The sequence below is a fragment of the Euleptes europaea genome, chromosome 20 (genome assembly GCF_029931775.1).
Source record: "Euleptes europaea isolate rEulEur1 chromosome 20, rEulEur1.hap1, whole genome shotgun sequence".
Classification (NCBI taxonomy): domain Eukaryota; kingdom Metazoa; phylum Chordata; class Lepidosauria; order Squamata; family Sphaerodactylidae; genus Euleptes; species Euleptes europaea.
This window is the reverse complement of record NC_079331.1, coordinates 2,070,371-2,141,049: the sequence shown is the minus strand read 5'-3', so window position 1 is coordinate 2,141,049 and position 70,679 is coordinate 2,070,371. Positions and strand designations below refer to the sequence as shown.

At 46.8% G+C, this 70,679-nt stretch overlaps 3 protein-coding genes across 4 annotated transcripts; 1 reads left to right on the top strand and 2 right to left on the bottom strand.

Moving 5' to 3' along the window:
* The first annotated feature begins 14,809 nt into the window (after window positions 1-14,809).
* Window positions 14,810-16,135, top strand: GCNT3 (glucosaminyl (N-acetyl) transferase 3, mucin type). The gene has a single exon (XM_056865967.1). It carries the CDS (start codon window positions 14,810-14,812, stop codon window positions 16,133-16,135), a length of 1,326 nt encoding a protein of 441 aa, XP_056721945.1.
* A 5,839-nt stretch (window positions 16,136-21,974) lies between these two features.
* GTF2A2 (general transcription factor IIA subunit 2) lies at window positions 21,975-28,637 on the bottom strand. Its single transcript, XM_056865969.1, has 4 exons — window positions 28,516-28,637; window positions 27,769-27,873; window positions 25,879-26,005; window positions 21,975-22,047 (listed from the first exon to the last, which is right to left on the bottom strand). Exons 1-4 carry the CDS (start codon window positions 28,585-28,587, stop codon window positions 22,022-22,024), a joined length of 330 nt encoding a protein of 109 aa, XP_056721947.1. The 5' UTR covers window positions 28,588-28,637; the 3' UTR covers window positions 21,975-22,021.
* A 5,262-nt stretch (window positions 28,638-33,899) lies between these two features.
* Window positions 33,900-44,005, bottom strand: BNIP2 (BCL2 interacting protein 2). 2 transcript variants are annotated; one of them, XM_056865970.1, is made up of 10 exons: window positions 43,879-44,005; window positions 43,169-43,237; window positions 41,989-42,149; window positions 39,600-39,776; window positions 39,177-39,279; window positions 38,204-38,335; window positions 37,314-37,400; window positions 37,125-37,223; window positions 35,805-35,840; window positions 33,900-33,956 (listed from the first exon to the last, which is right to left on the bottom strand). In XM_056865970.1, the coding sequence occupies exons 1-10, from the start codon at window positions 43,962-43,964 to the stop codon at window positions 33,908-33,910; spliced, it is 999 nt and encodes a 332-aa protein (XP_056721948.1). In that variant the 5' UTR covers window positions 43,965-44,005; the 3' UTR covers window positions 33,900-33,907. The 2 variants fall into 2 exon arrangements, with proteins under 2 accessions (XP_056721948.1, XP_056721949.1); XM_056865971.1 differs by lacking the exon at window positions 35,805-35,840 and having other exon boundaries at window positions 33,908-33,956; window positions 41,989-42,173; window positions 43,181-43,237.
* Between the last annotated feature and the right edge of the window lie 26,674 nt (window positions 44,006-70,679).

The window sequence follows — 70,679 nt, the reverse complement described above, 5'->3', positions numbered from 1 at the left end:
TTTCGTTAAGGAAAAATCAGCAAGATTATTGTGCTATTTTAGGAAATAGCAGGGCTAAACATTTCTTTTTCCCGGCTCAACATGAAATTTGGGGGCTTTACCCCAGAATTTATTAGATGAACAAATATTTATGCTTACACTCATGCAGAAACATAGGGCGGCTATTCTGGTTTTAACTGGCAAACTAACATAACATAACGTACTTGAAGGGCTGTCATATAGAGGATGTGCTGATTTTTCTGTTGCCCCAGAAGGTCGGAACAGAATCAACGGGTTGAAATTAAATCAAAAGAGTTTCCATCTAGACATTAGGAAGAATTTCCTAACAGTTAGAGCAGTTCCTCAGTGGAACAGGCTTCCTTGAGAGGTGGTGAGCTCTCCTTCCCTGGAGGTTTTTAAGAAGAGGTTAGATGGCCATCTGTCAGCAATGCTGATTCTATGACCATAGGCAGTTCATGAGAGGGAGGGCATCTTGGCCATCTTCTGGGCATGGAGTAGGGGTCACTGTGTGTGTGTGGGGGGGGAGGTAGTTGTGAAATTCCTGCATTGTGCAGGGGGTTGGACTAGATGAATCTGGTGGTCCCTTCCAACTCTATGATTCTTTGATATCTTCAAATGTTTAATCAAGATTAATTCCTTCAAGCCAGTAGGAGAAAAATAAGCTCTTACATTTGAATGATACAGTACATCACAGTAGTGGTTCTGGAAAAAATATATATAAATATTATAAATGTGTGTTTGCTCAATAACGGTATCTGCTTGACTGGTTGTTGGCAATACCCCATACTTTCACTAAATACATCCACAACTTGTGCCTTCAACAATATTTTGTACTGTAGAGTTCACAATGTCCCAATTTTACACAGCGTTTGGTCACAACCCAACCAGAGTTCAGGCTGGGAGCTCAGAATGCTCATCCCACTGGTTTTGAGCAGAGAAGAGTTGCACATATACTCTCTCAAACGAATGTATCTCCACTGTGTTGTATATGGGTGGCCAATTGTTTAATCACTTAAATGGGTTACTGTACCCTCTTATTAAGTTCAAGTTTTAATATTTCCAGATCAGGTTCCCTTTTACAGGTGGGTCAGCCGAAGGCTTCCGTTTAAAATAGTCGAGACATTTCAATACCTGATGGTAGTTTAAAAAATAAATCAAATGCCAGTTGGATCAATGATCAGCTCTACTAAATTACAGGCATTGCAAGCCCATGCACGCAATCCTGCCGTTAATGAGTCCTCAAGGGGGTAGCGTTAGTTGTTCCAACGTCAAGCTAAAGGCCATTATGTTGTACTGTGCAAACCTACTGGTTGGTGAATGGGTACAAGAAAGAGCAGTTGGGCAAAACACATCCTTCTGAGCCCCTCGGGCATCTCCCACTAGCGACATTGTTGAGAGCGCTTCTAGGCAAAATCCTGTGGCCAGAAGACCTACTTTATTTACGTACTAGTCGAAAGAAGTTATGGAACCTGAAAAAGTATACCTATTAAATATATTAGAAGAAGAAGAGTTGGTTTTTGTATGCTGACTTTCTCTAGTCTACCACTTAAGGAAGAATCAAACCGGCTTACAATCTCCTTCCCTTCCCCACTACAGACACCCTGTGAGGTAGGTGGGGCTGAGAGAGCTCTAAGAGAGCTGTGACTAGCCCAAGGTCACCCAGCTGGCTTCATGTGCAGGAGTGGGGAAACAAATCCAGTTCACCAAATTAACCTCTACCGCTCAAGTGGAGGAGTGGGGAATCAAACCCGGTTCTCCAGATCAGAGTCCACTGCTCCAAACCACCGCTCTTAACCACTACACCACGCTGGCTCTAGAATGAATGATTGAAGAATATTTATGGGGTTTTGAAACTAGAAAACATTATTTGTTACATTAGGGTGTCTCTCAGCATGAATGGACATGAATTTATTTATCTGGGGAAATTTTATGCCTCCTCTCCAGGGAACCTGCCCAAAGCGTCTTACAAAACCATGAATGGGTCGGCATATGCCTTCAAAACCAAAACTGGTTCGCACAACCTAGCTCTAAAAGACAATATGGATAATATTCATTCTCCTTTCTCAGCACCATATACTCAAACCCCGTCATTATTTGGTTCTTGTAGGTTATCCGGGCTGTGTAACCGTGGTCTTGGAATTTTCTTTCCTGACGTTTCGCCAGCAACTGTGGCAGGCATCTTCAGAGTAGTAACACTGAAGGACAGTGTCTCGAGACACTGTCCTTCAGTGTTACTACTCTGAAGATGCCTGCCACAGTTGCTGGCGAAACGTCAGGAAAGAAAATTCCAAGACCACGGTTACACAGCCCGGATAACCTACAAGAACCAATGAACTCTGACCGTGAAAGCCTTCGACAATATCCCGTCATTATTTGTTTGATCTGTTTACATAACACCGCAGTCCCTTTGGGAGGCATGGCATGGGTTTGTTATGGTAACGCATGTCATGGGATCCAGGGTTTGAATTAGGAAAGCCGCATTCTGAAGCAGTTCCAAGCTGATTGAGCCACCCGCAACTGTGGATGTTCAGCTCTCGGAGCGTGCAGTTCCGCTCCTGTGACTGGCAGCCAGTTACGAGCTTCTGGGTTTGCCGGGCCAGGAAAGGGCAAGCTAAAAAGCCTTAAATAAGCAAATGCCTGCTATGCTCCAGCTCAGTAGATTGAGCATTCTGCACCAAAACAATCATTAAGAGCAGGCCTGTGAAGAGTGTGTTACTGCTTAGCTTCCAGGTAACAAATGAATGGTGGTTGCTACCTGTCTGCCCCAAGTGTGGGTAGATGCTTCCGGACTGTCTCAGCCTTGGCAGCTGGCAATGAATCCAAGAGCACCCCAAATTACATGCCCAACTGACCAGCTGGAGCTGAACACCCTCAATGTCAGGGCCCCCAATCTCTCCCGAGGTAATCTGCCATTCATCATCATGGCAATCTCACCTGGATGAGGTTTAGGCAGCTCATGTTCATTGCCTAACAATGGCCAGGCACTGGATTAGAACCAGAGCAGGAGTTCCCAATGTCCCATGGTGCCCGCCTTTCCTGGCACCCGCCAAGTGTGTATGCTCTTGTTCCAGTTGTATTAAAAAGACATTGGGGCTCCCAGGGGTGAAGGCCCCAATTGACGCATTCCCCTCCCTTAAACTGGTTAGACTCATCCCTATGAACCGTGGACAATTCTGCTGCTCTGGTACCGGAACCATTTCTTTTAAAGCAACAATATTGAGCAACGATTCTTCTGCATCCAGGAACCAGCCATGCAGAGGAAAGAGAGAGTGTTTTTTGTTTTTCTGAAACCTCTGTATTTTAACATTCATACCTGGCAGAGATGAAGGCCAAACTAATCCCTTCATTCTGTAACATCTCTCATCCAACCTCAACCGCTTGAAGACGCTACCCCCCCACCCCAAAAAAGGCACTTCTGAATTTATCATATCCCAGGTTTTGCATTTCCTGTGCAAAAATGCAAAACAGGCTGCTATCGCACATCTTAAGTAAACAGAAAGGATGCATACAAATCAATTCACAACGGCTACAGAACGCAAACGCCACAATTGCCAGCATTCCTGTGCATAGCTGAACAACAGATTTTCAAAAAAAATCCAACCTTCCCTTGAAGCGTCGGGACCAACTGCAACATTTTTTTAATGCCCACAAGAATGCTTGTTTTATATAGACAAGAGTTAAATTGGAAAATGACCCCAATCACTAGAGCCACTATGAAATATCAGCTCCAATATTAGAGCCAGCGTGGTGTAGTGGTTAAGAGCGGTGGTTTGGAGCGGTGGACTCTGATCAGGAGAACCGGGTTTGATTCCCCCCTCCTCCACATGAGTGGCGGACGCTAATCTGGTGGCCTGGATTTGTTTCCGCCCTCCTACACATAAAGCCAGCTGGGTAACTTTGGGCTAGTCACAGCTCTGTTAGAGCTCTCTCAGCCCCACCTACCACACAGGGTGTCTGTTGTGGGGAGGAGAAGGGAAGGTGTCTGTTGTGGGGAAGAGAAGGGAAGGTGTCTGTTGTGGGGAGGAGAAGGGAAGGTGATTGTAAACCGGTCTGATTCTTCCTTAAGTGGGAGAGAAAATCGGCATATAAAAACCAACTCTTCTCCTTCTCCTCCTCCTCCTCCTCCTCCTCCAAGGAGGACGCTTCTTTACCAGCCAGGCCAAGACCCAGATATCTACCGCTGGTTCCATCTCTCAACCCTGGCTGGGTTGCCAGACCCTCTAAGAACCTAAAGAGAGCCCTGCAGGATCAGACCTGCAAGGGTCTATCTAGTCCAGCATCCTGCCTCCAACAGTGGCCAACCAGTTCCTCTGGAGGGCCAACAGCAGGGCACAGAGGCCAAGGCACTGATATTCAGAAGTTTACTGCCTCTACATGTGGAGGTTCCTTTTAGGCAGCGAGGCATGGCTCTCTGGATCCAGAGGCTGGGATTCTGGATTTAATTAACAACCAGCAAGGCAAGGTGCAGGGAAGTGAGTGACTGACAGCGGCCTTTTTATCAGGTCATTCTAATTTTAGGCTTGAATCCTGTGTTTCTGAACTCCCCTGTCCTTATATCGCCATCTTCATCCATGACTTGATGATTTCGCTCCTGTTGGCTTTAGAGCAATAGCAAGAAAGCACCGAGGTGTTTCCGTAAGACAGAAAAGGTTCGCTCATCCGTCAGAGGAGACAGTGCTTATAAGGTCTTCATTTAACTTAGTGTGTGTGTGTGTGCGTGTTGAGAGGTGGGTGGGTGCGTGGGGAATCCTGTTTTAATATGCAAACATCACTAATTCATTTTAGCTGGGGAATAACAAATCCATAAGCACATATTTATATCCCACAGCTCATTCCACCAAAATTAGTACCCATATTTTCCATATGTATCTTACAAGGCACACGGCTATCATAAAATCAATTATTCCAACACAATATTTAATTAACCGAAATGTTTGCCTGCCTAGCAGCTTCGCGTAAACCAAAGATTCAGTACTTCACACTTGGCTCAAACAATGTATTTCTCATCCATTCATTTAACAGGCTCAGCTCTTACTTTTTCAATGGAATCTGGCTGCGTCTTTATCACCCTACTTTTCTCTGTGCCATAAAAATATTTCATTCGAGGGAGGCAGCTAAATTCTAACCCCCCTAAGCAACTTGAGAAGTGATTAATAGACAACCCTTTGCTTTGACTGTGGTTTTTGCCCCTTTTCTGTAGGTCGCTAAGCATGCAAATGGGTCTGAAATCATGGTGAGGATTGGGGTAGCGTGACTGCTGATATCAAAAAAATGTACAGCACCCTAAATCAGACAGTTCAAACTTGAACTGTCGCTAGAAGCTAAAAGGACTCAACAGAGGCTATTGTGCTTTGGGCACATTAAGAGTCACTGTCAAGAGTCATTGGAAAAGACAATAATGCTAGGAAAAGTTGAAGGCAGCGGGAAAAGAGGAAGACCCAACACGAGAAAGGTAACACTCAACAAAGGAAGCCACGGCCTTCAGTTTGCAAAACCTGAGCAAGGCTGTTAAGGATAGGACCTTTTGGAGTTCATTAATTCATAGGGTTGCCATAAGTCGGAAGTAGGGTTGCCAGGTCCCTCTTCGCAACTGGCGGGAGGTTTTTGGGACGGAGCCTGAGGAGAGAGGGGTTTGGGGAGGGACTTCAATGCCATAGAGTCCAATTGCCAAAGCTGCTATTTTCTCCAGGGAAAACTGATCTCTATTGGCTGGAGATCAGTTGTAATAGCACGAAATCTCCACCTAGTACCTGGAGGTTGGCAACCCCAGCCGGAAGTGACTTGACAGCACTGAGAGCCAGTGTGGTATAGTGGTTAAGAGCAGTGGACTCTGATCTGGAGAACCGGGTTTGATTCCCCACTCCTCTGCATGAGTGGGGACGCTAATCTGGTGAACTGGATTTGTTTCCCCACTCCTACACACAAAGCCAGCTGGGTGACCTTGGACTAGTCACAGTTCTATTAAGAGCTCTCTCAGCCCCACCTACCTCACACGGTGTCTGTTGTGGGGAGGGGAAGGGAAGGGGATCGGAAGCCGGTTTGAGTCTCCCATAAGTGGTAGAGAAAGTCGGCATATAAAAATCAACTCCTCTTCTTAACACATACCCAGTCAAAGCAGCGATATCACGCAATAATATAGTTCTACGGGAAAGGCAAATTACAAGGGGTGAGATGGGGAAATTCCAGGAGATTGGGGGCAAATCTTCAGGAGGGCAGAGTATAGGGAAAAAATTATATTACTCACATTTACACATCTACTCAGTGCCACCCACCCACCCCCTTCTCCTCACATCATGGCCTCTGTAAGATGCTTCAGATAAGAGCCCCGTGACACAGAGTGCTAAGCTGCAATACTGCAGTCCAAGCTCTGCTCACAACCTGAGTTTGATCCCAACGGAAGTTGGTTTCAGGTAGCCGGCTCAAGGTTGACTCAGCCTTCCATCCTTCCGAGGTCGGTCAAATGAGGACCCTTCTTGCTGGAGGTAAAAGGAAGACGACTGGGGAAGGCACTGGCAAACCACCCCGTAAAAAGTCTGCCTAGTAAATGTCGGGATGTGATGTCACCCCATGGGTCAGGAATGACCCGGCGCTTGCACAGGAGACCTTTACCTCTACCTTTAGGATGCTTCAGCATCTCAGCTGTTAAAAATTTACCCAAAAGATGCTTCTAAATAGCGAACGGCAAAGCTAAGAATGCATTATAGAAATGAATGAAGAAGTCAGCTCCAGAGAGTTCCCAAGCAGGTGTGTGGCTTTTGTGTGGAAAATGTTCCTTTTCATTTAAGTCTTCCACGAGCCAACTGTTCTGACATCCCCAATAGTGATAGCTAAAAATAACACATTTTTCCATACAAAAAGAAAAGAAAAGAAAAACAGCGCTAAGGCTGTTAAATCCCACAGTACTTCATACCATGTTCATGACTCACTTCTTTTCAATTCCATTTCAATCTCTTTTCCCTTCGAACCTGACGTTTTCTCCAGCATAGCCGCCTTCCTTTCCCCTTACTCAGGCACTCAGGGCTAAAGAGGGAGAGACCACCTGCCACATTTTCAAAAACCCCAACTTCAGCATTTTTGGAGTTTCTCTGGCGACTGAGGAGGGGGAAAAAAGTCACATCCAACTGCAAGCAAGCTCTGCTCCCTACAGGAGACTTTAAGGTTTTGATGAGGAGGTTTCTTTATTTGGGGGTTCACTCAATTTTATTTATTTATTTATTAAAGCCATGCAATATCTTTGATGAAGGCCAATCTTCAGGGGAAGGAAGGAAGGAAGGAAGGAAGGAAGGAAGGAAGGAAGGAAGGAAGGAAGGAAGGAAGGAAGGAAGGAAGGAAGGAAGGAAGGAAGGAAGGAAGGAAGGAAGGAAGGAAGGAAGAAAGAAAGAAAGAAAGAAAGAAAGAAAGAAAGAAAGAAAGAAAGAAAGAAAGAAAGAAAGAAAGAAAGAAAGAGGCAGGGGAAGGAAGAGATGTTTCAGGCCTGGATCTTACAACCTCTTAACTGCATCTTGTGGAGAATGGCCAGCAGGTTTTCACACTGATAAAATGGTGCCAGGTAAAGTTAGAGTCCCAGAAGATCAGGGCTTATTTATTTAGAATGTTTCTACACCACCTCTTCAGAGTCCTGCTCAAGGCGGCTTACAATAAAAAAATGCATGCCACTAAAACACAAGCTTGAGTTACTCTCTCATTAAATCTGAAGAAGTGAGCTGTGGCTCACGAAAGCTCATACCCTACCAGAAAATATTTTTGTTAGTCTTTAAGGTGCTACTGGACTCTTGCCCTTTTCTACTCTCTCATTATAGGGATGTTTCTTCTATACTGGCAACAGCTGGATAGTAAGGAATGAGGAGCCGGCCCCTGCCAACAGTTTCCTGGATCCAAATATTACCAGAGCAGTAGAGGAAGGATTCACATGGGATGACAGAACACATGAACACAGGAAGCTGCCTTGTACTGAATCAGATCCTTGGTCCATCATACTTAATATTGTCTATTCAGACCGGCAGCAGCTCTCCAGGGTCTCAGGCAGGGGTCTTTCCCATCACCTACTTGCCTAGTCCCTTTAACTGGAGATGCCGGAGATTGAGCCTGGGACCTTCTGCATGCCAAGTAGATGCTCTACCACTGACCCACAGCCACTCCCCAGTTCTCTTAGGAGCAACATGCTGTTTTCTTTAACCTTTACTGGGGTAAAGAAACCCTCAAGAACAGAAAACATCAGGTGACTGTCAAGCTATATTTAACTGCCGTGTTCTGCTTAATGGGAAATAAGGAAAGTAAGCGAGGATGTTGCCATGGACCCACAACAGACAGACGCTATGGAAGTGCAAAGGATTTTATCTCTAAAAACGGGGGGTGGGAGGAACAGGGGCAGTCCACCAGGAAGATCTCCTGCACAAGCATGAGCTAAAGGGAAACCATTTCTTTTGTATGGAAGTCAAACACATGAACACATGAAGCTGCCTTATACTGAATCAGACCCTTGGTCCATCAAAGTCAGTATTGCCTACTCAGTTTGGCAGCGGCTCTCCAGGGTCTTAGGCTCAGGTCTTTCACATCACCTACTTGCCTGGTCCCTTTAACTGAAGATACTGGGGATTGAACCTGGGACCTTCTGCTTGCCAAGCAGATGCTTTCCCACTGAGCCACGGCCCCTCCACTTCAAGGATCTCCGGAAGTTGATATTGGGGGGGGGGGGAGCCCCTCTATGCCCAAAATACTAGAGAGCCTCTGCCAATCAGACAACACCACGCTAGCTGGATCTGAGTCAGTACAAAGCAGCTTTGTATACATATTCCTCCTGGGGAACTGATCTCTGTTGTCTGGAGAGCAGTTCTAATTCCAGGAGATCTCCAAGAACCCCCTGTAGGTTGGCAACCCTACTGTCAGACTCAGGCGTCTGCCCCTAATATCCCTCAAGCACACTCATCCAGACAGGTAGATCTGAAGCAGTTATACTTTATTAGGAACTAAAAGGCAAAATAAAAGAACTGACTGCACGCAGGCAGGCGAGGTTAGCGATGGAGACCCAGTACAGGTTACTTGCTTTAAAAAATTCGGAAGGGAGAATAAGATAAACATTGCTAGGCAACAGCGAGATAAGCAGTTCCCATGGATGAAGACAAAACACGCCACAGCTGTGAGCACTGGCACAAACAGGAGATACACAGGAGCTTCCGACCCTGGGAACCAAGGACTTGACTTGTGGCCAGAACTTGGCCTGAACTTATGTCAAGAGCCTGACTGAAACTTGGGTTCAGCGAAGAACATGACACCTACAATGGCTAAGCTGTCTCTTGGTAGTCTCTTGGAAGCTACCCTCTTCCCCCATACAACCCTCCCCCCAAAAAACCAGGAAGAGTGTGTCCCTTAACCAGTAGACACTAGCCATCGATAGAAAAAAACCATTTCTAGCTGAACAAAGTCCTAGAGAAAAGGTCATTTCCCAGCTCTAAACTGACTGCAAACATACGAGACAGTGGTTTTCATGCCAGTTGCACAGTAGTGAAAAGAGGAATACTTTTCACGAGAAGCACACAGTATATTTGAAATGGGAGATGTGTGTTAGGTTTAGTCCGCCAAGTGCAGTAATCAAGATTTGCAGAAACAGCACCTGCTGGATTCGGTCCCCTAAAGGCAAAGATCACTTTGGTATTATCTCAAATGAAAATCCTGTGGCCCCTTAACAAAAAAATGGAGGGGGTGGAGAAAGAGAGATTAAGTTAATACCTTCCGTTTATATCCCCTCAGGGAAGCTATTCGGATCACAACAAGGCCTTGCTCTTTTAAAATTGATTTTTCTGCAGCTCAGGGGAGGGGTCACCGGAGCTGCTGGGGACAGAAGATCTGGAGAAAATGCCAGGAGTCAGGTATTATCTGCAGCGGCAAGTTCACTGTGGAGGGTTGTTATTTCCCCTTCCCCGATGTGTAATGTGTGCCTGTCTGGTTGCTTTTAAAACAGGGATGGCAGCCGTGGCCTGTTGTGCCTTTGCCCAACTTGGCCTGATGTGTGGATGGCACCCTCTGCTGGGCACAGACAAGCCTCAGCCTCAACTCTGGGAATGCAAATCCAGATTACCTCCAGAATGGATTTGCTGGGGTCAGGGACTGCCTTTGCAAACTCTTAACGAAGAAAAAGAGTTGGTTTTTATATGCCAGCTTTCTTTTCCACTTAAGGCAGGATCAAACTGGTTTACAATCCACTTCCCTTCCCCGCAACAGATACCCTGTGAGGTAGGTGCGGCTGAGAGAGCTCTTAATAATTAGAATTATTTCTAAGTCGGAATAATTTTTTGTAAAAATTTAAAGGCTTAAACCACGCAGCACCATGATCCAGAGGCTACAACCACCCTGCCAGGGAGACGAGCAGACAGAAGTCAGTTTATGCTGATGTAAGCGACAAGCAACAAAAGACAGTCATGCTAGGAAAAGTTGAGGGCAGCAGGAAAAGAGGAAGACCCATCAAGAGACGGATGGACTCAATAAAGGAAGCCACGGACCTCAATCTGCAAGATCTGAGCAAGGCTGTCAATGATAGGACACTTTGGAGGACATTGATTCATAGGGTCGCCATGAGTCGGAAGCGACTTGACGGCACTTAACCCACACACAAGAGACAAGTATACGGATCCTGAGTTTGGATAGGTGCTTGCACCTTTTCCAAAACTATTCTCTCCAGTATCAGAGGAGCATGCCTATCATATTGGATGTTGGCAACCTTCACCTGGAGGCAATATCAGGGAAAGGCCTTGACCTCTGGGCCCTGCTGTTGGACCTCCAGAGGACCTGGTAGGCCACTGTGTGAGATGGGATGCTGGACTAGATGGACCACTGGTCTGATCCAGCAGGGCTCTTCTGATGTTCTTATGAAGGCCTCGGCTTCTGGGCCCTGCTGTTGGACCTCCAAAGGATCTGGTAGGCCACTGGTGAGACAAGATAGTGGACTAGATGGGCCACTGCTCTGATCCAGCAGGGCTTTTCTGATGCAACGCTTCTGTGTTTTGAACTGTCAGGTTTCCTTCTGTTCAAAGCCACAGCAGTCAGGAAAAAGTAATCCTGGGACCAGGTGTGTTTTCAACATCTTGGGTTGGCGACACGCTGGCTGCACTGGGCTCTTCACTTCAGGGGAGGGGTGAGAGTGACTATTGTTCTGTTTGGACTATAGTTGGTTGACTCCCCCCCCCCCCACCGCCTCCACAGTCCCCTGCAGAGCACAAACTTGGCCGACAGCCTGACTTGAAGGGCAGGCCGCCAGGAGCTGCCAGTCCAGCCTGTCGAAGGAAGGAATGTTTCCCAGCTCGGCTCAAGTTCCGGATAGAAAATATTGCCAACTTCCTTTTATTTTCTCAGAATCCCATTAACTTGAGGTCCAAAACCTACTAAAGGGGGAGTATCCTTTGTTGTTAAATTCCAACACTTTTTTGGGGGGGTTGTCTTTCTACCTGAGATTTTTAAAAAATCTTAACAAGCCAGGAGTAAGAGAAGAGGAAGCTTCCAAAATTACAGCGTCAAGGGTTCTGGGAAGGAAAGAGGAATGGAATCCATAATTATCTAGGGTGGCCAGTCTCCAGGAGGGGCCTGGAGATCTGGAATTACAGCTGATCTTCCCACTGGTTTTGACAGGCTGGAGAATTGGGCTAAACCAATACAATGCATTTCAATTGAGATAAATGTCAGGCTCTGCATTTAGGTAGGAAAAATCAAATGCAAAATTATAGGATGGGGGACACTTTTCTTAGCAGTAGTGTGTGTGAAAAGGATCTTGGGGTCTTAGTAGACCAAACACTGAACTTGAGTAAGCAGTGTGATGCGGTAGCTAAAAAGGCAAATGTGATCTTGGGCTGTATCAACAGAAGCATATTGTCCAGATCACCAGAAGTGATGGTATTGCTTTACTCTGTTCTGGTTAGACCTCACCTAGAGTACTGTGTTCAGTTTTGGGCACTGCAATTTAAGAAGGATGTAGACAAGCTGGAACGTGTCCAGAGGAGGGCAACAAAGATGGTGAGGGGTCTGGAGACCAAGTCTTATGAGGAAAGGCTGAAGGAGCTGGGTATGTTTAGCCTGGAGAGGAGAAGACTGAGAGGTGATATAACAATCTTCAAGTACTTGAAGGGCTGTCACAGAGAGGAGGGTGCTGAGTTGTTTTCTGTTGCCCCCAGAAGGTTGGACCAGAACCAACGGGCTGAAATTAAATCAAGAGTTTTCGGTTAACCATTAGGAAGAACTTCCTAACAGAGCAGTTCCTCAGTGGAACAGGCTTGCTCGGGAGGTGGTGGGCTCTCCTTCTTTGGAAGTTTTAAAGCAGAGCCTTAGATGGCTATCCGACAACAATGTGGATTCTATGACTCGCTATAAATTTAGGCAGATCATAAGGGGGGGCAGGAAGGGGTGAGCCAATACTTGGTTCTTGTGGCCCTCTCTTACATGCTCAGGGTAACACAAATCACCACTTTGGGGTCAGGAAGCAATTTTTCTCCAGGCCAGATTGGCCCAGGGATCTTGGAGGGTTTTTTGCCTTCCTGTGGGAATAGAGCAGGGGTCCTCTGGGGGAGTGGGAGGGCGTTTTTCTGTGAATTTCCTGCATTGTGCAGGGGGTTGGACTAGATGATCCTTGGGGTCCCTTCCACCTCTATGTTTCTAATATGTTGGTGCTCTGTCCAGCCCCCCCAAAAACCAGTCCTTACTTTAATCTGAACCTCCCTTGAACTGATTTCTAAAAGGAAGCATGCATGCAACCCTGGTTAACCTTCTAACCGGAAAGCTTATCAGATTAGCTCGCAATATTCTCTTTAACTGAAGAAGCCAAGTCACTGAAGTGACTCTTTCCCCACCCAACGTGCCAATAATGAATCACCCATTCCTCGGTCTGGTTACAGAGGTGAGATTCCATTGCAAGCGTCACTTCTATGGAAACAGGATGTGGTCCTTTCCTTCACCTGAACACCATGTTCACAACCGCTACACGCGAGCAAACACAGAAGGGACCCTGCCGTGGTGACAGGACGGGTGGGAGGGAGCTGAAGCCAGCACTCCCTCTGTTCTAGGCAGCGTGCATCAAAGAGACCGGCCCCTCTTTGCAGCCTCTTATCAATTCGATAGGTCTGAGGCCTAAAGAAAGAGTCATGGGAGCTTCTCTGAAAACTTAGGTCAAGCTGCTTTTAGCTTCAAAGAGTGAGAGAATGGAGATCGGACTTTGGGATGCTTCTTGGTTCTGGGTGGTCCATGATGGCCGGAGCCCCTTCCTTGGACTTTGAACCCCTGCTGGACTCGGGTAACATCTGGATCTTGTACCAATTTTATCCATGCTGTTCACTGCCCTTTCATTGTATATTCCTGCACAATCCTTTAATAAATCACTTTGATTACATTTGTAGTGTTCTTGGGTTGGCTTCAATATGAATTTAGTACTGCAGCCCATATTGGCTACAGCTACCAGAATAACTGTTTTCTGTAACAGGTGTGAATTTCCTGCATTGTGCAGGGGGTTGGACTAGATGACCCTGGTGGTCCCTTCCAACTCTATGTTTCTATGAAGCGATAGTCACAGAAGATGTGCAAGCTAGTGGGAACTATTCAATTCCTTTAACAGCCGCAGAGGATTCTGCCATATAGTCCACCCTAGGACGGTCCCATTTTCTCGAGGGGAAGTGGTCTCTGTATAGTTTGGAGATCGGTTGTAATTCCAGGCACCACCTTGAAGTTGGCAACCCTTTGACACACACACACACACACACACACACCCAAGTCTGCATTTCAATGTTAAAAGAAAAGGTATGTGGAGAGACCCGATTGCAGATCTCAGACAGAATACATAGTCTGACCCTGTGCTTTCTTCCCCCCCTGAACATGGGAATATGAAGTCATTACACCCACGTCCACATAGATCTTTGCACTCATAAGAGTTATAAATGCAGCCTTTTAATTTTCTTAAAAGCAGACTCAAGATGCCAGGAGAGCCAGCATGGTGTAGTGGTTAAGAGCAGTGGTTTGGAGCGGTGGAGTCTGATCTGGAGACCGGATTTGATTCTCCACTCCTCCACATGAGCGGCGGAGGCTGATCTGATGAATTGGATTTGTCTCCCCACCTCCTCCTCACAAAGCCAGCTGGGTGACCTTGGGCAAGTCACATTCTCTCAGCCTCACCTACCTCACAGGGTGTCTGTTGTGGGGAAGGGAAGGCGATTGTGAGCTGGTTTGAGTCTCCCTTAAGTGGTAGAAAAAGTCGGCATATAAAAACCAACTCTTCTTCTTCTTCTCCTCAGGAAGCCGAATCCTGCTCCCCACAGCAGGCTATGGGATTTCCCCTTACTGTGACGCACATGATAACAGGGGCTACTGTTTGCCCAAGATTATATACTTCCTCCCTTCTTATTCACCTCGGTGGAATAGTCAATAATCGGTCCCTCGTTAAAGCCCGCTGAACCTACCAGAAATTCAAGTTACTGCTGTAAGGTCGCTGAACTAATAAAAAAACCCCAAACCCAAAGGCTACTTCCTCTTGCTTGATAAACCTATCGCCGGTTCATCGCTTTACTAGGATTGCGACATCTCTGGGGTGAACAAATCTGGCTGTCGCCCAGCACTCTCCGGGCCCCTCCCCTACCTGAATAGTACTTGACAATTCAGGGAAGCTCCGGTTTCGTTTGCATATAGCTGAGTACTCAGAGAGCACCTGCATCAAAGAGATGTTAACTCCGAGAAGAGACTTTTGAATCTCCACGGAGTTTGCCAGCCACAGAGCAGACCCTTGTCCTTTGCACTAGAAGCTAAAAAGCAGTGGAACGCTTGCTTCTCTCCACCTGCCACAGAGATGTACTGTTCGGGGAAGAAACTCTTCGGTCAGGCCCTGTGTCTCCTGGCAGTGGGAAGTCTGATGGCGTTCGCCACGGTGGTTCTGAAATATACCTCCTCATTAAATTGGGAGTGCCAATTTAATGATCTGGGCCAGGACACCAAAGACCCCCAGACTCAGTTATGCAAGGACCAGCTCTACCAGTCTCTGAGACTCTCTCCCAAGAACGTGATCAGCTGCCCTCAGATCATGAGAGGAGATGTCGGCACGGTCCAGGTGGCACTGCGGTGGAGGCTGGACAAGAAAAACCAGAGGGTCTCGTTAAGCGAGAGGGATTACTTGACCATGACCCAGAACTGTGCACTCTTCAAAGAAAGCAGGAGGTTCCTCCAGTTCCCGCTGAGCAAAGAGGAAGAAGACTTCCCCATCGCTTATTCCATGGTGATCCACGAGAAGATTGAGATGTTTGAAAGATTGTTACGGTCCATCTACACCCCTCAGAACGTCTACTGCATCCATGTAGACAAGAAGGCCCCTGAAGCTTTCAAAGAGGCGGTTCGAGCAATCGCCTCCTGTTTTGAGAATGTCTTCGTAGCATCTAAGCTGGAACGGGTGGTGTATGCCTCTTGGTCCAGAGTTCAAGCCGACCTGAATTGCATGGAAGATCTCCTAGCGACCAAAGTTCGGTGGAAGTACCTGCTGAACACCTGCGGGACCGACTTCCCCATCAAGACCAACGCGGAGATCGTCCGCGCCCTGAAAGCGCTGAACTGGCAGAACAATATGGAATCGGAGAGACCTTCTTCCACAAAAATGGCACGCTGGAAATATCGCCACGAAGTGAAGGATTCTGTGATTCGGACCAATACCGAGAAGAGCCCCCCTCCGCACAGATCCCCCATGTTCACCGGCAGCGCGTATATTGTGGTCACGAGGGAGTTCGCCCAACACCTTTTCGAAGACCCGACAGCAAAACAATTCCTAGAGTGGAGCAAGGACACCTACAGCCCCGATGAGCACGTGTGGGCCACTTTGCACCGGATGCCCGGAGTTCCCGGATCCGTGCCCGCCAACAGTAAATATGACCTCACGGACATGAACGCCATTGCGAGGGTGGTGAAGTGGTCTTATTTAGAGGGGGACGTGAGCAAAGGGGCCCCATACTCACCTTGCACGGGGGTCTCCCGGAGGGCAGTGTGCGTCTACGGAATGGGCGACCTCCAGTGGATAGTTGCTCAACACCATCTCCTAGCCAACAAATTTGATCCCTTGGTGGACGAATATGCCATACAGTGTCTGGAAGAGTATCTGCGGTTCAAGGCGATATATGGGAAGGAGCTCTGATGAACGTCCGTCCATCGATAAGGGGACTATCCAGAGAACCTGGTGACATTTCTTACACAGCACGAACCCTCCTGTCACACTACGGTAGTGGTCACTTCTGATGGTGACTGTAATTGGGTGCCTTTAATAAGGCAATGGACGATGCAAAGGGAAAGGTAGGAAATGGAGGGGGGGTGGCGGCACAGGAGAACACATTTCTGGATATACTGTTTCATCAGGATCAGCCACAAAGGCCAGAGCGGTGTAGTGGTTCAGAGTGGTGGTTTGGAGCGGTGGACTCTGATCTGGAGAACCGGGTTTGATTCCCCACTCGTCCACATGAGCGGCGGAGGCTAATCTGGCGAACTGGATTTGTTTCCCCACTCCTACACACGAAGCCAGCTGGGTGACCTTGGGCAAGTTACAGCTCTCCCAGCCGCACCTACCTCATAGGGCGTCTGTTGTGGGGAGGGGGAGGGAAGGTGATTGTAAGCTGGCTTTATTCTCCCTTAAGTGGTAGAGAAAGTCGGCATATAAAAACCAACTCCTCTTCTTCTTCTAGAAAGGGTTGCCAGAACAGACAGGGATGAAGGGAAACTCCATGCGCTTTCTTGTATACATGTGCTTGAATACAGGCCAATCAAATGCCTTTCCAGGATGGTGCAGTGGTTAAGAGCGGTGGACTCTGATCTGGAGAACCGGGTTTGATTCCCCACTCCTCCACAGGAGCGGCTGACTCCAATCTGGTGAACCTGGTTGGTTTCCCCACTCTTCCACATAAAGCCAGCTGGGTGACCTTGGGCTACTCACAGCTCTCTTAGAGCTCTCTCAGCCCCATCTACCTCTCAGGTTGTCTGTTGTGGGGAGGGGGAGGTGATTGTAAACCGGTTTGATTCTCCCTTAAGTGGTAGAGAAAGTCGGCATATAAAAACCAACTCTTCTTCTTCTGTCACATCTCCTCCCTCCCACCCCTTAGGGTGGCCTGTCTGGCATTGACCGAAGCCGGGGCCTTTTCCACCACGGCTCCGGCTCTGTGGAACGGGTTCCCTGAAGAGGTGAGGGGGGCCCTTTGCCTTCAAGGATCTTCGGGAGGAGCTGCAAGGGCTGTTTGCCAGGCTTTTGAGAGTGTTTGAGGCAGGCATCTTTTAAAGAGGAGAGCGGGGAGGGATTCAGGGTTCGCTATTATATTTTGTTTTTAACTGAAAATATTTTTAACTATAATTGTAAGCCTCCTTGAACCACGAGGAAAGGCGGGATACAAAGGTTTTAATAAATAAAAACAGACCTCTAGCACCTTTCCAGTGGAGAGGAAAGAAGGAAGAACTTAAAGTAGTCTAAGTCTGTAGTAGTGATATTCTAGGCTGACACAGGAAATGTTCCATGTTAAGGGTTTTCTGTCAATTGCTGTTACCAGACTGTGTATTTATATGTTCTACAAGATATTAGGCAGAGATGTGTGTGTGTGGTGGAGGGGAGTCCTCCTTTTTACAGGCAGATTTGTATTTCAATAAATGTTTCTAGAGGACAAATGTCTTCAATTCCCTATTTCCCACACCTTATTGATCAACTCTCTTTTTGTTTGTAAAAATTTTAAGTTTTGTTTAGTCAAGGTGGAGAACACACAATAAAATAATGCAAACTGGTATTTCCCCCCCCCCTTTCACACTTTGCTTTGCCCTTACATTTACTGCAGTCATAAACATGGGAGTAGTTCTCGCAATCGGCCTAGAACATTCCACTTTTGCACAATGTATTTGTGGCAACTGCAGTGTGATTATAGGTGAGGCAAAGGGCACAAGACAGAGATACGATGTGCAATAAAGATTTGCAGTGACAAGTGCTCACAGGGGAGGGCCAGAACGTCCCAACTGCTCATTCCTGTTGGTCAGGATTTCTCACACACAAACATCTGATAGTAAATATCACAAGTATTCTGAATCTGAACAGAATTGTTCCCAACTTGCAGGAGCGATTGGAAACCTGTTCTGATCTGTTACTTTGCCACCTAGTCTCATTCCCTCAGGCTGCGGGACGAGCATTGAAGAAAATGAAAAATACATGCCAGAGAGGGACGTTGTCCAACCAAAACAGTTAGCCTATTATCCCGCTAGACAGGATTGTCCAGATTGGCATTTCTGTGCGCGTTTTACATAAGCCATTGCTCCTCAAAATCTGGAACGGGCCTGGGGTGGGGGAATACTCAATAATCTTACCTTTGAAAAGAAGAGCATCTTTGTCCGATGTCTTCAATTCAGAGCTGGTTCTCCTGCCAAGCTTCCCACGAGACTGCCTGGGGTGGCCGAGGAGAGGGTGCAGAGGTGCTGCAGAGGCCGAGCTTGCTGCTGGCCATTGTGGCAACGCTGGCCGTCACCTCTGGGACCTGCATGGCTGCAGGACAGACCCAAGCAAAGCCCCCACAATCTGCTCAGGCTTGGCTGTTGGCTGCATGCGAGGCTATGACAGGTGCCCCTGGATCGGGGCAACAAATGCCCTAATGGTCCACGCCAGTGGACGACGGAGGAACGCGGAACCCCCCTGTTTAGGCCACTGGTCATGAAGTATCAAGAGCAGGCTACAGAATGTGTTTCTGCTTTTATTACTCAGGGCTTCTGTGTTTTGCCCGAGTTGATCGACTCCCCAGTTCAGACTGAACTTACCCTGCCTTTCAGTCACTCTTTTCTGCTTCTGCCTATGAACTCCTTTTCCTTTAGCTGGAATAAGGCGTTGTCAGGTCTGAGCACTGGCTGTGATGCTCTCAAACCAGTTTCACAACCTCAGGGCTACAGTAGCAGAGAGAGTGAGAGCTCCTGTCCCAAAGCATCTGTGGCTGGGTTCGGCCAAAATCTCTTCCAGCCCCTTCCCCTACATTCATAGAATCATAGTTTTGGAAGGGACCACCAGTGTCATCTAGTCCAACCCCCTGCACAATGCAGGGATTTCACAACTACCTCCCCCCCACACACACACAGTGACCCCCTACTTCATGCCCAGAAGATGGCCAAGGTGCCCTCCCTCTCATCAACTGCCTAAGGTCATGGAATCAGCGTTGCTGACAGATGGCCATCTTGCCTCTGCTTGAAAACCTCCAGGGAAGGAGAGCTCACCACCTCCCGAGGAAGCCTGTTCCACTGAGGAACCGCTCTAACTGTTAGAAAATTCTTCCTAATGTCTAGACGGAAACTCTTTGGATTTAATTTCAACCTGTTGGTTCTGGTCTGACCTTCTGGGGCAACAGAAAGCAACTTGGCACCATCCTCTATATGACACCCCTTCAAGTACTTGAAGATGGTGATCATATCCCCTCTCAGTCTTCTCCTCTTCAGGCTAAACATACCCAGCTCCTTCAACCTTTCCTCATAGGACTTGGTCTCCAGATCCCACACCATCTTTGCTGCCCTCCTCTGGACACACTCCAGCTTGTCTACACCTTTCTGAAACTGTGGTGCCCAAAACTGAACACAATACTCTAGGTGAGGTCTAACCAGAGCAGAGTAAAGCGTTACCATCACTTCGCTTGACCTGGACACCATACTTCTGTTGATTCCATCCAGGGCATCCCATAATAACCCCACGCAGCCCTGCAGCCATTTCCGAAGACTTCTTCCAGGGACCCCCTTGCCCCACTCAGCTAGAATACCTTCACAAACCATGACAGTACACTTGCATTCCAGGAAATATGTCAGTGGAAGTGTTTAGGATTGGCGGGGGGAGAACAGGAATCGTGTCGGCTTTAGCTTTGTAGACTCAGGTACACAAAACCAAAACCCCTTTGCATACACACTTGATCTTCTGCCAAATTGGCTTTCTGCTTTCTGCTTACTGAAAGCTTTAGCGGCTTGTGCTCAGGCGCTTCGGAGCACAAAGTGTGTTTACCCTTTGCACTGTTAGTTAAAGATTGGAGATGTTTGTGGTCTACAAACCCAAGGAGGAAGAAGTGAGATTAAGGACAAAAGACTCTGGCCTCATTTCCCAACCTAATCGTGCTCCTGCCTCCCGGAGTTAGGGAGTCGCTTCTCCGATAACAGTTAAGTTTACTCTGTAAAATAAATTAAGATTGGACGACATCCACCATCTCCCCAGCTTCCTCTTGCTAGGGGAGAGGCAGTTTTGAGGAACAGAAGCCCAAATGGGGCTACATGCAAACAATACGTACATGTGGGAGGGGGGGGAGATGAATCAGAAAGAGTTCAGAGGAGGGTAACAAAGATGAGAGGGGTTATAGAACATCTGGGTTCTACGAGGAACTGCAACCTGACCTGGATGGCCCAGGTGTGCCCGATATCAGATCTCAGAAACTAAGCAGGGTCGGCCCTGGTTAGTCCTTGGATGAGAGACCACCAAGGAAGTCCAAGATCGCTACGCAGAGGCAGGCAATGGCAAACCACACATGAACACACAAAACTGCCTTAAACTGAACCAGACCCTTGGTCCATCAAAGTCAGTATTGTCTACTCCGACGGGCAGCGGCTCTCCAGGGTCTCAGGCAGGGGTCTTTCACATCACCTACTTGCCTGGTCCCTTTAACTGGAGATGCCGGGGATTGAACCTGGGACTTTCTGCATGCCAGAGGCTCTACCACTGAGCCACCTCTATTCGTCTATTGCCTTGAAAACCTGGTGAGAGCGCTAGCATGTCCTGCCCTACTGAAGCGCTGGACTGCGTGGAATTGTTAACAAAGCAACCCGATTCTAAATAGAGGCGCGAGGAATGCAGTTAGCTCAGTTTGCTTTGAACAGCACTCCCCAGCTCCCCTCCCCCCACCCCATGCCACAATGGAACTAACCCTGGAGGCATCAGGTTAAAAAGGGGCACAGAAGTATCAGCTAGATCTCAAATGCCATTGTGGCGCTTGCCTGGGATGCGGAGGGCTCTAAGGCATACACACCCTGTCCTGGAAGCTCCATCAATGTCCCAGGACCTCTCTGCCTACCTGACCGACTGCTTGTGGCGCCCAAAACAGTGCAGACCAGAAAGCTATCTGCACTGCGACAGAAGGGGGGGGGATGACGACAAAAAAACACAGGACGTATCAAGACAGGGTAGAAAAAACTGAAAATAAACAGACTAAGTATTTCGGTAAAAGGCAGGGGGAAATGTCATTGTTCTGAGTGTGCCTGAAAGCCTGCTCCAAGAATTCAAATACCCCCAAGCAATTGTGAGTTGCAGAGAAAGAAGGTAGCAATTTCTAAGCTCCCTTGTAGGGAAGCATATCTGCCATCGTCTGCATATCTGCAGACATAACAAGCCTTCCCTCAAATCAGAACTTCAGGAGTTGAAACTCTGAAATTTAGAGGGCACCTGGACAGAGGAAAAGTAGAAAAGCTTCCTTCTGACGAGAGTGGTCTGGCACCTGAATCAATTACCCAGGAAGGGGGTGGGCTCTCCCTCACTGAAGGTCTGGATGCAGAGGCTGGATAGCCATTTGTGGGGGGTGCTCTAGCTTTGGATTTCCTGCCTTTAGCAGGGGGTTGAGCTAGATGATCTCCAAGGCCCCCTTTCCAGCATCAGGACAACGGATTGCACACAGAGAGTTGAGTGCAGATTGCTTGCCCCCCCACCAGAATAGACCTCCAGCTCAGAATCCAGGTCTAAATAGCACTCTTACCTAACAGCTTTAAATAAAAGGTTTATTGGAGAAGTTACCTTGATGAACCAAAAAGCAAGTTTCATCCTTAAAAAAAAAAAAGAAGAAGAAGCAGCAAAGGTTTGTCGTCGTTGTGCCCTAGGAGGTGAACTCAAAAAAGACGCTCTGCGGAGATCTTGCTGCCACAGTTCCATGAGGCACTCCCGCATGGATTACTCATGTCTGCTGTCATTAAAAAGTGTCACCGACACAGTCCCGGCCGCCTGCTTTTCCAGGAAGTGCGGCCCAACAAGACAACGCTGGCGCGGAAGCCTGTTTCCCCTTCACTCGGCTGCATTGGAACCAGTATCTGGAAGCAAGAGGAGAAGTTAGGACAGGCAGGCAAAAGAAAAAGGTGAAGAAAAAAGCACAGCTTTAAAACATGTTAGTGCTACAGTCCTGCCTGTGCTAGGAAATTAATGTTGGGAGGCCTTGTTCTGGGTAGCCTCAGTAACCGAAGAGAAGCAGGTGGCCATTTGGGACAGGGCCTTCTCAGTAGTGGCACCACAGTTATGGTACAGTTGTCCCTTGGAAGGCTTGCCTGGAACAGCCTCCCTTTGTCCAACCCGCCACCAGACAAAAAGACACCTTTGTTCCAGTTAGCATTGGCTTGCTGCGTTTGACTGTCACTCTATTTTCCTTGTTATAAAAACACCTTTAAGGCTGCTTGTTAAATACACTGCTGATACTCAAAAAGAGTTTTATGGCTCTTTTACATGGTTACTTTTTTTTTTTAGGACAGCTGTTTATATATTCCATATGTCCCTGTGTGCCAACTGCGTTCACCAGACGGGCGTGTGCTGCCTATACCACCACCTAGGGTGGCCCTTCTGACATCGACCAGAGCCGGGGCCTTTTCCATCGTGGCTTCAGCTCTGGGGAAAGGGCTCCCTGAAGAAATTAGCCCCACCCCCTTGGAGATCTTCAAGAGGCCCTGCGAGGCCTGCTTGTTTGCCAGGGCTTTTTGAGGGGAGCTTGAATGTCAGAGGCATTTTGAGATTTGGGGGTTCGTTTTATTTTTGGTTTTAAACTGAAAATGTTTTTAACTATTATCGTAAGCCGCCTTGAACCACAAGGAAAAGCAGGAAACAAATGTTTTAATAATTAAATAAATAATACTGGTTTAGTGTGTTGCATGTATCATTCTTGTTTATTTTATTATTATTTTAGTGACAGAAAGCACCCTTGAACATTCATGGGGTGTTTTTTTTTTTGTTTTGGAAAGATGGGACACACATTTCTTGAACTAAAGGTAGCCACTCCTAACCTAGAGCGAAGAAGTCAGTGTTTTGCAAAGGGTTTCTCAAGCACCTGTCCTATTTTCCAGCTTGGAAGAGGCCCGTGCAGAAAAAAAAACTAGAGACGCAGGCAGAGATGCTTTCTTTTAACAGACTCTTATTCTCTTACATTCCTTCATGCTAAAACCTTGAAATTCATTCTCCCTGTGCCACTGGCAAGACATTTATTTTATTTAGGTGCAGCTCATGTAATGGACTAACAGTGTAATCCTAAACAGAGTTACACCATGCTAAATCCAATGACTTCAAGAGATTTTGAAGGGTGCAACTTTTCTTAGGATTGCCCTATATGTTGTTCAAATGATCCTGGTCTCTTTTGGTGGGGGGGGGGGAACACTGCAACAGAGGATCTTACAGGGGTCTACACAGACTTTTCTCCAAGGGATACCAGCCTCACGGGGCTGCTGGAGGAGGACAAAGTATCCTTATGAGCTCCTTGGATCAAGGGATGGAGACAGATATAATTTACTGCGTTTGCAGACTGTCTTTCAGCTGTATCCGGCACCAAAGATGGTTTTACAGGAAGCAAATTAAAACAATTACAGGCCTAAAGATAAATCTAAAAAACCAAAAGGCAGAAAGCCTATGCAACGAACAGCGACAGCAAGACAATTCAAATATAACAAAGTAAATAACCGAGAAGACTGGGGGGGCGGGGGCGGGGGAGAAGCTCAGCTCAAGGAACCGTGGACTCGAAGGATACGATTACCCCCACCCCAGTAGTTTTTAATAAAGTGAACTGGGTGGTAGCGAAACAGAAACGTTCAGTCCTATCCAAGAAGGCTTTTTAAATGAAAGGAACAGAACTGCAGTTTTTAGAAGGCTCTCGTGTTTTCATCATTCCACAAAGTAAGTGGAACGGAGGGTGTTGCTCAGAGAGCAGAACCTTTAAAGAAGGAAACAGGGTGGTAGTAAAAGCAAAATGTACAGTAAAAAGGAATTGTTCCTTAGATAGTATTGAGACAGCAAGGGAAAGGTCTGCTGCAGTAGAAGACTGTGTGTTGAGTCAGTGGGGGAAAAGTCATGGTGAATGATAAAGGGGACTGGATGGAACCGCTATGCTCCTGACTATGTGAAACTACCAGATAAGCACCAAATGTTCACGTGTTGTCTTAGCATGGAACTAGGATAAAAGTTCATTCCCCAGTACAATCAGGGCTCAGTGTTTTATGCTTGTTAAGGCGGCTGAGCCGCAGCTGCAATAAAACTGTTCTCTCGAACTAACGGTCTCGGGTCTCTCTCCTCCACGAACCCCCGTTTTGCCGCAACAGTATTCTGCTGTTTTTATTTCCCTCTAATCCTGCAATCCAGTTTTGTCGCACTCTTTGTATGATACAGCTCTTTGTTGAATTGCTTTCTAATTCTGTAGTCCGTCTTAAGTTTCAGTAAGAAAGGCGGGCCATAAATGAAGTAACTACATGCATACATATGGGATGGGAACAGTGTGGGGTGGCTGAGCATCAAACTAGAACTGTAGATGATGTGGGTTCAAGTCTCCACTCTGCCATGGACCTCCCTGGGTGACCGTGGGCCGGTCTCTCCTGACCTAACCACCCTCACAGGGTTACTCTCAGGGTACCAAGGTTGTGGGGCATGTGTGAAGAGAAGCAGACATGCTAAGCTCTCAGGAGGAAAGAGGAAGCACCATTTCACTTCATATTTTCCCGTGTAAATGAACGGCTGCAGTTCATTTCTAAGGAACAAGCAAAGAGCTACACTGGGGACGCTACTAGGATAGAGGCTGCATCAGAAGAAACTATTCATTCTCCACTGATAGAGCCCTCTCCAGAAAGAGGGGATGTTCATAAAGTGTTTTTGTGCAGACCACGTCCCTGGAAAGCTCTTTCCCCTCTAACTCCCCCCCCCAATACTTCTGTCATGACCGCTGGAATTTTCTGAATGGGAACCATTCAAATATGATTGAAACACTTTTCTTTGGCCCGCTGGTTGAGGCCGCTAAGTTGAAATCAAGGGAAGGGGTAGAGGACAAGGTGGCAGCTTGCCAAGAAACGTAGGCCTCAGTGTGCATCGGCTGCCATTGTTCCAAAGGGGCCCAACTAGGAAAACCAGCCGGCGAAGTTCCTGCCCAGGTTCTCAGGTTCGAACACACAATCGTTCAGAATGTCTGGACTCACACCGCACCTTCCGGAACACCTCCGCATTTGACTCACCACCGTTACCTGTCATGAGTCATATTTGTGTAACAAATGGAAACTGATGGGGTGTGTGTGTGTGTGTGTTTTAAGGCACACTTCAATCTTTTTTACAGAATCAGATTTTTCCAGAGCATGCATGCATGCAAAATAAAAAGGTGCCTTAAAGGATCACAACTTTATTGTGGCAACAGCATTGTGGAACACAAGCCACTTCCTCAGGTGAATGAAATGTATCCTCTCGGTTGCAAATTTTACACACACACAAAGTATAGGGAAAGTACTTTAAACAGTAGAGACCCAAGTGCCCTGAAATGCGAGATATATAGATTGCAACATACTAAAACTCATGTGTACTCTTGGACTGTTGTTTCCTTTACCTGAGGGAGAAATTCTTGAGGGAGAAAGCGGGCAGCTGCCAGGTGCATTTATAAAGAGTTGGATCCTGCAGAAAATTTCCACTGAGGGAAGGGAGGGGGAGACCCCCCCACACACACACTGTTCATAGGGACCTGCTGCCCCCCACTAGCAAAATTTGGGGTTGCTGCAAATGAGAGAGGGGAGCAGACCCAAGGACACACACCAAGGATTTCATGACGTGGGCTGTAGTCCATTGACAGCTGACACCACAATACATCTGGGCACCTTTTAAGGCACCGAAAAGGCCCGTATTCATGGCTTTGGACTTACTTTTTCCATCACAGGCTACGATCTTCACCTTGTCCACTTTCACAAGTTCGGTGACTTCTCTGAATTCAACATCGTTCAGCACGAACGTCCAGACATTGTCACAAAACCGGTATGTGTTCAGCGAGCCCTTTATTTTGGGGGGACGGAGGGGGGGGGGAAGGAGAAGAAAAAGATATGAGCGGATATAAGTAGAATCCTTACACCTGCAGAAACGCTACTCGGGAATCAAGCCTCAGTCACCACTTTAAAGGAAGAGATTCAAGACGGATAAAAGGAAGTATTTCTTCACACAACGCATAGTTAAATTGTGGGACTCCCTGCCCCAGGATGTGGTGATGGCTGCCAACATGGAGGGCTTTAAGAGGGGAGTGGACATGTTCATGGAGAATAGTTATTCATGGCTACTAGTCAAGAGGATCAGAGGAGCATGCCGAATATATTAGGTGCTGTGGAAGACAGGCAGGATGGTGCTGCGTAGTCGTTTTGTTTGTGGGCTTCCTAGAGGCACCTGGTTGGCCACTGTGTGAACAGACTGCTGGTCTTGATGGGCCTGGGTCTGATCCAGCAGGGCTTTTCTGATGTTCTTATTTTCATTTATTTACATTCTTTATAGCCCGCCTTTTTTTTTTTTGAAACTCTTGTTGGTCTCTAAGGTGGTCTTGAACCTAACCTTCTCAGCCAGACTCAAGGAGGAGCGCACACATAATACAACCAAACACATCTCCCTCGGACAGCCTTGCTGGCTTTCTACACTTGAGGGCTACCAAACACTCACAGGCAATGCTTTTAGTGCCCCCCTGTGGCAATTCAGGGAAATCAGACGGTAAACAGGAATAAAAAAGAGCAAGAGACCAGTAGCACCTTAAAGACTAACAACATTTCTGGCAGGGTTTGCTAGTCTTTAAGGTGCTACTGGACTCTTGCTCTTTTCTACTGCTATTGACAGACTAACACGGCTGCCCATCGTGAGTAAACAGGAAAACAAGAGGAAACACTGCAACCGCAGAGGTGATGTATTTCACCCCAGCCCCTCATTTATGTTTCAGCTCAGCTAGACTTTCCACTTAGCTCCCTGCTCTTCCTCTTCCCAGTCAAAACCCAAGGCATGTTGCAAGCTAGCCCGGCTGCACGTTCCCCCACTGCTTCTCCCAGGCGTAAAAGGACCGCTTTTACGTTCCCTAAGAGGAAGTTCGCAATTGTGGCAGCAAAGAACTTGGGGAACAACCAGAACATCACACTAATGCTAGATTTAAGGGGAGAAGCAGGCAACGCCGGACCTGTGACTTTGGATCAAGATAGTTAAACAAGGGTGTGCTTGGCTTATTTCCACCAGCAACAAGAAAGACCCCATGATGTAACAGAAGCCTTGCTTTAAATTAACGGGTGTTGCTTAGGTAGCTTCAAAAACTCATAATAATTAAAGGACATTAAAGGACAGTTAGCGATGAACACAAACAATGCCTAGAATCTTCTTAAGAACATCAGAAGAGCCCTGCTGAATCAGATCTGTGTTCCATTTAGTTCCTTTCTGTCATGGTGGCCAACCAGTTACTATGAAGGGCCAACAACGAGGCATACAGGCCAAGGACCTCCCCTGATGTTGCCTCCTGGCACTGGTATTCAGAGCCTTATTTTAGTAACCATAGTTAGATTCCATTAGTGGTGGTTTGTCATTGTCTGCCTCTGAGTGGCAACCCCTAGCCACCGTTCTCTTAAGAGCTCTCTCAGCCCCACCTACCCTAGACTTCCTTGACAGCCTCTCATCCAAGGACTAACCCGGGGCCGACCCTGCTTAGCTTCCAAGATCTGATGAGAGCAGGCTTCTACTGCTTAACGTTTATTCTACAAGAAGCCGCTTATATGACCCTAATAGGCATCCTGCTTTCTTACCCTGAAATTGACTCTGTTTCTGACCCGTTGTGCCAACGCGGAATTGATAGCTTTGTCAAACTGAAGCAGCACTTGAAGGGCAAGCTGTGGGGTGATTTGCTGAGACTGAAAAGGAAAGAGAAAAGTTTTTAGCTTCAAAGATTAATCGAATTTTAAGACACACCCTTTTCTCTAAAGAGTTGGCTTTTATATGCCAACTTTCTCTACCACTTAAGGAAGAATCAAACCAGCTTACAATCACCTTCCCTTCCCCACAACAGACACCCTGTGACATAGGTGAGGCTGAGAGAGCTCAAAGAGAGCTGTGACGAGCCCAAGGTCACCCAGCTGGCTTCACGTGGAGGAGCAAGGAAACCAACCCGGTTCACCAGATTAGCCTCCACCGCTCATGTGGAGGATTGGGGGAATCAAACCCGGTTCTCCAGATCAGAGTCCACCGCTTCAAAGATGAATCAAATTTTAAAACAAGACACACTCTTTTCTCTAAAAGCCAAGGAGTTGCAAACTGTAGCTACAGCAGTGCTGAAAAACGCGATGCTTTCACAACTCTTGGCAATGCAGAGGGCAAGGTGCGTCCTACCACTCCTCCTAGCTGTTGAGACGCGTACCTCCAGCAATACTCCCTTACACTTAAAGATCTTTTCCTGTTCCTGGGTAAAATTCCTGTGTCAGGTTTCCACCAGAATAATGCCCCCGTTACTTGACCACCTCCCAGCTCAGGTGGTCAAACACTGCAAAACACTCTACCTGTATGAGCTCATCCAGGCTCTCCTGAAGACTGTTCCCCAGCGTGGTGTTTCTATACAGCTGGTAGGCCATGGTTTATGGGACCGAATCAGGACTGTTACTGCTCATCCACAAAGACGTTCTTGTTAACACTTCTACCAAAAGCCTAAAAACAAACAGGTTATCACAATTTGTACACTAAAGCGCTCTCGGTTAAGATTATTAATCAATTGCGATCATATATAGACAAAGCTTCCTCATACTGAAATGAGACCCTTGGTCCATCAAAGTCAGCACTGTCTATTCAGATTGGCAGCAGCTTCCTGGAGTTTCAGGCAGAGGTGTTTCACGTCACTTATGTCCTGGTTGTACCTGGAGACGACGGGATTTGCTGCCAGAGGATGTAGTGATGTCCACAGGCACAGACTGCTGCTTTAAAAGGGGACTAGCCAGATTCGTGGAGGAGAGGTCCTTCAGTGGTACCAACCATGGTGACTGAAAGGAATCTCCGTGTTCAGAGTGAATCCCAGTGCCAGGAGGCATGATCAGGGGAATGTCTCAGCCTCTGTGCCCTGCTGTTGGACCTCCAGAGGAACTGGTTGGCCCCTGTGTGCGGCAGGATGCTGGACTGGATGGACTGCTGGTCTGATCCAGCGGGGCTCTTCTGATGTTCTTGTATGAAGAATAACATGTACTGGGAAATCTTAATGGGAAGGTTTGGAGGGTGGGGGAAGGATCTCCCAGAACAATTGTCCCTTCAGGCATTTATCTGAGGCAATGGGGCTATGACTAAGGATGGCTCAAAGTGGAACAAATACTGTTCTGCCGCTGGACTCTGGCTTCTATTTGGCTAGGGCAGACGAACAGGGCAACCACCCCTTTCCACCATTCCCTTTGGGGAGGGGCCGTGGCTCAGTGGTAGAGCCTCTGCTTGGCAAGCAGAAGGTCCCAGGTTCAATCCCCGGCATCTCCAGTTAAAGGGACCAGGCAGAAGGTGATGAGAAAGGCCTCAGCCTGGGTTCCTGGAGAGCCATGGAGTGAGGCTGTGGCTCAGTGGCAGAGCCTCTGGTTGGCATGCAGAAGGTCCCAGGTTCAATCCCCAGCAGCATCTCCAGTTAAAGGGACTAGGCAAGCAGGTGATGGGAAAGACCCTTTTCTGCCTGAGGCCCTGGAGAGCCACTGCCGGTCTGAGTAGACACATGAACACATGAAGCTGCCTTATACTGAATCAGACCCTCGGTCCATCAAAGTCAGTATTGTCTACTCTGACCGGCAGCGGCTCTCCAGGGTCTCAGGTGATCTTTCACATCACCTACCTGCCCGGTCCCTTTAATTCCCGCCCCCCAGATTTTTATTCATTTTTTTCTGCCTGGTCCCTTTAATTGGAGATGCCGGGGATTGAACCTGGGACCTTCTGCATGCCAAGCAGAGGCTCTGCCACCGAGCCACGGTCCAACAATGACTTTGATGGACCCAGGGTCTGATTCAGCATGAGGCAGCTTCACGTGTCCACGTGCACGAGCATCACCACGAACCAAGCCAGGCTCATCCTCCCTCGCCGCAAAACGGCACCGGCCTACCCGACAGGGCTGTTGGTTCAAGGCGCTCGCGAGAGAAGGCGCGCCCGACGGCTTCAAGGCCCCCCTCCTCCTCCTCCTCCCCCTCCCCCTCCCCCCCCTCGTCTTCAGCGCCACCGGTTTCAAGGCCCCCCCTCGCCCAAGCCACGCCCCCTCGAGGCGGCTTCTGAGGGAGGGGCGGCGAGGCCTCTTCTCCGCTCCCAAGGATAAAACGCCCCCGCCCCCCACCCCCCGCGAGACCCCACAGGACAAAGGGAAGGACCCACCAGACTCCCCTCTTCCCTCAACAAGCGGCTCGACTCGGAAGCGGAAGCTTCCTCACCGGGGTGGGGAGGGAGGGGAAGGAAGTGGAAAAGGCCTCCGAAGGAGCGCGGCCATAGAGACGGAGCCTCTCTGGCCGGGCCCGTAGTGCGCACGCGCAGCCTAAGCCAGGAAACTAGAAAGGGGGCGACGCAGCTGCGCGCTCGTCTATGTGTGTGTGTATGCGTCTGTGTATCTATATATACGTGTATATGTGTGTGTGCGCGTCTCTCTCTCTATATATACGTGTGTATATATGTATGTATATGTACACATGTATGTGTATATGCGTCTGTGTATCTATATATACGTGTATATGTGTGTGTGCACGTCTCTATATATACACGTGTGTATATATGTATGTATATGTACACATGTATGTGTATATGCGTCTGTGTATCTATGTGTATATATACATGTATGTTTATATATGTGTGTATATGTGTCTATATATAGGTGTGTGTGTGTGTATATATGTACATATAGGCATCTGTGTATCTATATATGTGTATATGTGTGTGCATGTGTGTATGTGTCTATATATATACGTGTATATACATGTATGTGTATATATGTGTGTGTATGCGTCTGTATCTATATATAGGTGTGTGTATGTATATGCATCTGTATCTATATATACGTGTATGTGTGTGTGTGCATGTGTGTATGCGTCTCTATATATACACGTGTATATACATGTATGTGTATATATGTGTGTGTATGCATCTGTATCTATATATAGGTGTGTGTATATATATGTATGTATATGCATCTGTATCTACATATACGTGTATGTGTGTGTGCATGTGTGTATGCGTCTCTATATATATACACGTGTATATACATGTATGTGAACATATGTGTGTGTATGCGTCTATCTATAGGTGTGTGTATATATATGTATGTATATATATCTATATATACATGTATATGTGTGTGCATGTGTGTATGCGTCTCTATATATATATACACGTGTGTATATACATGTGTATATGTGTGTGTATATATGTATGTATATGTACACATGTATGGTATATGCGTCTGTATCTATATATAGGTGTGTATATATATGTGTGTATGTATATATACATGTATGTGTATATGTGTGTATATGCGTGTGTATCTGTATATACGTGTATATGTGTGTGTGCGCGTGTGTATGCGTCTGTATATATATACACGTGTGTTTATACATGTATGTGTATATGTGTGTGTATATATGTATGTATATGTACACATGTAGTAGAAAAGGGCAAGAGTCCAGTAGCACCTTAAAGACTCAAAAATATTTTCTGGTAGGGTATGAGTTTTTGTGAGCCACAGCTCACTTCTTCACAGCTCATACCCTACCAGAAAATATTCTTGTGAGTCTTTAAGGTGCTACTGGACTCTTGCCCTTTTCTACTACTGCAGACAAACACGGCTACCCACTGTGAATTATGTATACATGTATGTGTGTATGAGTCTGTATATATATAGGTGTGCATATACATGTATGCGTATATATATATGTATGTATATGTGTGTGTATATATATGCGTCTATCTATATAGGCATGTATATATACATGTGTGTATGTATATGTGTATATATACATCTATGTGTATATAGGTGTGTATATGTGTGTCTATCTATATATATGTGTGTGTATATACGTGTGCGTGTGTGTATATATATATGTATATATACACATGTATGTGGATATATGTGTGTGGGTGTGTATATATGCGTCTGTGTATATATATACACATGTGTGTGGCCCAGGCTAGCCTGATCTTGTCAGATCTCAGAAGCTAAGCAGGGTCAGCCCTGGTTAGTATTTGGATGGGAGACCACCAAGGAATACCAGGCTTGCTGTGCAAAGGAAGGCACTTCCCAGCAAGACAACCAGCAACAGCATCCAGGAAGAAATGAGGTCTCAAGTCGAACCCGTTCGGCACAATTCCAGCACCTGCTTCTGTTCCCTCGATGCTGCTTCAGCACAATTCTAATAAGACACCCCACTAAAGCCATTTTTTTCTGTAAAAACACTATTTATTGACTATATTTATAAACCAACACAGCTAGCATTTCTCACATAAACACTGTTTGGAGACGGGTAACGTGTCGGCAGTAGCTTACAAGTGACGTGTTTTTAAAAAGGCAAACAAAACATTTATCTTAAAGCCTTTCCTCTTGCTAAAGGTCAGCAAAGTGTTTCTTGGCAGATATTTTAAAACCGGATGCTCGGAACATCAACACGTTGGGTATTAGTGCGTGGGATAAACCCATGACTGACATTCACCCGAGACATACAAGGATTCTGGCCACACTAGCAGAAGTAAATTTCTGCACACAAGTGAAAAGCTTGTGGAAGTGAAGATTTTTCTGTGTTTTTTAAAAAAAGACTCCCTTAAAATGTTATAAAGTGAATTTAGTGCTTGTGGAAGGTGCTGGATCAAAAAGCACAAGGCACGATCTGTCTACAAAATAGCAGGAAAGCAGTATATCCTGGCATAGAGGGGATTGAAACAGAGCTGCCGCTGAAAAACGGCACCCCTGTGTCATGTTCCACCCCTGCTGTACTGGCACGCTCAACCAGCCCCATGTCTCCATGGTGCATTTCTCCCTCCCACGTCACTGAAGGGCAGGGAAACATCACAGCGGAAGATGGAGCAAGATATACTACGTTTTAGGGAGAGAGGGGAAGCTCATAACACGGGGATGCCAGTTTTGGCAGCAGCCCCATGTTGGATTAACGTACAGTTCTGCCCTTCTGTCTTCAGCCCTGGATGGTTGGCACACCGCGCGCACAAAGTGGCTCGGCTGTGCCAACGCTTACCTTTGGACAGTGATGGCTGCTTGTGCATCAGACGTCCAGGGTTCATGAGAGTCCAAGCTACTGCTCTGATCACAAACGTGGCTAATCAGAGCCAAAACTAAAAGTCCTTTGGCCAACAGGCTGGAACTCAGGCCGAGTGCTGGGGACCAAGAGGAACCACCAAAGCAGGAAAAACGATTGCTGGTTACATCCAAAATGGAAGCCTGGCTTTAACGCCACACCGCTGGTTATCCCTGGCTAGCAGAGGGTGTGGGAGGGGTTTTCTGTGGACTGAGAGGCAGGGGACCTTTTACACAGCGTTGCCGTGCACGTTTATTACCAAACAAATGACAGCAGTCACTGACGGCCTTCGCCATTTGCAAAAACCCTGCAGGCAGGCGTTATATAATTGTTTTAAGAAGTCATAAAAATATATATATATTATTCTCTTTCCTTTCTTTTAACATTTATGCATATAAATATTTACTGAGTAAGCATCCTTTAGATAAAACATTGGCGCCTCCTACGGTGCTCCGTGACGCTGCAGTGTAAGGCAGTTACAATAAAGGCAGCTGTAAATCTGGACAGGCAAGCCGACGCTGTGGGACAGAATCCGCTGGGCACAGGTCCAGGGGCAAACCTTCCACCCCTGCAGGTTTTTAAGGCAAGACGTCATTTCCATTGGCATGTTTCTCAGTCTTGGTTGGACTCCAATGGACCAAAAAAGAAGAAATTTTCACTGTTCGGTCTTCTGTTCCGGTTTTCCGTTAAGCTCTTGGTCAATTCTGCTTATTAAACAGAAAAAGAAAAGAAAAGATCAACTGGGTTCTTTAAAGAAAGAGGAAAATTTACTCAGCTACTCAATGAAACAGCACACCCGAGAGCAGCCAGTTTCCCTAGGAGAATCGTGAATGACAACTGGTGAGTTTAACAAGGTGACTTGAGTGACGGTTACAAAGAAATGAATAAAGAGCCCCACAGCACATTACAGTCCCCACCCCACCCCCCATTTTAAGCATAAGTAACTCAGAGTGAGGTTCCCACAACGAGGTTGATAAGCAGGACTGAAGACAGCTGAGAAACCCCCGAGCCCTTCGTGGAAGGTGGGTGTCTTCGGACATTACTTTGTTATCTCCTTCTCCCGCACCCAATTTTTAATTTCAATTATGATGTGCCGCTGACATTGGCAGTGCAATCCTAAGAACACTTTCCTGGGAGTAAGCCCCACTGAACGTACCCAAGCAGGATTCTGAGCGGACCTGCTTAGAACTGCTCTCTTAGTCAGGGAGCTGAGATTTGGCTGCAGATCCTTTTTATTGATGGTAGTTTAGGCCTTTTTAAAAATTATGTTTTCAAAGTGTGTGGGAGGCAAACCACGGATACAAATCTTTCAAAACCCGGCAGCCTTCCTTCTGAAAATTTACAACTGAAAAGCAAGGGGGCTGAACCGTTACAGCTAATACTGAGTCCGGGTTAAGCAGAATTCCCTGTTTCTCCGGCCACGCCAGACATTCAGAATCAAGCCAGAAAAACAAGCCAGAAAAACAAGTTCCTAGGCATCTCGGCCTGACACCCTTGAGCGCTCCAAAAGAGAACGGAGTCCCGTCTCTGAGTCTGCCTGCTTTTCAGCTCACGCTTACACCAGCAGCCCTTTCCTCCACCGTCCGTACGGATGACTGGATGGAGCCATGGAGGCAAAGTTCGACACAGCAGTGGATTGGAGCAAGTTTCTGGAGCCCATTTCAAGATAAACGGAATGCTCCCTTTCTCCCCTGTCTGGCGCAGCTTTGAAAAGCAGTCCAGACGTTACACCTCTCTTCTTTTTACAATGTCTGGCTGGAGGGACAGTGTTAAATATTGCAGATTTCCCCTTCGATAAAAAGCTACATCATCAGTGCATGTCTCGTATTTTCCCCAAGGTTTTAAGTTCCCCTTGTGTTCCACAGACTTGTTCCACCTTGTAGGGTAGCAGCCTGCTCCTTACCTAAAGTGGGCAATGTTAGAATAAGGCGCTGGGAAGTATGATGTACCCTGGGCGCACTCTGGATCAAGTGAGGTTGTTAGTGGCAACAGCGATGGTCGACCAGCCGAAAGGGGCAGCATTTCATGAACTGATGAAACTGCACAAAGAACATGAACAGCACATGCACTTTGGAGCCCCAGAAAAACCCAGCGTGCAATTGGAGAGAGACAGAAGACGCCGCAAATGTAGACAGCACAGAAAAGCTAAAATGCCAACGTGGGGGTGGGGGTGGGCGTCAGGCAATGTTAAAACTTCAGCGACCGCTAGAAATTTAGAGTTCAGGAAGTATTTTGCAGCCGTTGCTGCCCCAGAGTTTATATTAAAGGGGGAAGCGTTTGCAGTTCAATAAGCACAACGATTAGTGCGATGAGCAGATAGAGACGTGAGCTTTTGGGCCTTTGCGGCTTACTTCCAAAGCAGCCATCAGTGTCAGTCAATGCAACCAACACACAACAACAGCACAAGCTTAGCTGGACAGAGGGGCATGGCGTGCAAGCGGATGCGTGTTCATTCGCACATGCTGTATGCATTCTAGGACACTGAAGTCAGCCTCAGAATAGTGCAAAGTTGGCCAAGGTGAGATGTAGACCTGATCAAGATGTGTATATACCTTTTGGCTTTCTTTTTAAATTTTTCTTCTTCATACCTTGGTGGGGGGAAATTTGATTTTTAGTAAAAAATAATATTAATTAAGAGCAATATTGTACACCAGCAAACCCACAAGCACTTTTTGAAGGTGACGGCATCTAACGGTGACCTTTTCCTTTGCTTACTTCTAAATACCAACATAGAAGAAACAGGGTTTCATTTCCGCACAATAAAAGCTGCATCAGATCTGTTATGAGATCACGCCCGATTTTCCAGCACGTTTTTCTCTGTTTGAGAGTTCAGCTGCCCCCGCCACTGATCTTTCCCAATCCCTCGGAAAAGCGGACCAGAAAAGGAACCAGCCCACGATCACCCTACGAGCATCATTCCAGAGCGTGGAGTGGAACCCAGAGAGAACGGTGGGAAGAGAGTGACCCCGCAGAAGCAGTCAGACACGTGGTGCTACATCCCTTTCTGCTAAGCAGCTTTTCTCTAAGCCCAGGTTCTTTTTGCATGTGCGGAAGGTACCCTGAGCCAAAGAAAAGCACTGCATTCAGTGGGAGAGATATGCGAGTCCCTCCTAGGCTCTTGAAATGGCTCTGTGAAGCAAATAGGGGACAGCACAGGGCAAGCCTTAAACCATCTGTAATTGGCACCTCCAACTCTTTTAACCACAGTTCTAAGAATTAATGCTGCCTATGGCGATTTGCTTCCATGTGTTATTTAGACAAAATCTCCCCACTGGGGTCACTTCCATTTCTCATCCCTAATCTTAGGAGTACGAGAATATGGATTAAAACCTTGTTCATGTGTATAATATGATTTACTTTTCACTGGGTTGGACCCCTCGCAGTAACTGCCTCCGCTCTCCTCTGGCACATGTAGTTTTCTGCTGACACGAGGCCCTTCCACAAGGTTGTCAGGTAGGGTTGCCAGCTCTGGCTTGGGAAATCCCTGGAGATTTGGGGGGCGGGGCGGAGCCTGGGGAAGGCAGAATTTGGGGGAGGGAGATCAGTGGAGACAGGATTCCAAAGAATCTAGCTTCCAAAGCTGCCATTGCCTCCAGGGGGAACTGATCTGTTGCCTGGGGATCAGTTGTGATTTTTTTGGGAGATCTCCAGCCACCACCTGGAGGATGGCAACCACAGTGTCAGCAGAAGCTGGAGGAAAGCGGGACAAGATCTGCAGGATCCGGCCCACTTTCTCCACTGCAGTTCATTTTATCGGTAAGCTGACTCTTTCCAAGAGAGGGGCCAACGACTGCAGATGCAAGAACAGTCGGCGTTTTCAGAAGCTTCACCACCAAATATTCATGTGGCTAATGTACAGATGCAAGACCTACTGTTTTATGCAGTCAGGTATGCCCACAGATTCTATGGGGACCAGTTCCGCCAGCTCTGCCAGGGTGAAGACGTATCTGATCTTTTGGCTGAACTTTGAGCTGAAGAAAGAGATAGGAAAACACAGTTACCTCTAGAAGCAAACATACCAGCACATTTTTTTAAAAAAATGTGTATATATTGAGCGTTACCTAATAAAAGGTTTTGTGATTGCCAGAAGTGTCCTAATAAACCAGGATGGATGAACGATTATTAAGGATTTCAGGTTTTTCTTCAGCCTAAAGTCAAACAGGAAGAGAGTCAACAACAGAAAGAAGGCAAGCTCAAAATGCTAAGCTTTCGTACAACAGACACTAAAAGCTTCACGGCCGCTCGCTACTGCTCTACTTGTTGCTAGAAGGAACTACTAATGAGCTAAGAGTCTCAAGGTCAGCAATTCTTACTAGAGGTGGACTAACAACAGTGAGATCACAAGTTGTGCCTAGCTTATCGGAAGAGGCAACAGAGGGGAAATATGTCCCCCTACCTGAGGAGGGTCAGGTTCCGGCCAGGTTTCCTGGGCAGGAAGCAGAACCGGAAGGGAAAGCCGGTCTGGGAGAAGGGCTGAGACGGGCGCGCGCATCTGCATCCTCAACCTAGTTGCCAGGACAAAGCAGACGATCGCCGCTGAGAGGCTCACACAGAAGGAAGTTGGCAAAACTGGAAACGGGGGCTAGGGGTGGGTTGGAAAGTCTTTGAAGGCCAGATGTGATGTTAATAACGCAATGTTAAATATGCTGCCTTTTCTTGTTGGACAACAACACTCATCTTTTGGAAGGGGATTTTTTTTTAAGCCTGCTTTACGCAAAAAAAGATTTTGCTTCACCGTTGCAGGACCATACACCAACTGCCTAGTTTGTTTCTCCTTCGGTTCTCCTGCTATTTCTGGGCGCTGTTTCTCCCTTTGGAACCCAGGCCACACAGCCGAGGCAATCTGGCTTCCTTTCTGTCACTCGGCAGTGGCAAGCAGCCCCAATCAGAGAGGCAACTTCCACGGTGTTCTGCGGTCTTGTGGTCTAGAGGCACGTCACTTCCTTCTTACCTCCTGTCGATCTGTTGGTAGCACTTCCTGAGCCAGCCTAGGCTGGGCATCCTCCTCCGTGTCGTGGCACCGTTGAGGTAAACGATCATGTAGTTCTCGGCGACTAGCAACTCTAGCGTTCCAATCACAAACCTGCGAGGGAAGAGGAGGGGTTGAAGGTCTACCCTTCCCATTCACTTTTATCACAACACAGTTTCCACCGCAGGCACATCAGAGCCTTTGGTAGACATCATGTTGGCCTGGCCTGGTTTTCTGAAACAGGTTAGGAAGACTTTTTTAACAGTTAGAGCGGTTCCTCAGTGGAACAGGCTTCCTCGGGAGGGGTGAGCTCTCCTTCCCTGGAGGTTTTTAAGCAGAGGCTAGATGGCCATCTGTCAGCAATGCTGATTCTATGACCTTAGGCAGTTCATGAGAGGGAGGGCCATCTTGGCCATCTTCTGGGCATGGAGTAGGGGTCCCTGGAGGTGTGGGGCGGGGAGGTAGTTGTGAATTTCCTGCATTGTGCAGGGGGTTGGACTAGATGACCCTAATGGTCCCTTCCAACTCTATGATTCTAGGTCAGGTGGGGCGGAGGGCGCAGAGCTCAGTGCCAGAGCACATGCTTTGCAGCTGAAGGCCCCAGTAGAGAAAGCTCATGGGCAGAAGAGCTGGGAAGATCTCTGGCAGCAACTCCCTGAGATCTGAGGCAATTACGAGAGAACAGTGTGGCTGGTGGTGGAAAGTGTCATCAAATCGCTGGAGACTTATGGAGACCCCATAGGGTTTTCAAGGCAAGAGATGAACAGAGGTGGTTTGCCATCGCCTGCCTCTGTGTAACTTCCCTGGGGGTATCGCCCATCCAAACACTCACCAGGGCCAGCCCTGCTTAGCTTCAAGATCTGATGAGATCAGGCTAGCCTGGGCCCTCTTGGTCAGGTTATAGGGACCAAGTATTTTAACTGCACACAAGGCCCGTTCTCCGAGTACAACTTACTTAAATAGATTATCCATTAAGTATTTGTAGTTTGGCTGACTGCTTTCTGGCAAGAAGCAGACGGTGAACACAACTATCGCATTTAATCCATCACCGTAATATCCTAGAAAGGGGTGGGAAAAACAAAACCAGATGTCACTACGGTGCTTGAACACATGAAGCTGCCTTCTACTGAATCAGACCCTTGGTCCATCCAAGTCAGTACTGTCTACTCAGACCGGCAGCAGCTTCTCCAGGATCTCAGGCAGGGGTCTTTCACATCACCTACTTGCCTAGTCCCTTTAACTGGAGATACCGGGGATTGAACCTGGGACCTTCTGCATGCCAAGCAGAGGCTCTACCACTGAGCCATGGAAGAAAGGAAGTGCTTCTTCCTGCACTTCCCAAGGGTGAACACAGCAAGCCTTCCCTGTCCCTCCTTACCTCCGTGCCGGATAACTTTCTTGTAGGGCTCGATGGCCTTCATGTCTACCCGGTGAGACTGCTCTCCGATGCGGAACAGACGCCAACGCCGCTCCTCCTCTTTCTCCTCGGTTGCGGAGTATTCGGGAAGCTCCCCTTCCCTAATCACTTCGGTCGATTTGGGTTTTGGAAGATCATCTGTCCGAGAGTTGGAAAAAACGTTTAAGGTACTGTAATGCTACAAATCGTAGATGAGATCAAACTGGTTTGTTGCCATGCTATGTAGGAGCTCAAACTCTTTCAAGATCTGGGCTGTTATACTGAAGCGAGTCTGCTGACATTCCCATCTAGAAACTTTTTTGCTTGACTGACTGATCAAACAGAAGACTGACCAAACAGAAGCCGGCTGTGGCTCAGTGGTAGAGCCTCTGCTTGGCATGCAGAAGGTCCCAGGTTCAATCTCCAGTGGCATCTCCAGTTAAAGGGAGCAGGCAAGGTGGTGATGTGAGGGACCTCAGCCTAAGACCCCGGAGAGCAGCTGCCAGTCTGAGTAGACAATACTGACTTGGACCAAGGGTCTGATTCAGTATAAGGCAGCTTCATGAGTTCAAGAGTTTAATATACAGACGTGTGAACGATCTGATTTCTTTCCAAAAACCCTGAATATATTTGAGATTAAAATAAAACTGGTCCTCTGATTAGCTGAAAATCAATGGTTTTTTTTTAGTCAGAGCAGGGCCACCATAAAGGAGTTTTCAACGTCAACCTAAATACCCCTTGATTCAGGCAATGCATTTTTCACTATTTAGAACAAAGGTATTCAGACTCTGCAGCCTTTATTGAAATCCCTAAAATGAATTAGGATTAACACTGAAAACCCTTTGATCAGTGGACGCAGCTCTGTGCAAAGCCAGCTCAAATTCACATTTGCACACCATTACTGATTCAGCAGCAAACCCATTTCTACCCGCCGATTTGGGGCAGACATGCAAATAGAAGTTTCGATCACAACTAAGCAAAATCTCAGGTATTCATCATCCTCATCAACAGGACTTGGTTAAAGAAATGTCAGTAGCACAAACCTTACCAACACAGGTGTGAGAAAACTACTGCATGTTAGTAGCTGGTTTCCAAGACAGAGCTGTTAATGGAAACTATCCCTCCAGGAAAACGCTGACTGCCGCATTGAAGAGAAGAGAAGAGACAGAAGCCTTATTCCAGTGACACACGACTCCCCGCCTGCTCTCGCGTCATAAAGACAACACACACAGGGCTTGAATCCTCAGGGGTTTTAACAAAAGCCCCTTCCTCTGAACGAAGAGGATCCAAAGAGCTTCCGGGAAAGACTCCTTCAATTGGGGTAAACATCCCACGGGATCCAACCCTTGGAACTGTACTGATCTTGCTCCAGCTCGCCTACACATCAGCAGAAGCACAGCTGAGCAACACACCTTCACGATCATCACAACGTGCCCCAAACCGCCAGTCGCTAATTCCAAAGAGCTGCTCCTCTCACTTTAAATTCAAACCTGTAACACCTCAGCAGGTTATCTGACGAAGGGAGCTTTGACTCTCGAAAGCTCATTTCCCCCACCCCCAAATCTTGCTGCTCTCAAAGGTGCTGCTGGACTCATATCAAGCTGTTCTACTGCAGACCAGCATGGTTGCCCTCTGGAATGGCTATCTTACTTCTCACTCTGTGAATCAAGATGCTCAGAGGGTACAGGCAGTACCCTGAAGCCGATCCTGAATTTTTTTTTGCACCATGTTGAATATCTGTCCAGGGCCAAGTAAAATCTAAAGCCTCTCAAGATGACCATTTGCTTGGCTTTTTTATAGATCTGGCAAGACACAGATACAAGATTGCTGCCCAAGCGTTAGTCACAATTTTGCCACAGTACTGTGAATTGCTGTACACCTCTGGCCCGCCAGTCCTAGGCATTTTACCAATCCAGCAACACCACCGCAATGCCAGCTCTGCCCCCACTGGGATTCCCGAAGAGGTACGAGTACTAGCCCTGTTAATTAGATCTACAGATATACCAGAGATGTTTCCAATGAAGAAGGAACATTTTACCCATTTCCTACATAAAGCGTTGCTAACAGACATATCCCATCTGACAAACGGTGTCCGGAACGAGATCTCCTCAGCTGATCTGGGTGAGTGGGGCCGGGTTGGGGGAGCAGAGGGGTGAAAGGCTCACACCGGAGAAGCTTCAGGGAATACCTACCCTGGACTCTGGCTGTTTTATCCAATTGTATTTATTTTACAGAATGCAGAGTATCATACACGGACAGTCCTGTTTTAAACCCAACAAACCCACCATGCGCTCTAACCAGGCTGCCTACCCCACCGGCCCACAGTGAAGACGAGGGCGCAACTCTCCGCCAAGAAGCAAGGGAGTCTTACCTTCCCACTCATACTCGTTACTGTTCTCCGAGGGCGTGTCTAGGTCATCCAGGTCGATCTCCCCGCTCTCATCCAACTCATCCGACAAAATGGATTCTTCACTGAGATCCAGAGTTGGGCTTATGTTTGGGGCCAGCAGCTTCTTCTTAGCTTTGCTGTCACTGAGTTCTAACAGGTCAGGATGGGAGAGGAAGGATGATTATAATCAAGGCCCAGAACCAAGCAGTGCTTGAAAGCAAGATGGATGCTAGTCGTAATAGTTGCCTAGAAGCTGAGCAGAAGTCTGGTCTTCCACAAAGACAACATTTCCTTTTGAACATGACAAAGCCCAAACGTTGCCAAGTAATCTTTTGGAAGAGCAGCTGATGCTCCTCTGCAAAAGTGTGCTGCACTAAAGGGTTGTCTGTCAAGCACCCTGTGTTGAAGAATTAAAGGTGTCATAAAAACTAGAAACGGGATTTTCAGTGGTGGCACCTCACCTTTGGAACACTTGCCCCCTTGAGGCTTGCCTGGCGCCTACCAAACTAGGCCAGAACATTTCTGTTTAACCCAGGTGGAGGGTTTTTTGTTTTGTTTTTTTGGCCTTTTTAGCTGTTTTATGGTCTGTTTTAGGGAACTCAGCAGTTATTTCATGCTGTTTTAATGTCCCAGATTGATTATTCTTTTTATAATTTAAAAAACCAATTATCAATATAGCACTATTGTTTTGACCTGTCAGCCTCTGAGCAGCGCTCTGGGGAGGAAACTTATTAAATTCCCTAACTAAAACAATAAATAAAAGATTCGAGGAGCCAGTTGTCCATCAAATACTTAAACAGCACTTCCCAGTATGAAGGCAAGATGAATAGGTTATCACTCCAGAAATGTTTAAGCTTGGGTTGACTAGTGTCTCATTTAAATACAGATACCGTGGAAAAGTTTATTTTCTGCTTTCCTATTCCACTGAAAATGAGTCATCCAGCACTGGATATACCCACCCACCAGGGTGTGGCAATATGTGTGTAAAAGGTCAGAGGCATAGGGTAGAATATTTGGATCATTCAGAGCTTTCAATGTTGCTGCTAAGCCTTCCATCGCCACCTTCCAAAAAATCCCTCAAGATGAACAACTCAACGTTTAAGGGCAGTAAAGAATTAGCTCCCGTGTCTTGCAGCTGGAATAATTTTTAGACTGCATGCACTTGCCAGAAGGGTCCCCTCTTCCTGTAGCGTCTGGCAGATCTTCAATGTGGTCATCTTCCGGTAGAGGTCTAGGAGAGAAGGTAAGATTCTTCAGAAATAGATTAATATATATTGAAAGTGCTGTACAGTTCCTGCGATAGCCTTTTCCCTATGTTAACCAGCTTGAAAAGCGAGGATTTGACTGGCAAATCTTGCCATCTGTTTGGGTTCCTAATCCCTGAGCTGTGTTTCAGGCCCTCCCTACTGTGCAGCAAGCAGTACAGTTACTGTACTGTGAAAGAAAAGTGAGATGGCCCAAAGTACGCACTTCCAGAGGAGGCCATGACTCAGTGGTATGCAGAAGGTCACAAGTTCAATCCTCGGCATCTCCAGTTAAAGGGACTAGGCAAGCAGGTGGTGTGAAAGACCCCTGCCTGAGACCCTGGAAAGCCGCTGCCGGTCCGAGTAGACAATACTGACTTTGATGGACCAAGGATCTGATTCAGTATAATGCAGCTTCATGTGTATTGTTGCAGAACACGTACATTCAATTCATCGTTTTTAGCATTGTGAACATCCTAACTAACAAATTAAGGACACATATCCCTTGACCAAAAAAACCCCAGCATTTTTCCTGACCACGATGAAGTTAGATCTCCTTTGAGAAGGAGCTGATCCATTTGCCAAGGTCTGTGTGCCAGATCCAGCTTTGCCCCGGCACCCCCCTTACCGTGGAAAGTCTTCGTCTTGCCACTCCTCTTTCAGCTCCACCCCCTCCATCCTCAGCTTCGCCTCGATGGAGGACGAAGATTCCATGTGATCCAGAGTGCCTCCTTCCCTGATCAAGACGTCTGCCAAGAACTGTGAAATATTGACATTGTTCTCATTACCCATGAGCCTCGATACCCTCCAAAGAAACCAGCACTAAGACTGGATGAGAAACAGCAATGCAAGAACTGCCTTGCTAATGAAGGGCTGAAATGGATTGGCATCGCTTGGCCTACATTTATTTAAAACATAGAGAAAACACAGGGAAAATCGAATAAATCTAGCTCTTAAGTTTAGCGACAGACTTCCCTTTTCAGCTCAAAAGCAGAAGCTTGACTCGCTTTCACAACCCATACAATATCCGTCATTGCAAAACACCCGTCAGCAATCCCTTCTTGGCCCCAGAATAGCTCAGCTCCCAGATACTACATTCTGTAAAACAGCAAGCCCCCTTAATGCTTCTAGTGCTTTGTTCACCAACCCGGTTCACCAGATTAGCATCCGCCGCTCATGTGGAAGAGTGGGGACTCAAACCCGGTTCTCCAGATCAGACTCCACCGCTCCAAAGCACCACTCTTAACAGCTACACCACGCTGGTAGAAGCTTTTGAGAGTCAAGGCTCCCTTCAGGAGACCAATGGGGAGAACAGTGGGATATAAATGAAGTCAATAAAACAAATAAAACCTTGTTTGATTTAAAAACAAAACAAATCAATTGAAAAAATGTAATCAATCATTACATTCATGGACGGGCAGAATAAAACATACATTAAAAAAACTGAAAATGTTAGCTTCAAAAAAAATTCTAATATATATTCTGGCAACTGCTTTAAAGACAAACATGACTTTTTTGCAGCAGCAGCAGAAGCTTTTTGTGAGCCAGAAGGCACCCATGCCTTTATCGCTGCTGCAAAAGGTTTAATATCTACAGCTAGATAGATATTAAACTTTTTGTAGTAGCAAAAGGTTGCAGGAGTGTCTGTTATTATTGCTGTGTGCCTATATGTTTAGATATAGACAGATATACTGTATATCTGTCTAGATAGACAGATAGAGACACCCACACAGCAATAATAGCAGACACTCCTACAACCTTTTGCTGCTGCAAAAGGTTTAATATATATCTAGCTATAGATATTAAACCTTTTGTAGCAGCAATATCTGTTATTATTGCTGTGTGTGCCTATCTATACCTGTCTAGATAGGCAGATATACAGACACACACAGCAATAATAGCAGACACTCCTGCAACCTTTTGCTGTTGCCAAAGGTTTAATATATATCTAGCTATAGATATTAAACCTTTTGTAGCAGCAATATCTGTTATCATTGCTGCATGTGCCTATCTATATCTGTCTAGATAGGCAGGTATACAGACACACACAGAGATATACAGACACACACACAGCAATAATAGCAGACACTCCTGCAACCTTTTGCTGTTGCCAAAGGTTTAATATAGATCTAGCTATGGATATAAAACCTTTTTGTAGCAGCAATATCTTTTATTATTGCTGTGTGTGCCTATCTATATCTGTCTAGATAGGCAGGTATATAGTCACACGCACAGATATACAGACACACGCAGAGATATAATAGCAGACACTCCTGCAACCTTTTGCTGTTGCAAAAGGTTTAATATAGATCTAGCTATGGATAGTAAACCTTTTGTAGGCGCAGTATGTTATTATTCCTGCGTGTGCCTATCTATATAATAACAGACACTCCTGCAATAAAGCTTTAAAAAAATATAATTCACTGAGACAACAAACTGCAATAAAGATAATAAAGCGCAATAAAGACATCCCACTAAAGCAATGCTGGGAACTCAAACCGGCCCACCCCCACCCTGACAGAGAGACAAGACCCCCCCCCCATTTCCTGAGAATGGGGAGACCCCCCCCAGCCAACCCCCCCATTTCTTTCCCTGATAAAGCCCCCCCCATGCACCCAACCCATAATATTCACCTATCCCCGGGTGGTGGGGAAGGGGAAGCCTTCCGCTGCCCCTTTTTCCCCCCCACCCTGGCTCTCAGCCGGCCCCAACGACCCCCTTCTCCCAGTGCCCCGGAAACAAACGTCGCGAAACCGGAAGTCGAAACGTCACAACGCGACGCGAAAGGCGACCCCCCCCTTTATCAAGGAAGGGCGGGAGGAGAGCGAAGACCGCTAGTCGCGCCTGCGCAGTGGGAGAAGGGAGCGGCAGCGGCAGCCCCAGCGCTGAGCAAGGGCGCATGCGCAGGGAGCTTGGCCTCTGCGCTGGAACTTTGTGCGGCTCTTTGCAATGGATGGGTGGGTGGGGGGGGGGTGCGGTGATTGCTATTATTAACTATTATTAATATTAATAGCAATAACTACTGTTATCATTATCACTGCTACTACTGCTGCTTTAGAAGAAGAACAACAACTAGGGTTGCCCACCTCCAGGTGCTTAGCAAAACCCAAAATAGCAGAAAGCTTTCACTAGGAAATTGGTTCAGTTAGGCATGTGTATTTCCAAATAATGCGTTCGTTAATAATGCCAAAATCGTAAAAATTCTAAATCATAGCAAATCACATATGTGCTGTTGAATCACAAGCATTTCAAATCAATTCAGCAGCACATATGTGATTTGCTATGATTTAGAATTTTTATGATTTTGGCATTATTAATGAACGCATTATTTGGAAATACATATGCCTAATTGAACCAATTTCCTAGTGAATGTTTTCTGCTATTTTGGGTTTTGCTATCTAACTATATAGCAGGCTAACTGTATATTTGTGCAACCTCCAGGTAGTAGCTGGAGATCTCCTGCTATTACAACTGATCTCCAGTCTATAGAGATCAGTTCCCCAGGAGAAAATGACTCTATGGCAATTGGACTCCATGGCATTGACTTTATGGCAATTGGACTCCATGGCATTGAAGCCCCTCCCCAAATCCTGCCCTCAGGCTCCGCCCCCCCAAACCTTCCGTCGGTGGCGAAGAGGGACCTGGCAACCCTAACAACAACTTGAAGTGTGGTTTACCTTGCAAGGAAAACCCAGTTCGGTTTACTCCATTGCCTCCCGTTGCATTCAGTGGATCGGATCCATCGGGGTGAACACATGAAGCTGCCTTATACTGAATCAGACCGTTGGTCCATCGAAGCCAGTATTGTCTACTCAGACCGGCAGTGGCTCTCCAGGGTCTCAGGCAGAAAAGGGTCTTTCACATCACCTACCTGCCTAGTCCCTTTAACTAGAGATGCCGGAGATTGAACCTGGGACCTTCTGCATGCCAAGCAGATGCTCTACCACTGAGCCAAGTGGAGAATTTCAAGGAGACTTGAATAGATTGGGTGGAGCTGGTATCAGGGTACACTTTCGGCCCTTGGGGAAGAGAGAGATTCATTGGGGAAGGAGAGATTCATTAGGGAACCCGAGATTTTACCTGCAAGCAACAAATATCCACAAGGCTGCTTTGTGGAAAACAGGCCAATCACTTCTGTTAAGCAGTGCTCCAGCTTTTCCACAGGGTGGCAATCAATAACTAAAAATGGGGGGAAGAAATCACGCAAAACATATATTTAGGCAAAAAAAACGAAGAAATGGAAAGCGAGTGTTTGTACTGATGGGATTCTGGGTGTCCCAAAAAGCCACCTTCACCATCGCTGCCCTACTGACACACACACATAACGAAGATGAAAGTAATCTTGAGTTTTCAAAACTGTAATTTTGTTGTGACAGCCCTGCAAGTTAGGCTAACGCACTGCAAGTTAGTCTAACGCAGGCAAAAGCAACCTTTTTTGGCCCGAGTGCCCAAATAATACCACCGCTACCCCTGAGGATGTTCGTGTGCAAACAAAAAAAAGGGTGGTAGGGGATTAATTATCCAGACACGCTGCATAACCTGCCTAGAGAGTTTTAAAAATATTTTGCATGGAAGTAAGGGACTCAAATAACACTGCTTGAGAAACATAGTTTGAAAGGTCGGTGGCTTGCTTTCGATGGATGTGCTTCGGAAACTGCTTGCGGTGGATGAAAACAATCCCTGCATGAATGTTGGGTCCAAAATAATTTTGGGGTCCAGTAAGAGAATTGCCATGCCAAGCAAAACAGTTGGGTGTGCCCCTGTTTGGCACATGTACTGTGCGTGTGGGGGGTGCCTACCCTCGGTACAGCATTGTTATTATTCCCATCCTTCAGGGCCAAACTAGATGGAAAATATGCAAATAGATAAGCCGAGGTTTTGCAGCTGCTCAAAGATGTGATTTTTGGCGGGGGCCACTGTACAGCGAGAAGGAGGGTAATTCTCCCCCAGCATGGTTTTGCTAATTAAAACAAAATAGAAAGGGAAGGTGCATTCCCCCCAACCTTCGATGGCTAGTAACCTCAGGGTTGTCAGATTTGATCAGCCAAACTGCTTATCTCCTCTGTACTATGGCTGCAGTTTCCTTTAAAAACTGCTGGCTAACTCTGCTGTTACTTTGATGATACTGTTCGTATGGTCAATTCAGCCCTGAACAGTGTCACACTAAGATCAAAATTAAGGAAAATTAAGGCCAACTCTGTCATGGATCTCCCAGGGTGTTGTCTTAATTTGGCCTTCAGGCAAGGGACCGAAGTTGAGAAAGAATAGCCTGTCTAAGGCCACCGAGTGAGTTCAACCAAATGTGAGATTGCGACCCTCAACATCTGTTGACTTGTCTTTTAGGTACTAGCTTCCACTGGATTCTCGGCATACTTTCCAGATATTAGGACTAGTTGTCACTAGGTAGACTTCTGTCTGAGCCATGTCTTTTCATAATGCAGGTCGGGGATCAAATGCCCTTCCTGCATGGTGTAGAGGTTAAGAGCGGTGGTTTGGAACGGTGATCTGGAGAACCGGGTTTGATTCCCCACTCCTCCACATGAGCGGCGGAGGCTGATCTGGTGAACTGGAGTAGTTTCCCCACTCCTACACTTGAAGCCAGCTGGGTGACCTTGGGCTACTCACAGCTCTCTTAGAGCTCTCTCAGCCCCACCAACCTCACAGGGTGTCTGTTGTGGGGAGAGGAAGGGAAGGCGATTGTAAGTTGGTTTGATTCTTCCTTAAGTGGTGGAGAAAGTCGGCATATAAAAAACAACTCTTCTTCTTCTAAAGATGGAGGGAAACATATTCCTTGTAATTTGAACAGCTGCTACAAATTGTGAAGCCGAGCCAGTTGAAAAGTGGTAGGAAGGACCAACACACAGTTTTATGAATAATTTAGAGGGGCCCTAAGAACAGGGACTTCTATGGAGAATTAATAGAAAAACATAGTCTTTTGTATCCAAATGCTCTTACTTTCCGCCCGCTTTTTACGTTCTCTGCAGCCCCCACCCTTCTTCCATTCAAAAACATCCCCATGCACAGAAAGCCAAGCGGAATTACGCCTTCCTAATGTCATTTGCTCCAGTGGCCTTAGAAAAGGGTAACTCTGCTTAGGCTCACGCTGCAAATCACCCCTGGTGAAGATCAGAAAGCTTCAGCCAGAGTTGCTGTTGTTTTGCGTGAATGTTTGCATTGATATCAAAGTGGCCATGTGTACTCCTGTACGCTCATCAGAGAGTTGCTTTGCTAAATATTACAGTGGGACGCTTAATTGGTGCGCCATTGGACTCTTACTGGCTCCCCCTGCGTTCCTCTGGCATGCTAAGTTAATGTAATTAGCAATGTGTTAGGCCATGCAATGGAGGCCGGTGTCGCACTTAACACATGGCTAATTACGAAGTGACAGCCATTTGCCAGTCCCACTTGGGGGACCTGTAATCGGCAGCGGAGTCTTTCCACCTCAGGTTCAGCAGTTCGAATCCCCTCCTTGCCAATTCCCAGGCAGCAATTTGTAATTCTTCATTAACCCTGGCACAAAAGAGGAATCCATTTCCCCTCCCGTCAGCCTGGTGCTGTTTGTTTGTTTCTGGCAACGGGGAGGGCCGCGCCGCCGCCGCTAATTGTGTTGCAAAGCTTCACGTCCTGCCAATGTGAATGAACGGGTGGATGGATGAGTGGACGCATTCAAAGTGAGTGAGAGCACAGGGGTGGCTTCTGGTTTGGAGAAAGTCTGCTGTGGCTGGGGGGAAGGGAATGGATTTCAGCAAAACAGGCCAGAGCTGGGGGGAGTCCACAGCTGATGCTTGGGGAGGGACTATGGCTCAGAGGTAGAGCATCTGCTTGGCATGCAGAAGGTCCCAGGTTCAATCCCCGGCTTCTCCAGTTAAAGGGACCAGGCAAGTAGGTGATGTGAAAGACCTCTGCCTGAGACCCTGGAGAGCTGCTGCCGATCTGAGTAGACAATACTGACTTTGATGGACCAAGGGGGGTCTGATTCAGTATAAGGCAGCTTCACGTGTTCACGTGTTCATGCTTCTTGGGACTATCCACCCAGACCTTGGGAGACTTTGCTCTTTGAGGTGTTCAGTTCCTTCTGCTTCTTGTTAGGGCTGGCCCTGACCAAATGCACTCTGTCTATGCACTGGCGCTTTCTTTTTTTAAAAATTAGCACTTGACTTGGTGCCAGGCCAATGGTATTTGGGGACCATCCTGGTCCTTTGAAAGAATGGGATGCGGAGAGTCTAACAGCAAGGATTTCAGAGAATTACACTCTTCTTGTGCCCGCCCACTCCCCCCCCCCCCGGGCCTGGTTCGATGCAGTCTTGCTTAGCTAAATGCTCTATCTAGTAGTCTTTTAGAGAGAAAAAACCCATGCAAAGTAGTTTTCACCGAATGACTCATCAGGATTAAAAAAAAATTAATTCAGCCTCTTCTCTTGTCAACTCACTATTTCATGTTACTTTCTCTATTTGCTGTGATAAGCATTAAAATGCGCGCATTGGTTGATTAATCATTGTTTCGCTATGTGCCGAGGGGGTCCGGTAAACGGTTTGAAATTGCCACGGTATAATAAATGGTTATTTGATAATGAATGAAATTGTTTGAAAATACTGTTAAAATGTCAGCTTTTAACACACAGATCATCACTCACACGCGAATGCAAACACGGAAACCACCCTGACACCGTAAATATACCGCAACGGATCTGCAGCGCAAATACGAGGCAAACGGGTACAAATTGATATATGAAGTTAATTTCAATCTGTAAAAGTAATTGCATTGGTTTAACTTATTTAACTCTTCTTACAATAATATTTATGGCGGAGGGAGAAAGTAAAGAAATAAATGATGATAAATAGATAAAAGACATAGGAAATGGGAATTGTTTTCCAATTTAATTATGCTGTCACATAAAATTATCACAGAGATACACTATGCGGACAGGAGGAATACATTAAAACCCTATTATGCTCTGCAGAAGAGTCGAGCATCCGTTATTGTTTACACCATAAATATTTTTATTCCTCCAAACTATCTTCTTCCATCTTGTGTAGAGCACAAGATGCCGGCACTTCAGCTCTAAACAAAGTAAGCCCGCCTGAGCTCTACTTCCAAGCAGGTGTGCTTTGGATCACAACCCAAACCTCGGTAGAAAGGCAGCCAGTAGCCCCAAAGGGCTATTAGCCTGGAGAGGAGAAGACTGAGAGGGGATATGATAACCATCTTCAAGTACTTGAAGGGCTGCCATATAGAGGAGGGTGCCGAGTTGCTTTCTGTTGCCCCAGAAGATCGGACCAGAACCAATGGGTTAAAATTAAATCAGAAGAGTTTCCATCTAGACATTAGGAAGACTTTTCTAACAGTGAGAGCGGTTCCTCAGTGGAACAGGCTTCCTCGGGAGGTGGTGAGCTCTCCTTCCCTGGAGGTTTTTAAGCAGAGGCTAGATGGCTATCTGTCAGCAATGCTGATTCTATGACCTTAGGACAGGGGTGGGGAACCTTTTTTCTGCCAAGGGCCATTTGGATATTTATAACATCATTCGTGGGCCATACAAAATTATCAACTTAAAAATTAGCCAACCAATATGTTTCTCAATGGCCCGGGTGGGAAAGGGTTAACAGTTTCTTGGGCAGTCCTAGCAGCTCCATCGCTAACGACTCTTCTGCAAGGGGAAAAAAAGGTTCCTTTTCTTGGCAAAACAAACTCACATCTGCCTTGAATGGAGGCTATTCCTGCCCGCGGGAGGGGGCGGATCACCAGTCTTAGATCCTTCTGAGCTAGAGATCTGCCAGGACCCACAAAGGGCCACACCAAATGATTTCGCGGGCCTTAAACGGCCCCCGGGCCTGACGTTCCCCACCCCTGCCTTAGGAAGTTCATGAGAGGGAGGGCATCTTGGACATCTTCTGGGCATGGAGTAGGGGTCACTGGGGTGTGTGTGGGGGGAGGTTGTTGTGAATTTCCTGCATTGTGCAGGGGGTTGGACTAGATGACCCTGGTGGTCCCTTCCAACTCTATGATTCTAGGTATGTGATGGTTTTAAATCTCTAGCTAATAATATTCCCTCCAGGCTTTAATACATGAAGTAACCCAGAAGGAGATGTGGAAGTCAAGTAAGTGAGAAAATATTGTGGGCATCTTTTGAACTTGCCTCATCTGAATCTAACACAACATTCATGGGTTGAGCTCTTGAGTATATGCATGAATGTACAGGCCTGGAAGATTTACACTGTGTCTTGAGTCTCGGGGTCAAGGATTCTTGGGAAGGGTTTCCAGGCAAACGGAGACCCATATTTGTCTTTCCCTGGAAATGAAGCATTGAGCTCTGCAAGCGTCCAGCTGAAGTTTTAAAAAGTGTCCCCTAGAGCTCACCGGTCTGCCAGGCTTCCAGTGCTGCCTTTGCCTTATTAAGTATCATAGATGAGGGCTTGGTCCATGGCTAAGGCATCCCTGGAGCTGAAGAGCTCTCTAGAAGGAACGCCTGTGCTCCCTGGGAGCTCTCCGATGTCCTGAAAGCCCAACTGCTTATTCATGGAATCTAGTTTCCAACTCTCTCTCTTCTGTTCATCTTCCAGAGGAGGGCAACAAAGATGGTGAGGGGTCTGGAGACCAAGTCCTATGAGGAAAGGTTGAAGGAGCTCTACAGAGACGAGGAGTTGTCAGATAATATGTATAGGCAGGCAGACCACGTGGAAATACTTCCTTTTATCAATTTTGAATCTCTCAACCTCCAGCTTCAGCAGATGACCCCGCGTTCTGGTCTTATGAGAGAGGGAGAAAAGCTTCTCCCTGTCCACTCTCTCCAAACCAGGCATAATTTTTATAGACCTCTATCATGTCTCCCAATTCCACCAGCCAGCACTGGACAGAGGTAAATGTGAGCTTCTGAATGAAGCCCGAACGGCTGAGAAACAGCACACACAATCAGAATGAATTGATGAGCGGAGGATCGTTTACAGTATTCCTAGAATGGCCCTTCAGACATCCATAAATTAAAGAAATGGACTTGCTCCAGAACTTGATTCTAGGTCTTTAAAATGATATGTGCACACTCTAAGAATGGTTTCTTTTTCTTTTCTTTTTACTGCCGGTTGCTGTTCAGACAGGCTATAACTAAAATGAAATACCATTCGAATTTGGAAGTGATCACTGATTGTAATCCAAAATGATCTATTATTTACAGTTCTTATTAAAAATATTGAACATGGAACGCAGTCAAGTTCCAGCCTCTTGGTATTCTGCTTCTGTCTGACTTCAGTTTCCAAGCCAGTGAAATCATATTTCCAGAGTAAAGATTGATTTACTGCCTTTGCACTCAACTATGAATTTCCTCTTGCCAAATGCACAATATTTAAAGGCATTGTTTCAATTATTCTGGAGTCAGACAATCTCTTTGGTGGGATGGTTGGCGATGCTAAACTCATTCTCATTTTCTTCAGCCACAGATGGAACACAAAACCCATAGTGGAAAAAGGGACCTCTTTTTATATACTAAAAAAAAAATCTGTTGCTGTAATAATTTGTAAGATTTATGTTCACACTGAGTGAGTTAGCGAGCAGAGGAGCCCTGTGTAATTCAAAAGTGTGAATAGTGTTACAGAGATAGCAAGAAAAGCAGGATATAAATAAATAAATAAATGCAAATGCAAAATAAATGCAACAGCCCCCTCTTTCTCTCTGCCCAGGAATGGCAAAGAGCGATCAGAATTATCCAGCTTGCTAGCATCATCTGCTATTTCCCGCCTTGTTTTGTCTCTTCTGAATCAGGTCAGGGTGTTTGAGGTCATCACATGCCCAGAACGGCATTCCCGACACAAACAGACTCTACTGGCAGCATCCTTGCCAAGCCAGGGATTCACTAAGTGACCTCAGGCAGTCATTGATCGTCACTCTCAGTTTCACTTTTCTCGAAAATGGGAGCAAGAGCGTCCGACTCCCCAACAGCTTCTGTGGTTTAAGACAATAATTCCTGCCAGCCGCCATGAATGCGGGAATGCTCCAACGGTTAATAATGATGGGAATTAGCAATTAGTGTATGTAAATCTGCTGTGCCAAAGAATCTCGGTTCTTGCTCTGAATAGGGGGAGAGGTAATTTGTTAGAATGCGCACAGCGGCCTGATCTGATCAGGGAAAGTCACGTTCTCCATAGCTGAAAACCTGGACCCCTGCAATATTTGTTGTGCGTTTCGTGATTACTCTTAATGCCCTTGCAAACACATGTAATAAAATGCTAACAAACCATCATCCATTACCTAATTATATTTATCTAGACAGACAAAGTTGAGGGGAGAAAACCCTACAGTAAAAAATATTGTTTCTCATTTGGCAAACAAAGCCCGCATTTACAACTTAATTATCCCTCGTAGTGCCGTAGAGGGAGATTTCTGTTAATCATACTTGGGTCCTAAGTTTGAAGAGAAAAAAACTCACGAAAAACATGAGGTTTAAAATGTATGTTGACTCCCAATTAAGTCTACCTCCTCTCCAGCAGGGGAGTTGCTAATGGGATTTAAATGTTTTTTGAGGTTTCAGTAGGATCCTCAGCGGGAAATTTCTTAGACATTGATGAAATACCTTTACCCGGTGAAAGACAAATAGGGGAAATTGTTAGCTACTTTGCAAAACCTGCCTTTGCAAAATATCACTATCAATTGCAATCAACGGAAGCAACTACCGTCTCCCCCCAGATGTAATTGTAAAGCAAGCAAGGTACCTATATTGGGTTGGGAGAAGGCGGGGTCTGTAGTAACATCTTAGAGACCAGCACGATTTTTGGGGTATAAGTTTTCTCCTTTCCAACTCGTATCTGACGAAGGGAACTTTGACTCTCGAAAGCTCACACACACCCAAAAAATCTTGTTGGTCTCTAAGGTGCTGCTGGATTCAAATCTAGTTATTGTGTTCTGTGTGCGAGTGTTAGGGGGTGGACCAGAACCAACGGGTTGAAATTAAGAACATAAGAACATAAGAAAAGCCCTGCTGGATCAGACCCAGGCCCATCAAGTCCAGCAGTCTGCTCACACAGTGGCCAACCAGGGGCCTCTAGGAAGCCCCCAAACAAGACAACTGCAGCAGCACCATCCTGCCTGTATTCCACAGCACTCAAGATAATAGGCATGCTCCTCTGATCCTGGAGAGAAACTCAAAATAATTTCCATGTAGAGATTAGGAAGAATTTTCTAACAGTTAGAGAGGTTCCTCGGTGGAACGGGCTTCCTCGGGAGGCGGTGAGCTCTCCTTCCCTGGAGGTTTTTAAGCAGAGGCTAGATGGCCATCTGTCAGCAATGCTGATTCTATGACCTTGGGCAGATCGTGGGATGGAGAGCATCTTGGGCATCTTCTGGGCATGGAGTAGGGGTCACTGGAGGTATGGGGGGGAGGTAGTTGTATATTTCCTGCATTGTACAGGGGGTTGGACTAGATGACCCTGGTGGTCCCTTCCAATTCTATGATTCTATGACTTCAGGAGAACGTGGCAGTATCAGCATGCACTGGCATGCGCTTTCATCAATGGCTTTCGACCGAGAGTTGGCAACATGCTGTGCCGTGGGTTGTGTAGGGTCGGTGCTGTGGCTTTAAGCTAAGCTGATTTATTGAATAGCCAGATTTGTTAGTCCCTTTCGAACCCTCCCAAAGTTAACAGAGGTGCTCGTTGTGGTTTTAACATCCTGGCCTTTCTGTGTCATGAAAGAGAAACACAGCACACAGTAGGGCAAGTAATTATTCTTCATGAAGAACCGGGGCTGGCTTCCCATTTGGCCGAGACGTTTCAGAAGGACTGGAGTTCTGCTTGAGGAAGCTGTTTGTCAAGTCCCGATAATTGATGCATCTTCCTATCAAGAGAGGCCCACCAGCTCAGCCCCATGGGGTGTTGCATAGGTAAGATCTATTGTCAATCTGCTGTTCGTTTCTTTGGTAATTGTGGAAAACTTAGAGAGACCATCAATGCCGGTGGAGCCCCAGAAGCGACGGCACAGCGCTGAGTTAGCTGTGTCGATACAGAACATAGAAACATAGAGCTGGAAGGAACCTCTAGTCATCTAGTCCAACCCTACTAGGGCTGGTGTGGCGTAGTGGGTACAGTGTTAGACGAGGACCTGGGGTGACCAGCTTACATCACCCTTAGAATCATAGAATCATAGAGTTGGAAGGGACCACCAGGGTCATCTAGTCCAACCCCCTGCACAATGCAGGAAATTCACAACTACCTCCCCCCCACACACCCCCAGTGACCCATATTGCATGCACAGAAGATGCCCAAGATGCCCTCCCTCTCAGGAACTGCCTACAGTCATAGGATCAGCATTGCTGACAGATGGCCATCCAGCCTCTTCTTAAAAACCTCCAGGGAAGGAGCGCTTACCACCTCCCAAGGAAGCCTATTCCACTGAGGAACCACTCTAACTGTTAGAAAATTCTTCTTAATGTCTAGATGGAAACTCTTCTGATTTAATTTTAACCCGTTGGTTCTGGTCCGACCTTCTGGGGCATTGGTAAATTCTACATAATGTTCTGTGTCTGCTTTAGAGGGTTACCCTTGACAAAGTTAATATGTCATCCAGGGTCTAAGTCCTGTCCATTCTATTAGGGTTGCCAGGTCCCTCTTCGCCACCGGCAGGAGGTTTTGGGGCAGAGCCTATGGAGGGCGGGATTTGAGGAGGGGAGGGACTTACATGCCATAGAGTCCAATGGCCAAAGTGGCCATTTTCTCCAGAGGAACTGATCTCTGTCGGTTGGAGATCAGTTGTAACAGCAGGAGATCTCCTGCCACCCCCTGCAGGTTGGCATCCCTACATTTCCACTAACGTGGAAATCTGAATTTCTCTTCAGCTGCATTCCTGTTTTTTAAAAAAAGAGGCTCAGAGATTCACTCTCTGCAGAGATTCACTCTCTGCAGGTTGGTGATTTATTCAGGAGCGGCAGGGAGATGAACCTGTCCGTTCTCAGGCGATTTGCACCAAACCTAACGGGGCAAGGAGAAGTCCCAGCGCTGCCAGCCGAATGACTATTCTATCTCACCAGCTCCTGTATTAAGATTAACTTTACCTGCCGGTACACGGTAAAATTTATTTCAGTGTCCTCTGGCCACCATATATCAGCAGCCGGCCCTTATCTATATCAAACAATAAGCAGGATCCTAAGGCCCTCTTAGAGGCTGTCTGCCCGAGATGTATATTTGCTGGCATGTAACCTGACTCAAGCCAAACATCATTACCCCCGTGACTGATTGGAGAGCGGCCATCACTTAGCAGTTTTATTTCCCTCTCGCAGCTGAGTTCCTTGACCGAGCTCTCTAAGCTGAGACGGCATTTCGAGTCCCGTTACCAGCTCAATGGTTCTCTTGTAAAGGCGGGAGGGGGGGGAGAGGGGAGGGGTGGGGGGAGAGACGACGCATCTTCATTTAACCTCTCCATCTTGATTATTACTGATGGGCTATCAATAATTTCAACTCGGCTGAGCCGTTGGCTGAAGGTTAAATAAATTCTGCCGGTTGTTTGCATGATTGTACCCAAGCGGAAGAATTCCAATTTGAAGGAGATTTCTTAATGGGCTGATCCTCGGGAAAGGACTTGTAGAGTCAAATATAGGTTAAACAGAAAAGTTTCGCGGAAGGAAATGGTGCGCCCAAACCCAGGAAGGAAACCCGCCGATCTGGATTTGTGATTTGAAGCGTGGGCACATTCATAAACGGTCCAAATGTGCGGAAGGTCATGTTGACTCCAGGAGCATTTCCTGGGGAGAGGAAACAGTATTTTTAGGCAGGCCTGTGGAACAGGGTGTGATCCGAAAGGTGCATCCTAGAGACTTTTACAACGTTACAGAAGTTGCTGGGAGACAACAAGGTGGAGTAGAACAAGCTCTACAACAGGGGTCCTCAACGTGATGCCAAAGGGTGCCATGGTGCCCACCAGCACCCTTCCTGGAGACCTCTGTTTTTAGAAAGTGGGAGGGGCCAGGTGGGGCTGCTGCCCAGCGGGGCTTCTGATTGGCCATTGGAAACCTGATTGGCTATACAGATGATGATGATGATGATGATGATGATGATGATGATGATAATAATAATAATAATAATAAGAATAAGAAGAAGAAGAAGAAGAAGAAGGAGGAGGAGGAGGAGGAGGAGGAGGAGGAGGAGGAGTTGGTTTTTCTATGCTGACTTTCTCTACCTTTTAAGGAGAATCAAACCGGCTCACAATCCCCTTCCCTTCCCCTCCCCACAACAGACACCTTGTGAGGTAGGTGGGGCTGAGAGAGTTCAGAAAGAACTGTGACTAGCCCAAGGTCACCCTGCTGGCGTCATGTGTAGGTAGGCTTGCCAGCTCCCGGTTGGGAAATACCTGGAGATTTTTAGGGCAGAGCCTGAGAAGGGTGGGGTTTGGGGAGGGGAGGGACTTCGATGTCATAGAGTCCAATGGCCAAAGCAGCCATTTTCTCCAGGGGAACTGATCTCTATCGGCTGGAGATCAGTTGTAATAGCAGGAGATCTCCAGCTACTACATGGAGGTTGGCAACTCTATGTTTGGATGTGGGGAATCGAACCCAGTTCTCCAGATCAGTGTCCACCGCTCTTAACCACTACAACACGGTGGCCGGTAATCTTGTCCCCCGTGCTTGGGCTTCCTTTCGGTGTGTTTGTGTGGCTTCGCCTCCTCTGGCCATTTTGTGGCTGCACCCACCACCCTGTGTTGGAATTCAAGAGGTGCCCACAGGCTCAAAAAGGCTCGGGAGCCCTGCCCTACAACACGGGTCCCAAATCTTATTAAGCCTGCTGGCATTTTTGGAATGGGTAGTGGGTGCCATCAGCAAATGGCTGTCATGGGGGAGGCATCGCAGGATACTGGCCCAGACAGGCCTTTGATTGGATCCAGCAGGCCTGTTCTTCTGCTGAAGGTCCCAGGTTCAATCCCTGGCATCTCCAGTTAAAAGGACCAGGCAAGTAGAAGAAGAAGAGTTGGTTTATATATGCTGACTTTCTCTACCACTTAAGGGAGACTCAAACCAGCTTACAATCACCTTCCCTTCCCCTCCCCACAACAGACACCCTGTGAGGTAGGTGGGGCTGAGAGAGCTCTAAGAGAGCTGTGACTTGCCCAAGGTCACCCAGCTGGCTTTGTGTGTAGGAGAGGGGAAACAAATCCAGTTCACCAGATTAGCCTCCGCCTCTCATGTAGAGGAGAGGGGAATCCAACCTGTCTCTCCAGATCACAGTCCACTGCTCCAAACCTCCGCTCTTAACCACTACACCACGCTGGCTCTTGCAAGGCCCAATGGTGAAACTACCCCTACACAGTCAAGCTCTTATTATTACGCCTTGCCTAATAATCCTGCTGTTCAAAGAGACCACTGCTCATTCCATTTCAGACCTTGCAAGGTTGGTCATGAGCCAGAGTCATTACGATCCTTGTCAACGCTGGAGATATATTTTCCCAGTTAAAGGGCAGGCTATGGTTGGCTTTCCATTAACAGCTATTAATCCAGCGCGGCAAATTATTGCAGGGCTACGTCTGAATTGCTTACCAATGCATACATTTTTAATAAGAAGCAGAAGCAGAGGACGACCACCCCTTCGGTGACAAATCTGTAATCGGCATCCTACAGAAAGTGAACTTTAGGAGGAATTGAAGAAATTCAACCCTGGATTAGGAACGAAATGAATTAGTTATTAATTTAGGTCATTGATTAGCAGCTTCTCTGTGGGTTTTGCCTAGGGTTGCCAGGTCTCTCTTCACCACCGGTGGGAGGTTTTGGGGGCAGAGCCTGAGGAAGGTGGGGTTTGGGGAAGGGAGGGACTTCAATGCCATAAAGTCCAATTGCCAAAGCGGCCATTTTCTCCAGGCGAACTGATCTCTGTCGGCTGGAGATCAGTTGTAACAGCAGGAGATCTCCAACTAGTACCTGGAGGTTGGCAACCCTTGTTATGTCTTATGGTAAATTTATTCAAATCGATAAAACCTCCCACTGCAAAATACACAAATTAAAATAAGAACAGTAACACAACAAAGCAGCAAATGTCTCAAAAGTGGCATTAAATTGCAGCGGAGAAGCAGCAGAAGAGAAAGCAAAATAAATAGCAGAAAAAGAAGAGCAAACTAAAGGAACTTCTGAACCTCTAAGTGTCTTGTCTGCTTCGGCTCTTGGAAGCATGTCCCTTCAAATTCGAGGATGGGGTTGTCAATATTTTTAGAATGCAGCAGCAGGGCAAATCTTATGTTGCTGAGTTTGTGATATCATTTTATATAAAACAAAAAAGGATCCAGCTGGAATTCAAAGGATAATTTAAAAAAAAATATTATCCCAAGCTTTATGAGGTTACATTGCAGGTTCTAGTAATCCTGGTCTCGCCTCTATAACGAAGCAAAACCATTCTGTAAACAGAGAGCCTATCTCATCCGAGATCTGTCACATAAATATCGTATTATCAAAAAAGGAATGTGTGGGATTATACATACATTGTAATTGGAAACGGTATAACACATTAGCGAAGCCGCCCATTTGTCTAAGTCTAATCAGTTCCAATGAAATCTCATTTAGAAAAGTTGGGCGCAGTTCAGGCTGGTTTGTGATGAGAACAAGTGGGGAGTCAACGGAACAGACCTGAGAAACCACTTTTTTGTTGGGGGGGGGATTTTATGTGGAAATATTATTCTTGCTCATTGGAGAGCAACTTTTAAAAGGAGTGTGTGTGTCATTGCACCAGTTAATCCATTCCTAGGACAATGTTTGCCAACCCTGGGTTAGGAAATTCCTGGAAATTTGGGAGCGCAGCCTGTGGAGGGTGGAGTCTGCTCCAGAATTCAAAGCTGAAAGGTTCTGCAGAAGAAGAACACATGAAGCTGCCTTCTACTGAATCAGACCCTGGGTCCATCAAAGTCAGTATTGTCTACTCAGACTGGCAGCAGCTCCCCAGGGTCTCCGGCAGAGGTCTTTCACATCACCTACGGCCTGGTACTTTAGCTGGAGATGCTGGAGACTGGACCTTCTGCAGGCCAAGCAGATGCTCTGCCGCTGAGCCAGGGCCCCTTCCCTAGGAAGGGCCCTACAATTCTATTCTCTTCTTAAAACTTTATCTACCAGGGAAAAAGAATAAGTTGGTTTTTATATGCTGACTTTCTCTACCACTTAAGGGAGACTCAAACTGGCTTACAGTCACCTCCCCCTCCCCACAACAGACACCCTATGAGGCAGGTGGGGCTGAGAGAGCTCTAACAGAGTTGTAACTTGCCCAAGGTCACCCAGCTGGCTTCGTGTGCAGGAGTGGGGAAACCAATCCAGTTCACCAGGTTAGCCTCCGCTGTTCATGTGGAGGAGCAGGGAATCGAACCCGGTTCTCCAGGTCAAAGTCCACCGCTCCAAACCACCGCTCTTAACCACTAACCACTATACCACGCTGGCTCTCCCTACGCAGACTCCATTAAAGTCCCAGGTTCAATCCCCGGCATCTCCAGTAAAAGGGACTAGGCAAGTAGGTGATGTGAAAGACCTCCGCCTGAGACCCTGGAGGGCAATGGAGAGGGGCTGTGGCTCAGTGGAAGAGCCTCTGCTTGGCATGCAGAAGGTCCTAGGTTCAATCCCCAGCAACTCCAGTTAAAGGGACCAGACAGTAGGTGATGGGAAAGACCTCCGCCTGAGACCCTGCTGTTGGTCTGAGCAGACAATACTGACTTTGATGGACCCAGGGTCTGATTCAGTATTAGGCAGCTTCATGTATTCAGAGTGAGAGCAATGGCCGGTCGCCAAGGTTTGGCTGGGTGCTTGCCAGCTTTTTTAATGAATATCTGTAATTTAGTTCTTATTTTCCTACCTCTTTGTTAAACACCTCCCAGCTCCATCTCGCCTAATATTTGAACCAGCGAGTTTAATGACCATCCCTTCATTAAACATTACAGGCTTTTTAAGACCTCGGCACCGTGGCCGCATTCCTTTTCGGCAAGTTAGCGCTCCTGCAAAGTCAACAGTGACTGCAAAACGAATCCCTCGCGCCGGCTAATTATTATGGCCGGTTCCAGGGCGAAGTGGGCTGAATCGCCAAGGAGGTTTTGCCCCCCCACCCGGCCTCTCTCTCGCACCCTGAGCCTCGATGTCGGCAAAGGGTAAAGCGGTCCCTGTTCCGAGGGCGGCCCAGGTAGCTACGAGCCACCTCCGTTAACGTTTTATAGCAAAGGTGAAGTATAGCTCCGTGCAAACTGGAGACATATATTACAATAAAAACGGGGCAGAGTTGTCTAGTGTTTTTAAAGGCAGCCATAAAAAATGAATAACGATGCAGTTTAAAGCTAAAAGACAGCTGCCACGCTCCGTGGCCATGATGGATGTCTGAACACCCAGTGTGGAGAGGACCTGTTCCCGGGAGACCACCATCCAAAAAATTAATTACTACGATTCAGCATCTTTAAATGTGCCACTTAATATACTGCCACCATAATTAAATTTCCAGCCCTGTGACCTTGAGAGCATTTCCTCAGATAATAAATGAGATCAAGGTTTAATCGATGTGGATAGACGGGGAAAACTGTCCAAGGAAACAGCAGAGCCATCAGAGGAACGCTCAAGGTCAGGTAAGGAAAACGGAAGGGAGCCCTGGGTTGGCACTAATGGCTTTCCTCTGATTTTTTTTTTTTAAGTGTTGGTTTTAATTTGCTCTATTTGCAAAACAATAATTCCTTCTTGATACTGGGTTACTGAAGCAGTTCAGTTGATGGTCTAGAGAACTGGGTTTGATTCCCCACTCCTCCACGCGAGCGGCGGAGGCTAATCTGGTGAACTGGATTTGTTTTCCCCGCTCCTCCACACGAAGCCAGCCGGGGGACCTTGGACTAGTCACAGCTCTCTTAGAGCTCTCTCAGCCCCACCAGCCTCAGGGTGTCTGTTGTGGGGAGGGGAAGGGAAGGGGATTGTAAGCCGGTTTGATTCTTCCTTAAGTGGTAGAGAAAGTCGGCATATAAAAACCAATTCCTCTTCTTCTTCATTGCTTGATGCAAGGAAGAACAGAACAGAGAGAATTTTTTGCTGCCTCTTAGGACTTTTCGATCCCAACGGAAGTGGGTTTCAGGTAGCCAGCTCAAGGTTGACTCAGCCTTTCATCCTTCCGAGGTCGGTAAAATGAGTCCCCAGCTTGCTGGGGGTAAAGGGAAGATGACTGGGGATTTGCAATGGCAAACCACCCCGTAAACAAAGTCTAGTAAACGTCGGGATGTGATGTCACTCCATGGGTCAGGAATGACCCGGTGCTTGCACAGGGGACCTTTACCTTTTACTTTAGGAGGTGCACTATATCTATGCTGATATCTAAGTAGGTATATATTGCCAGTCTGAGTAGGCCTGAGTAGATAGATGCGGTAAAAGAAAAAAACCCTCAGAGAGACGCAGGAGTCGTCACACTGACTGAAGACTCCGGCAGACGTCTCTTGCCTGGCTCGCGCTCAGAAGCAAAATTAAACATACAAGGCCAGCCGTAAATGAACGGAACAAGAGATAAAACAAACGGAGTGGAAATTAGATCCGTTCAAAGGCAGCGACTCCATTTAACAATTGTTTAACATACAGAATTGCCCAAGTTACAGTAAATCCACTCAGCGGCAAAAGGGAATCTGTTGGGAGCAACGGTAAATGGCTAGTATTGCGACGCTGGTGCAGACCGGCGGCCCTTTTGTTCACCTCCAAATTGGTGCTCAGAAGGATTGCAGAAGCAGCTTGTAGGTGTGCATGGCGTGTTCAATGACTCCACTGCTTAAAATTTTTTTTTACCAACAAATGGTTTTCAAGCTGTACATCCTTTGTTTTCCAGTGGCAAAAATTGCTCTGAGGGGCCGTGGCTCAGTGGCACAGCCTCTGCTTGGCATGCAGAAGGTCCCAGGTTCAATCCCCAGTGGCATCTCCAGTTAAAGGGACCAGGCAAGTAGGTGATGTGAAAGACCTCTGCCTGAGACCCTGGAGAGCCGCTGCTGGTCTGAGTAGACAATACTGACTTTGACGGACCTAGGGTCTGATTCAGTATAAGGCAGCTTCATGTGTTCACGTGGACTTGGATCTGTAACTTTGAGCTCACATGGATAACTGTTCCCTTCGGGTAAGCAGGTTCTACAGGATTTCTGTAGTCGCTTCCCAAGCCTGCCCAACCTGTTTGACCAGCGTGGGACAAAAGCAACCACAGGAAGTGATACCAGCATCACCATCATGATGAGGTCACCTCTCTTTTTTCAGTGATGGTCTCCAGCCTTAACTCTTCCTGGTTACATTTGAGTAGGGGTCCATTTCCTCTGCTCGATCGGTCAGACAGAATTGCTGTCAGTTTCTATATTCGGCTACTTGCGTGTATTTAGTTATTTTTTTTCCCTTTATTTGGAACGCTTGCACAGCAAAACGCTAGAGAATTCTTTGTACACTCTTTGTACCAGTGGAATTTGTAGTCCAAGGGCAGGAACTTCGTAATTTGGCTTCCTAGAAACGTTTGCTTTCTTGTTTCAGAGTCATGTTTCTAGCCCTTATAATGGGGGGAGGGGAGAGAAAAATATGAGCAATATCTAGTAGAGGCACTCAGCCCTACTTAAGCAACAGTTCTAGTCCAGTAAGACTCTCAAGGGCATGAAGAGTCCCTGTACAATTCCTATTCCTTCCCACAGCTCTAGAAAGGTTTTCGCACTGAAAATCTGAACAAGAGGACGGCAGAGACAAGCCAAGAAATGCTTAAAACACAATGCAGCAGAAAGCTTTCAAAACAAAAAAAGGCAACATTTCACAATTTTGCTCTTTTTTTGTTGCTTAATTATTATTTTTTAGTGATAAACAAGATGTTTTACATATGCCTACTAGGAATAATTGATAGTTCATGCTACTGTGTGTTATCCTTGTTAAAATATTTGCATTTAAAAGCCAAGTTGGACTCCTAGCTTAAGGCTATATACATGTCTCTTTCCTAAGGAACATCTGATAGGGAAAGTATTATAAATTATAATTGTTTTGGGTGATTCACATTTAAAGAGACACGGCTCCTCTCCCTTGCTCTGGTGGAGTTTCCAGGAGAAACAAGAAGAAAATGACCTGATATTTGTTCTGAACTTTCCTAACACGTGTTCCCTGGGAGACTTCTAACTTGGAGGCAGCACAGGGTTGGACCCGGGACCTTCTGCACACCACACAGCTGCTCTGCTGCTAAGCCAGAACCCCTCCCTAAAGAGGGAATATAAAACTCTGTTTTATCAAATTGGACTGTGGGTTTACTTAGCTCAGTATTGCTTTCTTTGCATTGGCAGCAGGCTTTCCAGTCTCAGGTAGTGACGTTTCAGAAGGTAGCTGTGTTGGTCTACAATAGAACGGCCAGGTTTGAGTCCAGTAGTACCTTCGAAATCAACATGATTTGGGGGGTATAAGCTTTCGAGAGTCAAGTCAAGTTTATTAATACGGTCGACTGACCAAGCACGTGCCAACACATCAAAATTTACAGACACAATAGTTTTGCACCGCAGAATCACAGACTGCCCAACATGTAAAGGTGTGTGGTCGATAAAAGCAAGCCCTGGTTAAAAATTATCACATTAAAATTGATAAAATTGTAAATTTTTCTGACAATCATTCTCTAATGAAGCTCTGCGTATCTGAATAGCAACAGCGCAGAACTTGGCAGTTTGGAGCGTAAGCTGAGGGTCTTCTCCTAATAGGAGCTTCTTTGCCAAAAGCTCAACCGACTCATCAGGGAATTTACCAAGTAGGGAGGAAATAAGCTTTGATCTAACTTCGTGGTAGAACGGGCAACATATCAGTGCATGTTTGATGGTGTCCATGTCCCCTGTCCCACAGGGACATAACCTCTCTGATCTAGGGATCTTCTTATATTTCCCTTCTAAAACACCCAATGGTAGGGCCTGGCATCTGGCAAGGGTAAAGGCCTTCCTATAATTAATAGACTCAAGATGATAAAAATAAGCTGCAGGTGAGACCAAGTATCTAGATTTATCAGGTACTAGGAAAAATGGCGAGCTTTCGAGAGTCAAAGCTCCCCCCCAGATGTTTGACAAAGGGAACTTCGACTCTTGAGAGCTTATACCCCAAAAATATCATTGATCTCTAAGGTGCTCCTGGACTTGAATCAAATAGAGAAAGGTCTTTCCCAGTATGAGATCCTGTAACTGAGGTCAGGGTTATAAAACCGGGCCCTCTCCATATGAAACATGTCACCCATCGCTGAGCCATAGCTAGGGTTGCCAGCTCTGGTCTGGGAAATACCTGAAGATTTTGGGGGTGTAGCCTGGGGAGGGCAGGGTTTGGAGAAGGGAGGGACCTCAGTTGGGTATAATGTCATACAGTCTACCCTCCAAAGCAGCCATTTTCTCCAGGGGAACTGATCTTGGTCATCTGGAGATCAATTGTAATCGCCGGAGATGTCCAGGTGCCACCTGGAGGTTGGCAACCCAGCCTTTGAAGGGTTATGATGAAGTCCGTAATGACAAAAATCATTTGTACAACGGAAATAGAAGCGCACGAGTCAGACAACACATTGTCTACAAAGGGACGGCTTGAGATCTGCGCAGCCGTTCTACATCAGTCACCGGGATTATTTCTGCTGTCACAGGAAGGTAGATGTTATTCTGTAAAATTGGGGTTTGGGGGGAAAGTACACGGGGGAATAAGGCAGCCGAGGAGAAAAGTGTGCAAAGCTGTTCTCTGGCCCGGCGAAGTCCTGTCATCTCATCTATCAGACGCCACATCCAACTGTGGAAGTAGCCCGCAGCACATTCACTCCGACGGAAAGGGAACTTTAATTAGCCATGAAATGCCTACCTGTCCTTGGCAAATCCTGGGCATGAAGAAGTTTTGCTGGAGCAACAGACTTCTCGTCCGCTATTAATAATTCTTAGTCAAGATAACCGCATTGAAGAGACCGATCGACCCCCCCCCCAGAAAACGCTTAGAGGGGGACGATGGGGAGCCTTATTAAAACCAACACGTGTGTCTTGTACATGGGGGGGGGGCGGCACTGGGCTGGGACTGCTGCTCAGAGATTCTTGTCAAAAATGTGTCCTCGGTCTCGAGTCCCCATATTGGTGCTTTGTCGAGGAAACTTGTCTTGGAATGGCTGTTCTGAAGATGGGGTTGCCCGAGCCCTGAAACTTAGAATCATAGACTCATAGAGTTGGGACCACCAGGGTCATCTAGTCCAACTCCCTGCACAATGCAGGAAATTCACAACTACCTCCCCCCCCCCACCCCGTGACCCCTACTCCATGCTCAGAAGATGGCCAAGGTGCCCTCTCTCTCATCATCTGCCTAAGGTCATAGAATCAGCATTGCTGACAGATGGCCATCTAGCCTCTTCTTAAAAACCTCCAGGGAAGGAGAGCTCACCACCTCCCGAGGAAGCCTGTTCCACCGAGGAACTGCTCTGACTGTTAGAAAGTTCTTCCTAATGTCTAGATGGAAACTCTTTTGATTTAATTTCAACCCGTTGGTTCTGGTCCGACCTTCTGAGTGGGGAGATGGCCGATGTTTGCACACTAAACAGCGCAAATGGTAGCACATTATCAATATTAATCCAGCTCTTCTGAAACCTTAAAATCTTCCCATTTGATAAATGAGATACTGCACAACAATATTGGCTGTGTTTCTCCAAATTAGCCACCAACTGTGTGAGGGTTTCCCCCCCTTTAATTATATGATATCCCCCCACCTCCAAATATTACTGACCTAAAAAGATTTGATCAAAGGCTGCTGAGATTCTAACCCCCGCAGCAAGTATTAAATTGGTCCACTCCGTGGCCTGTGCTGACAAATCGTTATACTCCAGAGCTTTTTCCAAGCATGGCCGTGTCTCAATTAGAGAGAAAGATGAAGCAACAGCTGTCTGGGGTTACCATCTTGTCAAGACAAGACACAACCACACATACATACTTACATACAGAGAGAGAGAGAGAGAACCCCTGTCCTTGTATCCAGCAACTCCGTTTCACAAACCCCTGCTGAATGGACCGGTGCCAAGAACAGAGGGTGGAATTAAACACATCGAGTATCCAAATAATAAATCTTGGGGTCTTCTGACTGGTATTTTCATTAGGAAATACTACAACTCCTCTTGCTCTGACCTGGATGACCAGGACAGCCCGATCTTGTTAGGTCTCAGGAGCTAAGCAGGGCCAGCCCAGGTCAATATTTGGATGGGAGACCACCAAGGAAGTCCAGGGTTGCTACACAGAGGCAGGTAATGGCAAGCCGCCTCCGAACATCTCATGCCTTGAAAACCCCACCAGGGGTTGCTTTAAATCAGCCGTGGCTTGATGCAAAACAAATAATGTGGCAGAGTGTTCGGTAGGATGCAGGTGATCAACTCATGGTGGAGTCCTAGAATCTCATCAGTCTCGGAAGCTAAGCAGGGCCAATCCTGCTTAGTTAGTACTTGGATGAGAGACCACCAAGGAAGTCTAGGGCAGCTACACAGAGCCAGCTGGGTGACCTTGGGCTAGTCACAGCTCTCTTAGAGCTCTCTCAGCCCCACCTACCTTACAGGGTGTCTGTTGTGGGGAGGGGGAGAGAAGGTGATTGTAAGCTGGTTTGAGTCTCCCTTAAGTGGTAGAGAAAGTCGGCATATAAAAACCAACTCTTCTTCTTCTTCTTCCTTCTTCCTTCTTCCTTCTTCTTCTAGATGGCCCTTCACTGGTCTGACCCAGAAGGGCTTTTCTTACGTTTTTACGGCTACCTAACTCCACCTATTGCTGGCACAGCATGTTCTATTGTAGTGTTTCACTGGCACCGTGGCCTCCGTGCTGCATCCAAAACACTTATTTCCTGGCACAGGATCAGGCCGGTAATAGACTTTGGTTTGGACCACTCTTCTGAAAGATATCACCGGCCAGAAGCCCAAACCCATCGACTGCGAAATGAACGTCCCCACCCGATCAATCTTCTTTTAAATTCAGGATCTTAATGTGATCCATGACTCCACTCACCTTTTGTACTGCTTTCTGTTTGATTATAATTCCATCTATTAATCATGTTAATCCAATAGAATCTGCCTTAATCAAATGTGAGTCAATTACCCAGTTCTTCAAATTATATTCTTTAATGAAAGACATTCTTTAAGATTGACTGCCAATTAGGGACCAACCCAATGTGTTCACGAGCGTGTGGACATTTCGCAGCTAATGGAAATAGAAATCTTGACAGATCAGGTATCATCATTCCCAGTCCACAGCCAAGGTAGACAGATGGAAGCTTTATCTCAGTAATTTCCCAAACTATTCTGCAAAGAAACCACTCGCATGTTACAAGAAATAAATTACTTAAATAATGAAAGGCTGCCGCAAGTTCAAAGCACTGTCCACCGAGGAAGCCACCTGCCGCATCTGAAGAAGAAGAAGAAGAAGAAGAGGAGGAGGAAGAGGAGGAGGAGGAGGAGTTGGTTTATATATGCTGACTTTCTCTACCACTTAAGGGAGACTCAAACCAGCTTACAATCACTTTCCTTTCTCCTCCCCACAACAGACACCCTGTGAGGTAGGTGGGGCTGAGAGAGCTCCAATAGAGCTGTAACTGGCCCAAGGTCACCCAGCTGGCTTCGTGTGTAGGAGCAGGGAAACCAATCCAGTTCACGGGATTAGCCTCCGCCGCTCATGTGGAGGAGCGGGGAATCAAACTTGGTTCCCCAAATCAGAGTCCACTGCTCCAAACCATTGCTCTTAACCAACACACCACGCCTCTGCTAGAAGTGATTCTGATGTATCTCTGGATGAGACGTGATTGTCCAAGCGTTTCTGATGCAGAGATAAAGCACTTTTTAGAGCCAGTGTTGTGTAGTGGATAGAGTGGTGGAGTAGGACCCTGGGCGACCTGGGTTTGAATGCCCACCTGCCATGGAAGCTCACTGGGTGGCTTTGGGTCCGTCACAAACTCTCCGTCTGACCTACCCCGCAGGGTCATTGTGGGAAAATGAAAGGGGAGAACAATGTTCTGAAAGCTGCTTTGAATCCCAACAGGGGAGAAAAGAGGGATACAAAACAATAAAGGCAAATACAAATGCACGTCACTGACATTTATGGGAGGCTGACTGTGGTTTCTCTGTATGTCACTGATTTGGTCTGGCCTCCTTCCAATCAGGAGCCAGGCACAGAACAGAGACACGAGCAGAAAGGCAAAGAGGATGTCATTTTGACTCTTTAGTACGCCGTAAGGAAATCTGGTCTGAAGGAATCTCCAATGAAAGAGCCACGTAAGTTTCTTTAGATTGGAGGAAGGCTTTAAACTTGAGCCAAAAAGGACAGGTGGGGTATAAATATTTCAATAAATACATAAGCTTTGCTCAGTGGAATGGTAGGACAGGTAGGACACGTGAGGGGCTGTGGCTCAGTGGGACAGCCTCTGCTTGGCATGCAGATGGTCCCAGGTTCAATCCCCGACATCTCCAGTTAAAAAGACCAGGTGGTAGGTGACATGAAAGACCTCTTCCTGAAACCCTGGAGAGC

Excerpts from the sequence above, each read along its gene's own strand:
- GTF2A2 (XM_056865969.1), bottom strand. The coding sequence starts at position 28,587 with ATGGCCTACCAGCTGTATAGAAACACCACGCTGGGGAACAGTCTTCAG. Across the intron at positions 27,874-28,515 it reads GCCTGGATGAGCTCATACAG|TCTCAGCAAATCACCCCACA; the intron begins GTAGAGTGTTTT and ends TTTCCTTTTCAG. Across the intron at positions 22,048-25,878 it reads CGTAGCCTGTGATGGAAAAA|ATACTGGTTCCAATGCAGCC; the intron begins GTAAGTCCAAAG and ends TCTTGCTTCCAG.
- BNIP2 (XM_056865970.1), bottom strand. The coding sequence starts at position 43,964 with ATGGAATCTTCGTCCTCCATCGAGGCGAAGCTGAGGATGGAGGGGGTG. Across the intron at positions 42,150-43,168 it reads AGAGGGGACCCTTCTGGCAA|TGACAGCAAAGCTAAGAAGA; the intron begins GTGCATGCAGTC and ends GTTAGAACTCAG. Across the intron at positions 39,777-41,988 it reads TAACGAGTATGAGTGGGAAG|ATGATCTTCCAAAACCCAAA; the intron begins GTAAGACTCCCT and ends ACTCTCGGACAG.
- GCNT3 (XM_056865967.1), top strand. The coding sequence starts at position 14,810 with ATGTACTGTTCGGGGAAGAAACTCTTCGGTCAGGCCCTGTGTCTCCTG.